The 60,948-nt window shown below is 41.6% G+C and overlaps 3 protein-coding genes across 4 annotated transcripts in view; all 3 read left to right on the top strand.

Moving 5' to 3' along the window:
- Positions 1-219: 219 nt before the first annotated feature.
- swap70b (switching B cell complex subunit SWAP70b) lies at positions 220-29,721 on the top strand. Its single transcript, XM_071904935.2, has 12 exons — positions 220-395; positions 3,061-3,201; positions 11,193-11,366; positions 12,807-13,034; positions 13,202-13,348; positions 14,183-14,291; positions 15,596-15,777; positions 20,768-20,875; positions 22,452-22,618; positions 24,517-24,715; positions 26,257-26,353; positions 27,897-29,721. Exons 1-12 carry the CDS (start codon positions 300-302, stop codon positions 28,013-28,015), a joined length of 1,767 nt encoding a protein of 588 aa, XP_071761036.1. The 5' UTR covers positions 220-299; the 3' UTR covers positions 28,016-29,721.
- A 14,270-nt stretch (positions 29,722-43,991) lies between these two features.
- Positions 43,992-47,789, top strand: admb (adrenomedullin b). Its single transcript, XM_071904957.2, has 4 exons — positions 43,992-44,124; positions 44,604-44,719; positions 45,213-45,347; positions 46,138-47,789. Exons 2-4 carry the CDS (start codon positions 44,616-44,618, stop codon positions 46,433-46,435), a joined length of 537 nt encoding a protein of 178 aa, XP_071761058.2. The 5' UTR covers positions 43,992-44,124; positions 44,604-44,615; the 3' UTR covers positions 46,436-47,789.
- Positions 47,790-53,222: 5,433 nt separating this feature from the next.
- ampd3b (adenosine monophosphate deaminase 3b) overlaps positions 53,223-60,948 on the top strand; it is a 23,562-nt gene continuing 15,836 nt past the window's right edge. The window contains exons 1-2 of one of the 2 annotated variants that reach the window (XM_071904931.2): positions 53,223-53,428; positions 57,062-57,135. In XM_071904931.2, the coding sequence (XP_071761032.2) occupies positions 57,078-57,135 (58 nt within the window). In that variant the 5' untranslated portion in view covers positions 53,223-53,428; positions 57,062-57,077. Of the gene's footprint in view, positions 53,429-54,264; positions 54,346-57,061; positions 57,136-60,948 lie in introns of those variants that run through there. The other variant, XM_078282903.1, reaches the window with a different exon arrangement.

The raw sequence follows: 60,948 nt of genomic DNA, 5'->3' as shown, positions 1-60,948 counted from the left end.
ACACACACACACACACACACACACACACACACACACACACACACACACACCTCCATCATATTCAGTTTCTCTCGCTGAGTGGTGCTGCAGCGCTTCAGTCATAATCATGCCAGACACGCACCGTGGACGCGCAAGTGTCTGACAGCGCGTCATGTGACTGTCCCATTGTATCCAACACAGACACTTTTCCCATAGACAGACAGAGCCGCACAAGTTACAGACAGCAAGAGAAGAGACGAAGAGAGAGAGAGAGAGAGAGAGAGAGAGAGAGGGAGGGAGAGGTGTTGTTTGTCATCATCATGGCTCTGCGGGACGAACTTCTGAAGTCCATATGGCACGCGTTTACCGCGCTGGACGTGGACAAAAGCGGAAAAGTCTCCAAATCACAACTGAAGGTACAGTAGCTTATTGTGTTTCCATTTCGGGCACTTCATATCCAACCTGCGCCGCTTGCTTTGGCTCTGTATCATCATTTTGGGAGCAGGAGCTGCCGTATGCGGCCAAGCAGGAAATTCTCTTAGTAGGGAAGGACATTTGGAGCTCAGCGTGGTTTTACCTGAACATATCTCACTTTGAACACGGTTCGTCTTAAGTTCATGGGAAATAACTTTTCTGCCCGTTTCTGTCTGTGAATCGCCGACAGTGGGTTTATCAACAGCAGCGCACCTGTCTGTAGACGCGCATTGATTGACCAAACCTAACTGAAAGTAATCCTATAGTAAACTTTAGAATGGTACGATACAAATAGCCTACCACAGCTAAACTATAAGTCCCTATGCGAATATTATAGTCATACCTTAAGAGATAAATAAAGGGACATTAGGTATTATAGGTCACTATAAATTCACTATTTAGTATTGCGCAATGTCTATCATAGTATTCTGTTACATCACTATCTTGGTTGGAAATTAACAGGTGGTTATAATCAAATGACAGCTGTGTATATGGTAAAGCACCATATTGGTAGGAAATGCATTTGACATCATGGAAATACTATCAATAGGAATATTACTATTGATGCTATAGGGCATTAAAACTACTAATAAGTCTGATAAGGTCACTATAAACTCACTACTGACTACCACAGATACTGAAAGTATTATATTGATGTCATAGGAGATCAATAAGACAAAATATGAGGATAAGATCACTGTAAACTCATTATAGTTCTCAATTTTAGTGCATTTTCATCAAGGAAATGGGTTTGTAATACCATATTTAGCTCAAATATAGTGTAACCTATTACTGCTGCTTTAAAATAGCTCAACTTTGAAGCTTCCCTTTCCATGTTTTCCAACCATTGTGTTAAAGGCTGGCGTGCCTCTATGGTACAGTAAAACTGACAGTTAGGTTGTGTTAAAATTACAGTCACTTCACTACCTTGATATATGATCAGGACTGGATAGGTGTCTTGTCAAACAATCTGCCTAGAGCTCTTCCATCATCCTTTATGGTCATTAAACTAACATTCATCCCTGCTGGGAGTAAGTATTCTCACCCTGTTAACATGTTAATAAACATTGTGTATTCCAAAATTATTCCTTGCATTGGGATGGGAAATTGGTTTTATACTATCACTGTCCAGGGTGAACTGGGTCAACATTGAAGGCAAAATCTGCCCTAAAACACTTTTAACATTGTTTAAAAAAACAGCTATTGAATTTCTGGGTCCATTTTGTTTTTTTCCGGTGTATTTTTCCTATTCCTGTGGATAACTGGCCAAATGTAGACAACATGACGACACGTTGAGATATTTACAGCGCAGCTATAATGGAGTTTGATAGCAGGAAAGTATTCAGCTGTTTTAAAAGATCAACAGTAAGCGTCAGGTTTTGGTGTCAGTCCCTCAGAATCAAAGAGCGAGGGCTTCTTTGTAGACCAGGGATGGGCCAAGGTGTGCCATGGAGGGCCAAGGGTCCGCAGGTTTTCATTCCAGCCAAACACTGCATTAGCTGTGATAATCAATGAAATCATCTTGTGTTGTCTTTGGTTGGAATGAAAACCTGCCGACTCCTGGCCCTCCATGGCACATGACTGCCCGTCCCTGTTCTAGACTCAGTATTTTGCACCAACGTTCAACAATCATACAGGGAGAAATCCATCCTAGAAGAAGCAGAGAGACCGATTTCTCCACTGACAGTAGACTCAATAGACCAGAATGCAATGCAGCCACAAGACATGTTGTCTTTAGAGTAGGGGGCACGACTCTCACTTTCTTGACTGGAAAAACTCGCCATCGCTATTCCTCTCTCCACCTACATGTATAACCCATGGATGGTATAACCCCCATCTGAATGCAACAAGTTCACATCCCTTCTCTAGGGGTTGTTGAAAGGCATTCTGGGAATTGTAGGAAATCATTTACTGAAGTAGAAGTAGACGAGGCAGGTTGAGGGAAAGTGGGTACAACAAAAAGATAAAATTACGACACTTCATCACAAAATAACTCCTGGGATGCATTGAACATCACAGATCGATATCTAACAGTGTAAGAGTATCCAAGGATGGAGTTTCTCTTTAAGTTCATCTTCATCCCCCATTCATCCAAGCCAGATTTCTATGTAATTCTTTATCCTTGTTTAACAGCACAAGGGATCAAACACAGATCCAGTACATCCATGAATGTCTGACTACATGATAAGCGTTCCTCCCAGTACCAGATGTTTAGACTTATCAGTATTTCACCTCACTGAGCAGAGACTTGTGCAGTCTGGGAACAGATGGCTTTATCAATAATCTGTTTACTAGTGTGACTATCTGCATGCGAGGAGTCACTATGTGACATTAAACATCCACCATTTGAAAAATATGGTACCTACTCTTACAAAATGATTTGAAATTTGAAAGAAAATATTATACTTAGGTAACTAAATACTATAGAGCTACTTTAGCAGATATTAAGTAGCTTGAATCTTTGGGTGACAAATTTATAAAACCTTACAGACGGTCACAGGATCCTCTGTATTTCATTTCCTATTGAATGATGAACTTTAGGCCATGATTTGTTCTCCAAAGTGTGTACATAGTGTATAAAACCCATATATTTTCCCATCATTCCAGGTGCTGTCCCACAACTTGTGTACAGTGATGAAGATCCCACATGACCCTGTGGCGCTGGAGGAGCATTTTAAAGATGACGATGAAGGCCCAGTCTCCAACCAGGGTTACATGCCGTACCTGAACAAGTTCATCCTGGACAAGGTCAGCCAACAGCACTGATTCCCTTCCCTATTTAGAGTTATTATGACAACAAAGCGTGGCATTGGTATCCCAAGTTCAAGTCAGCCAACATTTACATCATATTTGACGCATTTAGTTGATGTTTTTATCTAGAGCGTTTTACAATGAGTGGAACAGTAGAATAAGCTCAAATTATTTATTAAAAGAAACCAATAGTAAGGAGTGCAAAGGGTCAAAGCCCAGCACCAGACAAGTTTTGCTGTTGTCGGGTTAAAACCTTGTATCTCCAAAATGTCAACTTTTCAGGAACAGTTGCCCATCTCAGAAAAACAGCCTTGTTTTTAGCTTGACATCCTTGGATTTTTGAGTTTATCCAATGGGTTTTGAAAGGGTTTCATAAACCCAAGGGTTGAAAATGCAATTCTTCAATTGAAGGTAAAGTTTTCATCCAACAAAGACAATATATAACACCAGTGATTTCGCCATATTATACCATAGAGGAAACCATAATGGTGAATGGTATTTGTATCCCAGGTTCATTGTGGGTAAAGTCTGTCAACCACTCTAATTGGCCCTTCATCACTTTACATGGGTTATGACACATTAATAGGAGTAAAAAAGCATTACAAAAAAATACAAGGATCACAACAAGACTGACAGGAGATGCAGTTTTGTGTCTCCTGTTGAAAGCCTTACTGCAGTTCTTGTATTCCACAACTTCCCGGGACTTTTGAAAACTTGTAAGTCCCCAGTAAATGTTAATTCGTGGCATTGGTGAAATGTTTTAGAAGGCTAGTGGAGCATAAAAGTCTATTGATTGATATGTAGTATTGGTATATTGTGCTGGTGGCACACTCTCAACCTCTGTTGTCGATACATCCATCAATCCACCATGTTTAGCACCCACACAGGACCATTTATTGATCATTGAGGTAATTCATTCGATTCCTCATTTTCATTTCTATGGTGATGTCATATAGGGTCACAATATGAATGGAGCGGTGGCGATTGTTTTGCTGGGCATCATGACAAGTGAAAGTCTTTCCCTTTATGATGTCATGAAAGGCAAACTCCCATGGAATTCCCTTTGTCCCAAGTGAATGTTTGGAATTCTTGCATGATATCATAAAGGAGTTTCTTGAGGGTGTTGCCATGGCAAACGGGGTCAGAATTCTGTTGTGAGTGTGACATCACAAATAGTTTCTCTTGAGGGTCACAAAGGTCCTCTCCCCTCTCTTTAGATCTTATTTTATTGCTTTTTTTAGCTTGTCTTTTCTCATCTTTGATTCATAAATAAGCTCGACTCTTCAATGAAATATTACTATGATGAATTATAATCATTGTTTTTGCCGCTTGTAATGTTTCTGCTGGACTCTTGTGCGATATCAGAAGGGATTGCGGTACTTCTCTTGTGTTATCAAGGGTTAGGCCTATGCTTGTTGTCTCACAGTTTTTGTGATATTATTTCTACACAGTCAGAGTTTTCCTTTGAGATGTTATGAAACTGTATTGCATGGATTTCCACGCAAACTGCCTGTGGCATCTTGTGAATGACAAACACGCATGCTGTTGCCATCAAGGGTTTCTAAGAGGACAGTTGTTGATGTCATGGTCGTGACACCTTGACCATAAATGTTCATGATTTGGTGTGTTTTTTCATGATTATTGCAAGAGCCGGCCTCTTCTGAGCAACTTTGGGATTTTTTCATCAAGGTTACCCCATGAGTTCTTCCTTCCGGCTCTGTTAAGACAGTAGAGGGATTCACTGTAAGTTGTACAACGTGTCTAACAGCCAGCAACGTTGCGTCATTCCTCTCTGACGCAGCAACACAAGCTTTCATGTGGCATCGGCTGCACCCGTCACTTCATCAAGGACCCTTTCCTCAAGCACTGTGAATTCAAGAGAGGTTTCAGGAAGACAGAAATGACGTCATGGGCAAATGTTACCCCCTCCCCACCCCATCCGTCACCCCTTCCCCTCCACACACACACACACACACACACACAAAACCACCCCACCCACCCATTGAAGTGGAGGTGACTGGGCTATACAGAGCGAGGGCGTCGGTCAGTGCATTCAACCGCTCACAACCCGCTCCCAAGGAAACTCCACCCGGTCTCAGAGGGAGACTATTTGTGTGTATGTGTGTGTGTGTGTGTGTTTGTGTGTGTGTGTGTGTGTGTGTGTGTTGCGATCAGGTACACAAGAAGCAGGAAAACAGTAGTTCTATATTACGAATGAATGGGAGTTGTTGGTCCAGAACAACTGAAATCCTGAAAAAAACACCCCGAAAAATCACATTCCCAGCTGTGTGTGTGTGTGTGTGTGTGTGTGTGTGTGCATTGTACAGGCATTGCGGATGGGAAGTAGGGATAGAGTGTGGGTGTGTGTCACCCTCATCCCCCCTGACTCATTCCACTTGTCAGTTTCATTAACAATGCAGTGGAAAATAAAATGCCACCCACCGACAGTTCAGCTCGTCTGAAACATCCGTTCCTAAGGAGTGTGTCACTAACGCAGATCTGTCACTCCAGTGTGATATTATACTCATAAATGTACGATCACCCGACACCCGACACCCAAATCGTGAACGTTTATCATTTTGCGGCGACGGGCATCTGCTGAGTCAGAAGAGAGACAGAAACCTGCTGTTTTTAAAGTGTTGGACTCAGCACTTTGCGGGTAGATGGAGCGTAGCATTCCACCGAAACAACTGACCTCCTCTGACCAGAGAGAGAGAGAGAGAGAGAGAGAGAGAGAGAGAGAGAGAGAGAGAGAGAGAGAGAGAGAGAGAGAGAGAGAGAGAGAGAGAGAGAGAGAGAGAGAGAGAGAGAGAGAGAGAGAGAGAGAGAGAGAGAGAGAGAGAGAGAGAGAGAGAGAGAGAGAGAGAGAGAGAGAGAGAAAACTTGGCACTCAGACAGGGAGGACGAACCTGAGAGAGAGACAGACACAGGGAAAGAAAAAGAGAGAGAGAGACTAATCAAGGTTAATGCCAATTTCTGTGCTGTTGGTATTTTGTGACCCTCATCACTTTATTATTGTTGTCCAGTCATCTGACAACAGAAAGCTGTGTGAATGACAACAGCTGTATTGTGTTATACGCTATGTTGAAAAATACACAAAATAAGTGATCACTAGGGCTGGGTATCGTTTAAAAAATTACGATACCAGTATCAATACCAGTACCCTTAAAGTGATACCGATACCAATAGAGTACTTCATTCGATACCTTTTTTTTAACGTTTTGGTGGCATCTCGGCACGCTGAACTGCCAACTCCGTCACATACACCGCTCGACTTCACCACCACAGACTGTATGGGTTGTAGCTGCTGCGGTAGTGGGCCAATCACACGTCGCATTAAATCAAAGAACGCTTGCGGTGATTGGCTGCGAGCAAAACCATACAAATAGTAATTTTTTTCTAGATCTGTGTACAAAAAAGTATCGAATGCAGGTATCGTTTGACTGGAGAAGTTTCGATACTACTTGGTACTGGGTTATTTCGGTCGATACCTTAAAGGTATCGAGTACCGATACCCAGCCCTAGTGATCACAGACAGAGTTAGAGGCGACAGAAATTTGGATTTTTAACATTGCTGGCAATGGTGAGAACCGATCTAAACTCTGCGGAAGAACGTCAGCCATGTTTGTGAAAAGAGCCTATACCTGACCTGCCTTCATTAAACAGATCAGGACGCTGTGGGCGTATTGTTCCCCCCTTTCATGTATTTATAGTTTGTGGTTTAGTTATAGCATATTTGTGTTTTATAAGCTAATGGTTCTGATAATGCTCGTCACTTTGCCTCCTGCTCTGCAATTGTATCCTTTTTAATGCCCAATAGGCAGATCATGTTCCTTTGTAAGCGCCTTGAAATTCCAATAGGTGGGGAGTTTTTGTTCCCGGGTCAGAAAGTGAGTTTTGAAAGCCAGAAATCTCAGCACCTGGCCAAGTAATCACTGAGCCGTTGGTCTTGAAGGACAGCCCTATCAAGCCCGGGTGAGTTGTAATTCCTGAGGCGAGAGGATCTCTCTCTCCCAGGCCCGGGATGCAGGAGATAAGGCCCGGTGCTCGGATCCTGTCTGGCTCCTCTGGCCAGTGAATTCTAATGAACATGTGTCAGTGGAGAGGAGGGGAGGCAGCGCTGACAAGGCCCTCATTGTTGAGGTGCGGAGAGTGAGAGAGTGACATTGACGGAAGGAGTGAGAAGAGGAATAGAAAGAGAGAGAGAGAGAGAGAGAGAGAGAGAGAGAGGGTAAACGAGCCACTCGCATGGAGAGCGAAAAACGAGACGAGCATGACACGACAATGTGAGACAAAAGAGCTGTTCTTTCATAACAAATCCTACTTTCACAACCTCACGACTGTCCCCTCCCATGTGTCGTAGTGCTGCCAGCGTTTCTCACTGGAGACCGGCTTTGTGTTCGCTGCCGTTGACTCATTCAAAACCGCAGGTCTAAAAAAGAGTGAGCTGATATAGCCAAGGCCAGCCACCTGCTTCTTAACATAACAACTATGGCTCATTATTCCTCATTCCTGCCTGCCTGCCTGCCGTTCTCACACCAAGAGAGACGGGCATGTTGCTGAGTAATGAGAAAAGAAAAGGGAAGAAGTGGATGTTGTTTTATTAGGGTCAATATTTGGTATCAGTAAAATATACCCAGAAGCCTCCAAAAGGGGAACATCAGCAGATTTGAAATACTGTCTGATGACGAAACATCTGTGATGGGAGGCGCCCACATTGATAACCGCAGTGACGCTCCACTCTTAAACTTCCAAGCTAGATTTCAACATAGGCACCCTAAATTAGCACAAGGGGGAGTTACATCAGATCCTGTGTATGGCCAAAAGCCCTAGAAAAGTTCAGACTACTTCACTGCATTCATTCTCTTCTGTCTGCCTTACCCAGAAACACACACATGCACACACACACACACACATACACGCACACACACACACTGCATAAAGAATGAAGTGTGAAAAAATGGGAAACGGCGGTTGTGAAAGTATCCAGGATTATATTCTATGGGGTGTGGTACATTTTCTGCCGGAGAGCTTATTTTGATGTAAAGACGAAGGCAAACAGTGTATGAGTCCATAAACTCAGTCTTCCTATTTAAAGTCAATGGAGCAGCTCCAGGCTGTACATCGGTGTGACATCAAAGTTGGGTAACAGTTAAACTGAAGTGCATGGTGATGAAAACAAACAAACAACAAACAGATTATAAGACCATTAGAAGCAGAGAGAGATGTTTCTTACAGTATAATCAGCAGACAAACATCAGAAAATTACATTCAGTTGAACATCGTCATTGACTATACAGTCGCCCTATGAAGTATTCAACCCTTTACATATTGTGTGTATTATGATATAAGTTTGTGCATTTAAAAAATAAAATAACGCCTTAAAGGTTTTTTTTTTAAATGATTGGATGGCATTGAAAGTATTTCATTTCTTATAGCACCCAAATTCAACAGTATGCCTCAGCTCTCTCTCTCTCTCTCTCTCTTTCTCTCTCTCTCTTTCTATCTCTCTCTCCCCCTCTCTCTCTCTCCCTCTCACTCCCTCTCTCTCTCTCTCTCTCTCTCTCTCTCTCTCTCTAAAATGAGGCCTCTATAATGTCTAATTTTGACCAATGTCAGGTCTTACCCCAAAATTGTGGGGCCTTGAATTTCACCAAACAAGACCTTGAAAGTCATTGAAACTTTATTGAATTTAATGTCCAAGTGAGTGTGGGAGCCTTGTGACTATAGTAATTAGTACCCTGAGCTCACAGTGTGTTTATAATGCACTTATGATACCTTATTATGCCTTATGAGCACCAACCCAAGTGAAGTGTTACCGAGAGTTGTTCATGTTCCTAAATACTCAGGCAAAGTAGTAATAGGGCTGTCACGTGCCATAAGATGAACTGGTGATTTTATTTATTTATTTTTTTTAATTGAGTGGCATTCCTCTTCAAGTACTAATTCACATTATCACTGCTTACATGCATGACTAGCTATCTGTAACAGTTTTTAGTATTATCTTCACTGTGCCCATGCATGTGTGGAGGGAACATCTGGGGCTGTGGGACCAGGTTCTGCATCGCTGCCTGCTCACACCACATCAGTGCAACAATTATACCACATTATGGATCAGTGTTTATGGTAATAGTGGCTTCAAATAGCCAAAATCAAACATAGTCTATAAATGTGATGCTTCCAGAGTGCAGTTTCAGGGCGTTTAGGAACATTTAGGACATTGGGTTTTGAGAATTATCTTTGTAGTTGAAATGTTCGGTTCATTTTTTAACTAGAGTGAACGTTGGAGTTGGGTACAAGTTGTTTGGGGGTGGTGGGGGGGTGGGGGGTGGTGGTGCTTGACGGGACGAGAGCCAGCAGGACGAGATGTGCTCCTAATCCACACGATTGCATAGTCAGCCTGCCAGGAATCTCCATGGCTACGCTACTGTTCACCGGCTAGAAGAAAACATTTCCCCTCCACAGCACTGATTGTACCTTTTCAAGAGTTTTCCTCCCTTTCTGCTCTGGAATTTGAGCCCCAGAGCTAAAAAAAAACACAAAAAAAAACATCTAAACAGAGCCCACTTTTTTCCTTTCACACTCGTCTCGACAGTTTGGCATTGGCAGCGTCGGCAGGATTCATGCCATCTCCGTTAAAAGCATACTGAGGGAAAAAAAAGCATGCTTTAAAGTTATATAAAGAAAAAAGTGAAAAGCCTGTAGTGTGTACTGGTGGCTTAGCAGGCGAAGGTGCACACCGTGTTTTCAGGATATTGTGGGTTGGAGTCTGACTCAAGACCTTTGTCGCATGTCGTCCCCCCTCTCTCTCTCTCTCTGTCTCTCATCTTTCTTGTCTCTCAAAATAAAACACAACACCTGGTCTGTTTAAAGTGATGTTGACCTTTGGCAGTACCTTGGGTTGTGTAGCTTCCTGGCCATGGTATAACCCCAAAATCTCTTCTCTGTTATCTGTTGCTCCGGTAGAGGCGATTGGAGAATAGTGTTTTATTCTCTCTCCATTCGATGCCATTGCATGGAGGAACAGGTCTGAAAATCACACTTTTAGCACATAAGCAGCAAACAAAGCTTCTGACAATATATAAAAAAATCTAACCCAAACCTAACCCTAAAAAAGAGACTTGTTTTTTATATATTGTCAGAATCTACTTTGTCAAAGTCCTGTCTCCCACCTTTTTTCGCCTATTTACAATTATTGATAAACGTAATTCTCTTTGTTCCATCTGCATAAGTTTCCTCTGACTGGATTTCAGTGTTACACTTGTGTTACACACAATGGCAGTGAATGGAGAGAGAAAAAAAACCTAAATTCTCCAATCGTCTCTACCGGAGCAACAGATAACCGATTTGGGGGTTTTATCATGGCCAGGAAGCTACACAACCCAAAGTTCAACATCACTTTAACAAAGTAATAATGAAAGTAATGATTCTCATTTCGCTTGCCCCCCTCCACATAGAGGTCAGAGGTCAGCGTTAGCTACAGGTTCAGGTTTTACTGCAGGATGCTTCAGCAGGGCGGATGCTTGCCAACACAGAGGTTTCTACACTGTAAAAAACATCCAAGTCATTTAGTCTCATATTCAGTCTTCAAATTTTTCTTAAAACAAGAGAAAAATTATGCGAATGGAGTGAGATAACTAACTTGTTTACAATGCAGTTTCACTTGTTTCAGGAAAGAAAGATGACACTTGATTCTCCAAAATTCTTGAAAGAAGTTGCATTTGCACTGGAAACAAGTGAAATGATTTAACCCCACTGGCAGATTTTTTCACTTGTTTTAAGAAAGTAATGATTTTAGGAGTCAATAATAGGCTAAATGACTTGTTAAGGTGGAGAGTTTTTGCAGTGTACCTGGGTCCTCCAGTTGAAAGACGTCTCCCCCCTCGCTACGCCTCCATACTGCCTGAAAAAAACACCTTTCTTTTGCCATGAACATGAACCCATGACTCACTGGACGCCCTCACCACAGCTGTCCTCCTCTACCGCAGGTGAAGGACAACTTTGACCGTCAGGACTTCAACAGGATGTGCTGGACCCTGTGCGCCAGGAAGAACCTGGACCGGACCCACCTGCTCATCTCCAACGATGACGCCTTCAAGATCTGGTGCATCTTCAACTTCTTGTCCGAGGACAGATACCCGCTGACCATGGTCACCGAGGAGGTGAGTGTTTCTTTACAGCACCGCCCCCGAAATTTAACGCTACTTTCAGATAGGACGCGGTTTGCTCTGCGCTTTTGTACAGCTCAACTCTTGACTAGATGTTTGGGGAAGTCGGGATAGCGTGAAAAAAATAGGCGGAGCTGTCGAGAAGCAGGGGGAGGAGCCATTCCTAGGTCGCTATAATTCTCCACTGCATTTGTAAACACACCTGGCATGCCCACCTGGTTAAAAACATGCTTCCAGGAGAGAGCTTTTCCACTTAAGTCCCTATACAACTTCAGACTAGTTTTCTATAATTCTGGAAATTCTGATCCTGCTGGAATAAAGTTTTTCCTCCATTTTCTTCCCTTCATGGCCGGCTACTTCCCTTTTTGTTTCTATTGGACACGTGAGGGTTTCATCACCATGTGCGGAGGAAAAGTTTATCTAAGTTGAACTTTAGGCACAAGGGCTCCGAGTTGGATGCAGTGAGCGAAAATCCGTTCATGTACAGCACGACCCATTGGAAATAATGGGTTTAGAGTGCAGAGAGTAGAGTTATCGCATCCTATGTGAAAGTAGCATAACTCTGTGACTCTATAGGAGAGTGGGCAGTCCATCCCCTCCAGCATTTTCTGTTAATCAGACAGACAGCAGGAAAGCTGAGACTTTGATCTAGAGACGGGTGTCTTAACCACAAAGAGCGACACCAACACACTGCTCTGACCTATAAAGTTTGCTGTCTACTGCCCACAGTGGCTGATAAATCCCCCAAATTAACCACCACCCTCAATAGTGGTTGGGCGAAGAGTAGACAGGTTCCAAACAGAGACAAAATTTACCAGCGTTTGTCTGGTGGCTGGTGTTAATTTCCCGCCCTGATCATGAGTCGTTTAAAATACCTCTTGCTTTATCAGATAAAACAATGGGTAGGCAGCAGGAATCATTTCTCTGACAACACTAACAACATTTACTTGGATGTGAGGGTCAGTGGGATGTTTTGGTCAGGCCTCTGTATATGTGTTGGGCTCCGCTGGTACAATAACTGGCTACTTTAAAAGGAACACCCAGTCCGTTGCTCAAGAGCAGAAAAGGAAGTTTCCAGCTTCCTGTTCTACAAATGCTGCAGGATTTATTGTTGGGCATAACGAACATCCGAGCCGTATCGCTGGGAGGCTGTTTACAAAAGAAATCTAACTTTATACGCTGCACTCAGTTCCCTTAGAGAACATTTGTCCCTTTACAGTAAACTAGGATGAACATGGAATAAAAAGCAGGACAGTAGCAGTTATCTCTCAAAAGGAATGAACTGTAAAAACCTTGTGGAAAAAAACGGAAAAATCACGTTGGTGTCTTTATTTGGCCTGTGTATGTGTGTTTGGTTTGTGTGTGGTTTGGTGATGCACCGCCATATGCTCTTGTGTGATTGTGTGTGTGTGTGTGTGTATCTCCCCGGCACAGATCGAGTACTTCCTGCGTAAGCTGACGGAGGCGATGGGCGGCAGCTGGGTGGAGGAGCGCTTCGAGGACTACAAGCTGGAGCTGAACGCCAAGCAGCAGTCCCTGAACGCCTGGGAGCTCATCAGCCTGGTGGGCTCGGGACACTTCAGCAAGGGCATGGACCGCCAGACCCTGTCCATGGGCATCAACGACGTCTACCAGGAGCTCATCATGGACGTCCTCAAACAGGTCGGCATCAAGCTGGGGCCAAGTCAACGTTAGGCGGTGTGCAGCGGCTGTACTTTAATTGGAATAATTAAGTGTTTTTCACCTTTACATGACAGTTCAAAGTAGACAGGAGAGATTGGGAGAGAGAGGGATGACATTCTGACTCATTTGCTTGTGTCTGTCCGCAGGGCTACATGATGAAGAAGGGTCACAAGAGGAAGAACTGGACGGAGCGCTGGTTCCTGCTGAAGCCGAACTCCATCTCCTACTACGTCGGGGAGGACCTGGCCGAGAAGAAAGGCGACATCCTATTGGACGGAAACTGCTGCGTCGAGGCAAGGACCGCCCGCTTAGACTGTTTTCTACAACTCTCTGACATACAAAATATGCATAAAATACACTGATCAGGTGAATCCAGGAGAAGCTGGTTCTGAATGTAGGTTTTGCAATTGTGTCACAAATCTCCTAGCAGCCACATCTGGCACTATTGTAGAGGTCAGTTGGAGAATTGGCTGTGTGCAAATAATGTGTAAATATATAACAACCAAGCTAGAAAAAGAGAGATACCTGAAAAAGATTGTTGCAGATCCATTCAGTAATGGTAGCTAGTTAGCAAGCTAATTTAGCAAAACAACTGATATTAATGTGACTACTGGCCACTACAAGTGATAGCGTCTTCTAGATACATTAGCAAATCACTATTTACAACAATAAACTGATGATTAGCTAACCAGATAGGCTACTATGGTTACTTAGCTAACATCTAAACACAAAATGGATCAGATTCAAAATGACCAGTTATCAGGTAAAAAACAGCACAGGAATTAACTGTCTGTTGAACTCTGTTGAGAATCGTACATTTAGTAAAGCAGTCGTCTGTTCTCAGCCACTGTTGCCCGAGAGCTAAAGACCTCCAATATGGCCGCCAGAGGGTGTGTTACATCACTGAGCTTAGTACCAAGGTTAGGGGTTTGATTCCCATTGGGGACATCCATGAACATGTATTCACTCATACTGAGGCAATTTGGATAAAGGGGTCCAGCAAGTGGGTGAGATGTAGATACAGAAGAAGAGTCAGGTCAGAGAAGGATTTTTAAGCCTTGGGGTAACACATATCACACTTTAGCACTGCTGTAGTCCTTCGTGACTTATCCAGTTCTTCCTTGCAGTCTTTACCAGACAAGGAGGGAAAGAAGTGCCTGCTCTTCATCAAGTGCGCACAAAAAAGCTTTGAGATCAGTGCCTCGGACAAGAAGAGGAAACAGGAGTGGATCCAAGGTAAGAGAAGCGTTGAGGTCGCTCTTTCTCAATCTAAAAATCACAGGGATTATTCCTCCCATTGCTCATCTGCTAATCATCATTGAATTCTGCTGCTGTAAGCCTCAGTGAGGTGAGTCACTGCTCTCTCATTGTCTTATCTCACTAATTCACTCCCCACATCTGCTGCCTGTGAACTTTGTGACTATTTTTAACCTTACCAAAAGCTGTTCATCATCTGTTTATCAAAGCCACACGCAATTCTGTGTTTGAGTTTCTCTTGTAAAATTTGCTTACAAGATAATTTCATTTCAAAGTTGTCAAGTTCTCCTACCAATTTTTTTTATCCTTTAAAACGCAGCCTTCACAAAAAGTGCTGCAGTACGCTTAAATGCATCACAGTAATGGTTTCTGAGTAAATCAAGAAGGAAATTATTAGAAATATAAGTCCAAGATGAAATTTGTTTCTTTTTTCCTTTATTACAGGATATGGAAACTAAAATATGTACAGTCTTTGATTGCTAAGCATCAACATGTTTGTTGTCTCAGTTAATTTCCAATGGTTTGCCCTCTGAATCACTGTATCAGGTTCACAAAAATGGGAAAGTGCCAGGCCAAGAGCAATAAGTCACACAAAGCTCCTTCCTGTCATAAAAGAGCCTTTTAATTATTCATAAAGCATAGGAGTATGAGATCTTTTAGCCTGCTAGATTAGTATATTAAATACATCGGGTAGTTATGCTTATATCAGAATAGGATGGGAGGGAGAGGCTCACACATTATGATAGAGCATGTGGTTAAGAGTTTGATCCAAAGCCTTTCAACTCTTCACTGTTAGGGTTAGGGTTAGGGTTAGATATTAGATATTATGATATTAAATCCCTTTCTACAGTCACTCTACATGTCATGTCTGTAGTTTAAAACCCAGATTCCCTTTCAAGTGTCCGGCCATTTTTAAAGAATTTGCATGATTATTAAACGCTTGCATTTACGACCCAGCATTCCCTTTAAAACGCGGCCATATTTAAATGATCATTTACATACAGTACTGCTGTAAGTCTAAAAACACTTGAGACTTGAGAAAGAAGTTTTGACAGCTTTTAAATGTATTGACATTAAGCACCATCTTGTTTTCTCCCACCACACATCTTTTTCTTTTACATTTTATAAAAACTGACAAAAAATAATGTAGAAAAAGCTGCTCCCACATGCATCCCAGCTCACACCCCAAGCACAATATTCACCCAAAAGAAATCACAGCATGATGTTTTTGTCAATATTCTGTTGTCCTAACATCTTCATCCCTCCGCCATGTTTCCTCCCAGCCATCCAGACCTGTGTGAGCCTGCTGCGGCTGGGCCGGCCGGCGCCGCACCGCGAGGCGCGGCAGAAACGCCGGGAGCAACGTCTGAAGCAGCAGGCTGAGCAGGAGGAGCTGGAGCTGAGGATGAGGGAGCTGCAGACCGCCAACGAGACCAAGCAGCAGGAGCTGGAGGCCATGAGGAAGGTTAGGAGAACACCCGCCCAACTATAAAACGTTCCCAAAACCCTCGTGATTCCAGTCGACTCTCTTCCTTATGTGTGCCCGCCTTTGGGAGGAACCTTGCACTGCAAAAACTGACAAACAAAAACAAATTTTATTTTATCTTGTATCCAGACTTGTCAAGCTTATTTTAGGATTTCTTTTGTGAAATTTTACCGGTTTCAACAAATTTCACTTTTTTCAGGATAGTTTAACTTGTTTCAGGACACTTCGTAAATTGTCTTGGAGAAAGTTTCTTGTTTCAAGATTTTCTTCATTTTGACATGTATCAAGTGAAATTTATTGAAACCAGCAAGATTATCTGCCAGTGCAGTGAGATAATTTGACTGAAATATCATATAAATATCATGAAATAAGCTTGATAGGTCTGGAAACAAGTTAAAATCACTGGACAGCTTTTTCAGTGTGGAAGTATTTCTCTGACATGAGGACATGAAGTAGATAGGAGTGATCCAAGATGGCAAGGGGCAAAGATTTCTGACTTGTGAACATAAGGTGGGGAAGCAAGCAAGGCCTGCTTGGTCTGCATGATGTTATATTGAGTATCCTCGGCCTACTGGTTGACATAGGCTGTGGTTGTTTTTTTCTGTCAAGTCAGTCTCCAGGCCAAAACAAATGTGCATCAAGCTGAGTCGTTTAGTTCATTTGCACAGAGATAAAACATAAAAGCAAAGCGATTAAAAAAAAAAATGACAGTGACAAAATACAGTGATTTAAAAACACAGTAAGAAGAGATGGAAATTGCTCACTTGTGGAAGTGAAATAAAAAAACAAGGGCCTCATAAAACATCTCACCTCAAGACAAACAAAACCACAACTGGATATAAAAATAAATCAAACCGGCCCTAATGCAATAAATGGAATGATGGTGGAAGTGAGTGTGGTAATGAGTGGGAGGGCGTATATGTGTACGTGCATTAGTGTGTGAGTGTGAAAGACAGAGTGAATGTGTTACAGAAGTCATGCAGAAGGAGACAAGAAAGGAAAGAGAGAGAACATGTATGCTGAAAATTATAAGTAGTCAGGAACAACTTTATATATACTGCTTTGCATCAACAGCATTCTCTTTGGGGAGGAAGACTGGGCTTGTCAGAAAGCTCTGATTATATCATTAACTCCCTCTGACAGGCAGGTTTTTCCAGTAAGATGAATTTAAATGTTTCCCTGCTCACCGTGGGAATACCTGAAATACCAGGATTGCATTTTCATGTTTGGGTGAGTTAGCGCAGAGAAAAATGCTATCCAGGAAGCAATAGACTGGAATTGGTTAATGAATGAAACTCCTAAGGGAATTTCCCCCGGGGGAATTTCTACACCACTGAGACACAGAGAAGGATATTTTTCAAAAGCATACAACTCTACCAGTCAATTAAAAAAGGGAGAGGGACGGGCAAGACACATTCCTCCCAGGTTGTCTTGGAGAGAACAAACTCAAGAACCTGAGCACAGAGAAGGGTCTTTACCATTTGAAACTTTGGGTTTTCCATTTTCGCCAGCCAAGTCTCCATCTGATTATCCCTCGGTTAGCAAGTAAACTTCCAGGATCTTTATCCGCCCTCAGTGTTCTTTTATTTTGGAGTCGTACTATTACGTCAAACGCAGCATGGAGGACACAAGAACGCATACTGAGAAACGCACACATCTCAAACTGTAAAGATGTGTTCTCTGTGTTCATGTTCTTGAGAAGTTTGTTCTCTCTAAGACGGTGGTTCTCAACGTGGGGTCCGGGGACCGCCAGGGGTCCTTGAGGGGGTTCCAGGGGGTCCCCAGCAAATTGATGAATTGTTAAACTTCAGCATTATTTCATTTACAAGAAGTTAACACAACTAGAGAATGTAGAATAATGACCGTTTTGATCATAGTTTCACTATCTCTCTACCTACAATACAGATAGTTATGGGATTCTGGACAAAATCATATCTAACAATAAAAATATTCTCAGATTTGGGTCAGATAGACAAAATCTCATCAAATGGGGGTCTGTGGCCCTAATGTGGACTAAATTAGGGATCCTTGATATGAAAAAGGTTGAGAATCAGAGCTCTAAGACAACTTGGGAAGGAACGGGACACACTTGGCATTCTTGGACTAATGGAATAATTATAATATAATCAGCTACTAAATCCCTCCCAGAGCCTTGGGTGCTGTTCTGTTAGCTGACCCTGACCTCTGACCTCCCTGAATTTCCCTACAGGGCTCAACAGTATCACACCATTAGTACATGATAAAAAAAAACAACAACAGTGCAACATGGCAGCAGAAACAAGTCGGTCGCTAGTGCTTAATAGCAACTCAGTCACTCTTGAGTAGCTGAATACTCCTCAATCACAAGAAGTCATTTTTGTTTTCCATCATGCTTCAGATATAAGAGGTGATAGAGATTGGTGAGGAATGTCGCGACGGCTGTGTCATGTTGTGTTTAAAATTCTTTACTACGTAGCTTGTTAATGTTGGAAGTCACCCAGGCAAGGTGCTTCTTTACCCAACCAGAACAATCATGTTGTCATCACTGTACAGTTACAGCACTTCTATCAAGCTAAACCAGTACAGAAGAAACTTCCTTGTAGACGACATCACACTTAAAATAGCACTAGACAACCTGAAAGCGACATGCATCATTTTTAGATCAGCCCTTATAACTGCCACCAGTGTATTCATTATATATACGACCCGATGCTGGTTTCAGTCCCTCACACACAAGTAGGTCACCTAAAAACTGCGTGATGAGTTTCCTTCTACAGAAACCCATTGTTGTTGGCAGTTACACTCCATGTGCTCATGAATGTCAATAATAGATTAGCCCCACCTTGTGGCCTCCCTCTCATGAATAGTCTCACCCACTCCAGTCAGAAGAATGTGGATTGTACCATTCAGGGAAATGAAAGGGGTAGAGGGGGAGACATTTGCACTCACTTAACTTGTTTTTCCAGTCCTAATTGAAACTGTTGATTGGCTGTTAAAATTCAGCGTCTCCAAATACTGATGATGACGAAAGGCTGTTTCCTGCTATCAGCTGGACATTCTGCTTGATAGGAAGTGTCAGCTTCCCGAAAATTAAGGAACTAGTTGGTACTTACTATTACTATACTGGATGTTTTATATTTTTTAGGTCTAAGTTATTGCTGTTATTGATCTGTAAGAGGCGATGGCATTAGCTGTAAATGACATGGCTTCGTTGCAGAGTAAAAACAGAAGCATTGTTTATTTTCAGAGCGGTCACGACGACATATAGTCGCTGTCGAGTGAAAACCTTGCATCTCCAAAATGTAAACTTTCAAAAATAAAGAAAAACTGCCTTGTTTTTACCTTGATAATACATTTTTGACGTGATCCAAAGTGTTTCATAAGCCCAAGGGGTCAGATAATTATATCATGTAATCCTTTAACTGAAGTGAAAACATGAAAATCACCAAAATTGGAGTTAAAAGTTTTTTTTTTTAGTTTTTTTTTTTAAGTACAGTAGATGACAGTGCAGTAATACTATGAATGCTGCAACCGTCAGCACCCGTTGTGACAGAGGTTGAGACACAGCAGCAGTCGGCACATAATGACACGTCACATAATGCAGCGTAGTCGAGGTCGAGGACGGCTACTAGTTTCACTAAGGCAACAATTTGTCTTTGTCAGAGATGACACTGCTCTCCTGAACGCACAAGAACTGGAGAACAATCTGCCATTGAGGTGCAAGTCCCTGTCTCGCATACTTGATTGCATGAATGCACAATGCACATGCATGTACACACACACACACACACACACACACACACACACACAGAGAGGCCCAGGGTCATCTCCAGTGAAGTCTGGGTTCACACATACACAATAGGTGCTCTGTTCCAGCTGGCATCTCCACACTAACCTGCTATAAGGAGTGTGTGTCGCAGTCTGCAGACACTTCACAGCTGGGTGACAGGAGTCAACACGGGGTTAATGGGACCACTAATCCACCTGGCCCGCCTCATTTATTTAAAGATATTTTTTCTGGCATATCTGCTTTACTGGACAAGGAGGGGGATGACGTGCAACAAAGGCTGTGAGCAGGATTCAAACTCATGACTTTATGAGAACATGGGTCCTAATCTATAAGACAACCAGGTCACTTCAGGCTCAAATGCTTACTATTTTTTATAAAAGTAGGCAATAACACACCATTGTTATAAAAAAAACACAAATGTTTAATAGATAAATGTTCAATAACAACAACAACAACTAGAAGCCACAAAAACCTGAACAGCGCAAACCTGAACAGTCCTACGACTTGCTGTTACACTTAATAATAATGAAAATAATAATAATAATGAATAAATACATTATTCTTACATCAAGCAATATATCTAGTACTGGTATGAGTGGTTAATCACTGTATGGTTACATTACAATATACAGTGTAAATGTTATGCAGGTTATAATGTTGGTTTCAGGGCTCAGAAAAACAGTGGAGTGATATATTATTGTATTAATGTTAATGTGTTTTGGAATAGGGATTCCCAATTTCTCTGTTTATTTTTTGAGATTCTGTTTCTGTATCAGCAGTTCTTAGCAAGAAATGTTATTTTAGCAGCTGCATATGTTCTCTTTCAATTCCTCTTCACAGCTTGTTTGTGTCTTTCCAGCAAAGAACGCTACTATGTTTAAATCGCTGTTTAGAGATAACATCTCCGCTTCTGTGTTATTTAGGCCGTTGCTTTCTTCCAGCCTTTCAAACTGACATCATCTGAACGTAGTAAACCCCCCTAGATAGGGCTGTGTCCATGTGAAAACACTGTAACACCAGTTTTGGTGTTTTTCCTCCTTTGCTTCTTTTAGTTAAACATGAATTTAACATGAATTTAGATGTTCTGTATGTGCTGGATATGTCCCATGACCCCTAAAGTCCATGAGAACCTTTCAAAACCTATTATACAACTCAGGAAATTGACTTTGGTTGACCGCCATGTCTGTTTCTATTGGCCAGGCCCTGGAGGAGGCGGCGGCTAATGCGGCGGAGGAAGAGCGGCGGCGTCTTCAGACCCAAACCGAACTCCAGGACCGTTACAGGACGGACCTGGAGAGAGAGAAAATGGTACGTCGCTCATCCTTATCTGCCACCGAGTCATCACATCAGAGCCTGTGGTGGAGCAAATACACAATATAAAACGATTCAAGTGTTTAATATTCAATGCAAAATAAGTAAAATACCCATAATGTTCAATGTAGTGCCATCAAATGTCATACATATTATGTTTAATATAGATTCAATGAAATATCCTCCTGTTTCATTGATAAGTAGTGTTCCCTATTTTATATCTTAACTTCTACAGTTGCAGATAAAGGCATCAGTGTTCCGGTTATGCTTAACGCATGATCTAATAGCTTCCTCTTTTTTTTGTCAACTGATCGTGTGACTGGTGTGTAAAACCTTTCTCATAGTAACCAGTATTTACAGTCAAAAGCAAAAAGTGCCACATTTGCTCTGATGTGTAAAATCATAGTGTAAATAGATCGAAGCTGATCGAAGCTGTACTGCAGTACTGACACCGGTGATGGCTGATGAGTCATTTACTGTTTACTGGTATCTTCACTACACATTTAATCATTTCTCATATATACGGTTCTATCTTACTCACCTAGCGCTGACAGGGTTTGGAGACTTGTATGCACTGATGGTACTGTAAGGCACTTTGGTTAAACACATCCACCACATGTGCTACGCTACACCGCCTCTGGTGATAAGGCATCACGATTCTGTGGTTAATGCTAACATGCCTTCTTCAGATCATGAAGAGAGTGTACAAGCAGATGTTCATGATGTTTGTTGTCCATCAGTGAGATGTTGGTTAGTTTCCATCTCTGTTTCAGTCTTTGTTGTGTTCTAAGGAAGAGAACAGTTGGTTCTCATTGATATTATTAATAGAAATAGTGTGGTAGAACGAAGCCTCAGCACATAGAAATGAACTTAAACTCACATGCTAATACACACCAACTAACTACAAAGTACAAACAGAGTGTGTTGAATGGCTGTTAGCAACTAGCATTATCTCAAAGTGAGTAAATGCTAAGATGCCAAGTCTGGCAGTTTTGTGTAGGGGATTGGTAAAATTTAAATGGAATATGATACAAAAAAACCCTGTTGTTTTGAACTAGCAGGGACTACTTTCCCTGTCTCCACTGGAAGTTAAGGCAGTGGGCAACGGGAGACTGTGTGCAGCTAAAAATCACTGTGCAGTGGATGAACATGTGATTGCTCACCAGAAATAGTTCCAAAAATAACCCTGGCTGCGTCAGCTGAATTAAGTTAATGATGATTCATTCACAATTTGTAAATCTAAAGGCTGTATAATAAAAACCAACAACAACTTTTATTCCTAAAAGGTCAGTCTTCATACTTGGATAATGCTAGTCGCCTACAATCAGTCAGCATAGTGTATGCTAAAGAGTTAGCATGAAGCACCAGAGCAAATGATCTACCAGGGACACATGGATGATTTTGACGTCTATGTTCTCATCACTTAAAGGGTAAATTGACCAACGGGCCATTCTCCCAAACTTGGTGTACTCCTTTAAGACCACTTATTAAACAATGGACTCTTCAAAGAGACTATCACGTATTGATAATGAATATTGGATAATGTGTGGCTCTGTATTTCCTGGTTCAACAGGTACGGCAGCAGATGGAGGAGCAGGTGGCCCAGAAGTCCACTGAGCTGGAGCAGTATCTGCAGCGGGTCCGGGAGCTGGAGGACATGTACCGCCGGCTGGAGGACGCTCTGGAGGACGAGAGGCACGCCAGGCAGGACGAGGAGACGGTCCGCAAGCTGCAGGCACGGTCAGTGGGCAAACAGTGGGCCTACAGAGGCTGCATGGCTGGTGCCTCCATGGAGGTCCATTGGAGAAATTGGCTGTGCACAAATATTGGTTGAATATTTAACAACTGGGCTAGAAAAGATATATCTGAAAAAAAAATTGGGTATGTGGGTATTTCGATAATTTTACATGTAAAAACTGGTTTAAATTAGGTTATTATAACAGACCTTTAATTTAGCAAAGCAACTAATGTTATCATGCAACTACAAGCCACTAATAACACTAACTAGCTACTAGCTACTAGCTACGTAACGTTAGCTGTGAGAATCAGATGTGTTAACAACAAGACAGTGATGGTTAGCTGACCAGATTCTATGGTTAGCTAGCTAACAAGCTGATAGTAAACACAAAATGTTCAGATTTATCAGTGACAAAATGATCAAAAACAGCACAGAAATTAACCATGACTATTAAATTCTGTTGAGACGGACAAACACAGCCAGCTGTTCACAGCTGTTATTGCTCAAGAGAATTAGGACCTCCAATATGGCCGCCAGAGAGTGTGTTATGTCACCTGAAAGCCCTCTATACAAGCAGGCAGTGAGGGGGTACACACAGACAAGCATGAACATATACATACACACACACACACATGAGATTTCAGGGGAACACGTGGTTAGAAGTAGGGTTAGACTAATACATAATTTTGCAGATGTATCAGGCTGTTATAGGCCTTTTTTATCCAGTTTATTAAAAACTGGATATTGGCCAGTCAGTGTAGTCCACCTCCGATATGATGGATATGATGCAGCTTGTTTGACTACTTATTGTATAATTGATACTACACTGGATGTCTATGGGAATTCATTAACCTATTCAAAATTTGATCGGATTCCATGCAAGTTTGGCCTTGAAATACTGATATCGGTTGAACCCTACTTGGAAGTAAAGGAGCTCATTCATTTTGCAAGTAAAAGTCTGGTTTATTTGACAAACGATTCACTGCTTCGGGCTTCATCAAGCACAGGGTTTGCTCCTATTTCTATTAGAGGCACACACACACAGCCAGACATGGGACTCGTAGTTCCTTCTGTCCGCCACATTTCCTCCCTTGTCCTTCCTTCCTCTCTGCTGACATTTGCTTTCCACATCATATTCTGTCTGACCGGCAGTGAGTGTGTCAGCACCATTCTCCTCACCACTGTGCTGTCTACTGTGTTAAAAGGAGAGCGATCAGTCCCTTATCCTTAAGTATTTAACAGAGGCCATTTGGTGGATGCTTTCGTCCATGTGACTTGCAGTAAATTCAAGTAAAAGTAGCAGTAAAAATGTCCTTCTGATACTTTATTTACTCTGTGTACCAAATTTTCTGATTCTTGAAACCACAATCCAGAATTGCAATATGGCGCCACCTGCTGAAACACTGCCATGCCACAACCAGCTTTACTTGTTTGTTTATCATTAATTAGTTCATTCATTCATTCATCCATCCATTCATTCATTAATTCATTCATGTGTTTTTTGGACAGAGGCAACTGCATATGACACTATGTGATAGCTAAACATAAGTTTTAAATGTCTTTTTAGGCTGTAAAAGTTTATTCAGTGTTTACATTACATTGAATTAAAACAGACCTGTAACAGATCTGTATTGTACAACCTGTGTTGTGACTTTAAGAACATATAGGGTTCCTACTAAAATTGTAATTTTTTTCCCTTTTTTAAAATGTTGCTAAATCTGAGCTACAGAGGGAATCTAAAACATTGAATTGAGGCTGTAAGACAAGGAGTAGGAATGTATGTTGTTCCATGTATGACACCATACTTCTCCTATGACAATGTATATTTAAATAGTCATAGTCTTTTATATATGGCATTATATTCCATGTTGCCCATGATGACACCTATGTGGATTACCAGGCTACTGGAGGAGGAGGCGACCAAGAGGGTGGAGCTAGAGCAGATCCACCTGCGGCAGCAGCGGGCCATCTCAGAGACGGAGGCTGAGAAACAGGAGCTGGAGAAGGAGCGTCTGGCCAAGGAGAGCGCGCTGCAGGCCGCCATGAAGCAGCTGGAGCAGCTGGAGAGCGAGAGGCAGGGGGCGCTGGAGCAGTACCAGGTCAGATTATAGCAGTAGCAGCAGTAGGCAGTAGCCATAGTGGTAGTACTGGAACTAGTGGTTAGTAGTAGTTAATGTTCCCTCTAAGCCAGTAGTGTCCAGTCCTGTGCCATGGAAGAGTCTGCAGGTTTTCAGTCCAATCAAACTCTACATCAGATGATTTCACTAACTGGCACCTTCAACCAAAAATTGAGGGACTAATTATTGAGATCAGCTCTAATAAAAACCTGCACACTCTTCCATGGTACAAGCCTGGACACCACTGGGTTGGAGGGAACACTGGTGGTAGCAGCAGCATTATTAGTAATAGTAGCAGCAGTAGCAGTGGCATAACTAGTAGTAGGAGACTGGGAGTAGTTGCCACAGTAATCACAAAGTGTACAAAGTGCAATATACAGGAAACTGTCTTGACGACATTTGTGCAGAGTTATACTGACGGCTTACAGAGTGTCACAGTGCACATTAACACACATGGTACAAGAACCTCACACATAGAGCAAAGAAAATGTGCAAGATTCTGGACAGTAGACTACACACATCACACAAGAATAGGAGTAAGAACAAGAATAATGCCTTTTATTTGTAATAGGCTTTTCCCATAGTATTTTCCCTATTTCCCAAACCCAGAAAGCACTAAGCTCAGTCAGCACCACCCTCAGCAACTCATAAAATGGCTACCAAGACATAAATGTGGAGAAATATCACTGGCACAAAACTCTGAAAGTTTGAAGCTCAGTTTTGAATCTTTGCGGGAATTTGTACTAAGTGTTTGAGGTTCTGTGGTTGTGCCAACGTTTTGCACACTTGAAATAAAAAAAATGTTTTTCCTACACCCAGTTTGAATACTCGTGGGTTAGGAGTACAGCTATAATGGACTACAATGTGTTCCAGTAGTGCATAAGCATTAGAAGCTGTTATAACACTCTTATAACATGTGTTGTCTCCTTGTGAAACAAATTAGAAACTCACCCATCATTAAATTAAGCCTGGTTCTCAATGTAGGGCATTATGAGCTGTAACTGTATTAATAACCACTCTTCTAATGCATTGTGATCTATTTTTAATATCTTCTAATTGGGTTGTAATGATAATAAGTAGGTTATAATTGTACTTTTAAAGTGTGCCTGTTCTCAGCAACCTTGAGCAAAAAAGTGAATGCATTTCTGTGGACCATGGTGTTAACACTGCAGTACCTTCCTTGACCAAATGGTGTCGCTATGTGACTGCTGGATGGGAGGCAGCTAGTTGGACATGGTAGAGAAACATGTTAGGAACTTATGAATGGTTAATAATTGCATGCAAATGAGTGATACAAATATACCAATAAGCATACTACATTATATTTATCCAAATGACACAATACGTTTGAATGGCCTATTTCAATTGTGGTCCTTAAATGTCAAATAAGGTCTCCCAGTTTACAAAAGGTGTTCTTAGAAAAGCACAAACACCTTAAAGAACCCCCTCATTGTATATTTTCCAGTTAATAACTATGTGTGTGTTTTCTCTGTGTGTTTCCTTGTGTGCCTGGTGTGAGGCAGACGGTGATGAAGAAGCTGGAGGACGCAACCAACAACACCAGGACCTGGAAGCACAAGGTGGCTCATCATGAGGGCTTGATACGGCTCATCCAGCCAGGTAACGACTGCACACTGCTGCCTGTGTGTGTGTGTGTGTGTGTGTGTGTGTGTGTGTGTGTGTAATACAATACAATACAATACAATACAACACAATACAAATAAAAATACAATATTAGGTTTTATTACATGCTTGACTCATGTAGAGGGACATTACATTACATTTTGAAAGGTTATTACATTATCCAGCTGTTATTACATTATCAGTTGCTATGGTTTCACTGGACCAAAGCATACACTGCACTTTGCACTTTTTGCAGCTAGAATAAAATAGACCTGAAGAGCAGGCTGAAGGAAATAAAAATGATAACCAGGCTGTTATTTTGTGGCACACATTCAATCTGTGAGTTTCAGAGCGCCACATTACGTCTTGTTGAATTGCGCCCACGATTCCCCTAAAGCTACAAGCCGACTCCTGGTATGAATAAATTTAATGGTGGTTTCTCCCTACTAATTTCCCCATAGAGTTCATTAGGAAAATTAGTATAGGGAGAAACAACCGGGCTGGTTTGATTACTAGACTCTTGGTTATTTAGACTCCCTCAGCTAACCGTGCTGCACGCAGCTCAGAGCAGGTTGGAGCGAAGCACACATGTAAAAAGGCAGGAAAGAGACAACCTGGTAATGAGATATCAAGATTTTGCTGATGTTTGTAAGTTGAAGGCTTCATAAGAATATTTTTTTATTACACACTAAAATGACTACTTCATGGCTATAATCTCAATCTGTCCAAATTCCTTTGGTGAAAATGAGGTTAATGAGGAAAAAGGGCTGCGGTTTTTTAACAGTTCATCTGATATTGATGAAATCAAGCTCAGTTGAAACATGAGAGTCTGCACTTTAACCTCACAGTCATGTATCATCTTGTATGCAAAATAATGAATATGGACCTAAAATATTAATGACTTCTTCTCGAAACACTTGTGGGGCTCACTTTTTGTGTCCAACCCTTAACACCATTTGGATTTTTATATCTGGTTTAGTGATTAAGCCTCTGACACCTCTGGTCCAAGGGATTGGAGCGACTAGAGAATATTCAGAGATCAGAAACACAAAAAAAAAGCAGGAAAACCCATTAAAAAAATCTCCCATTAAAAAGTAAAGGGAGGCGTATATCCAAAAAAACTAAAAAAGCCCAAAACAACGTGAAAAATGTGAGAGATAAATAGACACATTATCACTGAGTGTTGTAGTCCAGTGATTCTCAACCTTTTTCATATCAAGGACCCCTAATTTAGGGCCACGGACCCCCATTTGATGAGATTTTTTCTCTCTGACCAAAATCTGAGAATATTTTTATTGTTAGATATGATTTTGTCCAGAAATCCATGAGACAATTCTTCTACATTCTCTAATTGTGTTAACTTCTTGTAAATGAAATGATGGTGAAGTTTAACAATTCATCAATTTGCTGAGGACCCCTTGGAACCCCCGTCAAGGACCCCTGGTGGTCCCCGGACCCCACGTTGAGAACCACTGTTGTAGTCTACCTGAATGCAATATTCCTCTGTCTTGAACAGTCTCTTTAATTTCCCCCCCTCCAGGCTCCAAGGGGAACCAGATGATCACCAACTGGGGCCCTGCAGCCTTTTCTGAGGCGGAGCTCAGTCTGAGGGAGAAGGAGTGGCAGGACAGGAAGAACCAGCCGGCCCAGGCCCAGTAGAGCCTCCTCTGTCCCCGAACCTGAGACACGGCTCCGGCTCAGATATCTGCTGATCGAACAAAAAGAAGAAGAAGAAGAAGTAGGAGCAGAGAGGAGGAGAGAGGGCTGCTGGGATACACGACAAGTGTAACATCTAAGTAGTGATTGAAAGGAGTTCTTTGGTAACCGGATTTTCAGTGGAATCCAAAAACCTAAAAGTACCAAGATCAAGTAGCATCTCAAGAAGGAATGTGGCCGAAACACGTCAGTCGAACGGTTTTAAATGGGAAATAAAACAGAGCTAGATTAATAATGGAGTTTTATTTTAAAGGGGCATTAAGTAATCTATGACCTTTATCCCTTTATTGGCCTCTATGAGCAACCAGTAGGATTTACAACAACATTGATAGAAATTGTTTCCTCCTACACAAGTCTCTGGCCCAGTAATCACTGAGTCATTAGTATTGATCAACAACACTATCAACCCTCTGCAGATATATTAGTCATTTTGTGCTATTGGGCAATAAAATCGTACTTATTGCCCCTTTAAAGAGTGCCTTGGTCCAACATTGACCCAACGCCCGCTGACTCAGCGATGTGTGCGATGAGGCGTGCCTTCATTGGACGCATCTCAAATGACAACTCTGTCCGCCACAGACGAGCCATCTGGGTATTTGCAGCGGTGCAGCCAACTCGCTAATGATGCTACCAGTCTCTTTTGATACAAAGTCATCAGTTCTGAGTATTTAATAGTCTGTTAACAGTGGAGACTGTTGAATATGTAAAAGCCGACATTAGCTAACCTCCTGACAGGGTAACAAAAATACAAAATAGATATTTAAATTTGGTTTATTCATGATTTAAAAAGAGTTTGTACCCTGCTAGCGTTTAGTTCCTGTTTTGTTCCACTTTTCCCTGACTGTCTGGTTGTATCTATGAAGTGCACTACTGTTCACCAGAGTCTGACCTACTGCAATTGACAAATAAGGGAGCAGGTGAAGACCGATGCAGACAGCTAAAGTGGAAATTCACTGTTTTATGTTCAGGCTGTCATAGTGTCATAGGGTCTAAGGTCTGTGAGCGAGCAACGAGCCACTGAACGCGTTACCATTCAACTACTCACATTCCTGTGGCAACACTTTTTTTTTTTCCTTTTAACTCTTTGGGACCAATTTCAATGGAGATTACAAGGGATTTGTGTAAATATTTTAACACCGGTTACCTTTTTTGTTTTCCTTACTAAAGCAGCAACACACAGGAGCCATCATTAGCACCTGTGGATGACTTGTCTAATGTAAAGGCTGTGATACTTCCCACATTAACAAAGCTCTGTTATATCTTCCTGATACTGATTGTGAAATCATTAGGCATTAAAATGGCAGTATAATTCACTAACTTGCTGTCCCATTTTACTCCCATCATCAAAGTGCTCTTGTCTCCATTGACCTGAGTCTGTTTGCCCGAGGGTTAATCTTAGGGTTAGGGTTCATCTCTAGCTAAACTGGCCCTAAACATTGCCTGCCTTTAAACACTGTGTCAGAGATAGGGCGTTTTGCCAAAGCCTCACTGGAAACAGGAAAGCTAACTGCAGAACATTTGTCCTGTGCTGTAACCATCAGTGCCTTCGATACGTCATCGTTTGTGAACATTGTGGTTTCTGTTTTGTGTTTTTATATGTATGTATATAGCTGAAGACTGAACTATGTAATAAAACATGTCTTGAGTAACTGGCTTATCTTGCTTCTTCTTTTTTTGAAAAAACATTAATTTTCTCATTTTTTGAGCAAACAAAAAAGCAAACAAAAAAGTTCTCTTTATCTATATTTTTATTTTGTCTTTTGCTTATAATTGTTTTAATCCAATCAATCTATTTTATGTAAAGCACTTTGAGTTGCATTCTATGTATGAATGGTGCTAGAAAAATAAACTTATTATTTTTTATGCACAGTGTAGCAGGTTGCCCATTGAGGCAACTTTTTGCCAACTTCCAACTGGGTAGCAGTGACTAAGGAGCACTGCACTTTAAGCACATAGGAACACCATGTTGCCAGGAAAAAATGCCAAACATGTCTGACCCACCACATCACTTTGTAACCAGTTGCTGGCAATGTTGCCCATCTGCATCGCCACAAGAATTGGCTGTCGGATCATGTATGTCCTCCAGATGGCGCTGTGGCACCACAGAACACATCAGCACTGAGCGTGGAAAGAGAAGAATCTCCTGTGGCAAAAGTCTAGCAACAGAGGCATGGGGAGCCACTCGTACTGTTTAACTGTATATGTGTTATTGTGGATCACCTAGGGACAGAGCAGTTTCCATGACTTCACTGTCTAGACCCTCCATTTTCCAAAATAAAGCTGATCGTTGTCTCTTGTCTAGCTATGCAAGATACAGACAATATTATCGGTATCATATGCCGTTCTATAATTTTGTAATCGCCTATGTGTAATTAAATTGTTAGTCGTGAAATGATTTGATCAATATCATTTCTGGCCATTGACTGGACACAAACTCAGGCCTATTTTGGGAGTATTTGGACGATGAGGGACTCAATTCAACTTGGAAGTGTGAAGAAGAAAATATGTAAAAGAAACCTTCCTGCCAATCACAGGTTTAAATTACCAGTGTTAATATTTAGACCAACCTGGGTCGGATATGCTTTACCCTGCATGGAGTACCAAATGGGTGGGGTTAAATTCATCGGGACAGTTCAGACAGTGTCAGGTGAGCTGTCAATCACACCAAAGCACACTAAACTGACTTTCAAACACTTTCCTGTGACTAAGCTGGTATCCATCTCATTGTCCTGCTGTATGTGTTAAACTCCACCCATCTGGTACTCAAAGAAGGTTAAAACGAACCCTAAGAATTAACTGGAGATCCTATTTGACCCATGCAGGACAAGATTCAGTACGCATGAATGAGTGACACTACCAAAACAGAAAAACATTCCCCCAACGTTATGCAGAACAGACCACCTTATAAAGTCTCCACATCTAGATCGCCCCGCCCCCGCCCCCCTCGCTGCCCCCCCGATAGATCCCCAACTACGTTAATTCACTCCATCCTCCCTCCGTATCGTGCAACAGTCGTTAATTTGAGTGCAACGGGACAGACCAAACAAACACACACACACACACACAAAATACGTTCCCAAAAATCTGCTGTCCAGATGCGCTCGGCACATACCACAGCTGCACTAACATTGCTTTATGCAACGAGACGGCCTGTCATTAACGCCAAGTGCCGCGCCGGATGCACTCTGTCAACCCCCCTCCTCCCTCCCCCGCCTCCCAGTCCCCCCCCCCCCCCGCCCCCGCCCCATAACCCCCAGCAGCGTCTGTATCCCATCATCCCTCTCTCCTTTAAACATCCTCACACTCATCAGCCTGGGGTTATGAGGCTTGTGGCACGCGTGCCGCATTCCTGGGAGGTGATGCGAAACAGAAATGCATTAAATTCCCTATCTGGAATCCATCGCAGGGGGTGTATGCGTGTGTGTGTGTGCGTGTGTATGAGTGTGTGTGTGTGTGTGTGTGTTTGGGATGGGGGGGGGGTTGGTTGGGAAAGAAGGAGAAGGCCGGGTTAAGGGGTCTCACTGCCCCCTCGAGTATCAGAGCATCTGAGATACAAAGTGTCTGAAGGCGTCCGAGGAATCCAAAATATATAGGGTTCGAAAGTTGGAGGAATTCTGGGTATTTACGGCGAAAGGGGCTTCTCGGGAGCCCCGGGGCCTGTGGAGGTTTGCGGAGCGGAGGGGGCTCTTGGGACAGTAAAATAAAACGTCTGCAGAACATTTACCTTCCTTCGCAGTATCGCATATGACAATTCATGGACCCCAGGGGTGCGATACGAGCGTATTAAGAGTTCAGCGAAGCATCTGGCGAGAGAGTCGACAAAAATAGCATATCACTGCATCTTCACATTATAGATCTCTACGGAAGATTAAAAGGTCCCCGGAGAATTCCTGTAAGGGTCAACGACGCCAACAGATGTCCTCCTCCGCCTCATAAAAAGGAAAAACAGCGAAAGTGGGTCCAGAGAATGTGGAATTAACAGCAGCATTCCATTTCACACCAAACTACACTAACTATTACTGTAAGTGTGGCTCTCGCCTGCCGCTGGAATTTCACCTTTAACTTATTTCACCTGCGTGCCGACCCCTCTTGTCCACCGGCACATGTTCCCCCGCATCGCCTGCCTGACATTTCACAACATCACATTAGAGCTGGATTCGTGTAAATGCGGGACTTACACCAATCACTGAAGGTTCTAGTTTAGAGATTTCGTGAGGTTCAAGGGTGCAAGGAGACGGAATTTGGGACAAAGGATCTGGCTCCAATCAGCGCATCTGACTGAGGTTGACTCTGCACCCACAGGAAGGCCGAGCCCGAGGCCACAGCGGGGAAATCAAACCCATCTTTCTCAATTGTTCATTCCAGATATAAATATCTTTTGACAATGCAAAGAGCCGAGCTAAAGGTGAGCGTGATGCCATTCTGACCTCCCATTTGTATTTTTGTCAGAGGTTGCCATGGACACGTGTAAAAAGTACATGCACACACACACACACACACACAAACATCTAAATGACACACAAATGCACACACACACACACCTAAATGCACCCAAAGGCACATAAATGCACACACAGACCTAAATGCATGTATGCATACACACTTACACACTTCCATGCACACAAACACACAAATGCACACACAAGCACCCCTAAATGCATGCACACACACACGTACACACACACACACACACACACACAGTCTCCTTATAAGCTGGGTGAAGACTGGTTGTTGTGTGTGTGTTCCTTCCTACTCTATCTGTGTGGAATGCTGTACGTGACAAGACAGAAAGGCTTCAAAAGTCAGAGTGTCTCTCATCCTCTTCCTCCCCCACGAACACAAAAGAATGTGTGGCAAGGCGCAAATATAAAACACAAGTGTTTCTGTGAACAAAAAAAGAAAAAAGAAAAAACCCTGCAACCCCCATGGACTGCGCTGCATTCTTGCCAGCGCATGAAGTTATTCCTTTTCACTCGAAACCGTCTGACTCGACACGACCGAGCCAAGTTCGGATCTGGCCTCCCACCAGCGCATTGTTTACCGGCATCCTTCTTAATTGCACGGAGCGTATGAAATCATGCTAAAAATACCCGAGCGCAGAGGGCTTCAAGGAAGAGACGGAGCAGTCGGCGATTCTCCTTTAGCGGGTGAAAGGCCGAGTGCTCGATGGGGCGAGGCCTAAAGGTGGAATTACCTGCACATTGCATCATCAACCGTTTCCTAAACTCACACCCACTCTCTTCCTCCGGGGACGAGCGTGTCACCCAGGTGAAACTGCAGCTGCTATTTATGACCGGAGAGCAACACAAACTGCTTTGTTCTCCTGTCAAAAAAAAGAGATATGACTCGGAGAAGGGAATTGCACCTAATCCTAACTGTCAGGATCCTCCTCCAGTGCGGACACTGGCCTGGAGCCTAGCCACCCTTCGCCCCCTTCACCCCCGCTTCTGGCAACGTCAAATTACCAGGATTTATAGGATTTGAACATCCTTTTGATTCAACGTGTCCTGGCAAAGAATAACGAGTCATAGTTTTGTGGAAGATGTGAGCGTGTAGCTGTTGTAACAACGCAGCAACCTATCTAAAACAAGTGTGTCATTATTCGAAAGAACAACGATGATGTCTAAATAAATAAATCTATTCTCGTCATCCAATGAGTCTTTCCATTTTAATTGTAGGTGATAAAACTTGTGTGCTTTTGACTGGCTATAAAGTCCTAATGAGGACAATGTGACAGTAATCCCCTGGCTCTGGCACTGAGGGATAAACCATTCTCTTCTAATGAAGTGTTATACAATCATTTAGCTCAACAGAGTGCCAGGGTCACATTACAGAGGGTCTAAATCACTCCGCTCTCGGTGGGGAGACTGGGATGACTGATGGCCACTCACCAAAGGGGGAAATTTGCTTGCCAGGTTTTTATGTGCCCCAACCGCTATCAGCGGAGCATGGGGCGAAGACTGCGGCCATGCGGCATGCGATGCCTGCGTGACAGCAGGCAACTCACGGCTGCTGAATGTGATGGAGCAGGATACGTGATTTGCAATTACAGCGTTAACTGTACCAGGATAACTATAGTAAACACGCTATTTTCGAAACACTTTTACGGCCCACATGAGGGACATCCATCAGCCGGGATTGGAGAAGAAGATGTGGAATAAAGCCCCAAACATCTTGGAAATGTGATCTACATTTGCTCTGGTTGTTGCCTTAGTACAAAAATACAAAGTGTAAACAATTGTAGACGGTGATCAATAGATCATCGCAATTATCCTGCAGGGGAGCGTGATGAGTTCCACTTAATGTTCAGTACAAATTACAGAGAGGTGGAACTGATCGTCCAAGGCACCAATGTCCTCTTTTTTCTTCCTTGTGGCTTTCTTCAGGCTTGTGACTGGAAGGTTGCTGGTTCGAAAATGTGGATGGGGAATGTGTGGAACTGTGTGAATGTGAAGCAGGGCATGCTCTGTCGACTTTCACTAGATAAATAAAGGTGGATGAGAGATATTACATCACAGTATTTTAAGTCCATAGACAATTTTAGCATATTTAACCTTGTGCCAATTTTTACATAAGAGTGTTTTGCATTTCATTGTTTGTTAGTGTGACTCACACTGTCATGTTTTGAGTTTTTATTTACGCCTACTGGTACCATGAGGTAACCATTAAGATGCACTGTTTTCCAGGAAGTAGAAGTAATACAAAAATACAAGAGAATAAAAATCATTAAATGGGCGTATATTATGACAAAAAAGTTGAAAAAGTAATTTCATTGTGACTTTAAAAGGTCAGTAAACATGTTATTTGGGCATTTTTGCCTTTATTTGACAGTTTAAACTAGAAATAGACAAGAAAGATTGAATTAAAGTATACTTTAACAATACTTCAGCCACAACAGGTTACTGTACTTTAAGTAAGCCTATACTTCTAGTATCATTAAAAGTATAACCCTAAGTATACTAATCCCAGTACTTTTTTTCAAAAGTATAGTAAGTATTCAACAAGTGTAAAAGTACAAGTATAACTTTTATTTTACTTTTGTACTTACAAAAGATAATGTTATTTACTTTTAGCACTGGTCAAGGCCATGTGAAGGACAACAAAAATCGATATGTCCAAGACCCAGATAGACCAGAGAGGCCATGAAAGAGGGGAAGAGGACAATGTCTGGGCCAGGATGGAAGACGAGAACATGCAGACTCGCCTGAGGGAGCAGGAAGGTGCTGGTCCTCTGCCAGAGACAGAGGACCAGAGAGGCCACGTCAACCAGGTCTCTGGACAGTCTGTGTAGCGTGGATATGGAGATGTCCGTTGAGCTGTAGGACTATAGAGGAGGCGGCCATATTGGAGGTCCACAGCTCTTGGGCAATGTTGTGGCTATGAGCAACTGATTGTGATTCAAAGCATACAAGTTGGCCGTCTTAACAAACCTGAATATACAGTTGATTTCTATACATTTTTATTTTATTTTTAGCTTGTTGCTAACCTATCTGGTCAGTTAACCATCCCTGTCTTACAAACACATTTTTGTTTGTACACAGATTTGTACATCTAGTTAGCGTTAGCAATGGCTAGTAGTTGCATGTTGACACTAGCTGCTTTGCAAAATTAACCTGCTGGCTAGTTAGCTAACTAACAAAGCCAAATTCCAACTTTTGTTTTGGATAACTGAGCTGACTCTTCTCAAGCTACAACTTTGAAGTAGAGACTAGGGCTAAAGACAAGACAGTTTAAGCTACTGTGCCACATTAACCTAAATTTGGAGACAAATCTATCTTATCAGACAATTTGCTTTTACTTTACTGACAACATACTGACTTGACCTACACCCACACAAATCTTTGGCAGGTATCTTTCTGTTACTTGATTGGTTATGTATTTAGCCATTATTTGCGCACAGCCAATTCTCCACATGATGCCGCTAGCTGTGATTGCTGGGAGATTTATGATGCAACTACAAAGCCTCTATTTGGAAGTTGTGAACTCTGCTGAGGTGTTCATCTCTCAGCCAACTTTCACTCCCACTCCTCCTCCAGCTGCTGAGCCCAGGAGCTTCCTGCTGCCAAGGCTGCAGAGCAGGTTAGTTTCTCTATAAGGGAGGACGGCTAGCTGAGATTCATTTCCGTATATTACAATGGGCTACCACATCAAAAAAATGGAGGAAACCACTTAGGACATAGGTATTCAATTTCCTGAAATAGTAACAATAAATTCTATTTATAAAGCACTTTTAAAAATAGAGTAACAAAGAGCTCTGCATGGAGGAGTTATCAGGGGATAGGAATATTAAAAAATAGCTGTCCTGGGAGACTAGTCCATCAGGTTTAAAGCAATGATATGACAATTTCAATAAAGAAGAAATGATGAAGTATAAATAAGTTTGAGTTTTTCTGAAATGTAAGTTACCGGTAAAAAAAGAGTCACTGAAGCAGAATTCTTCAGCAGATATGGAAATAGGTGAGCATACATGAAACGGTGAATAGGTAGAAAGACGAGTGATGAGTGTCTTGCCCCTGATCTGAACAGACAAACGGGCGTCCAGCGGGCCGAAGGTCCAGATAGCAGAGGATCAGGATCATCTCCAGGTCCAACTGCATCTTCTGGAGGCCTTTGCTATAGCAATAGAGAAAGATTCAGAACAACATACTGTGCTGGGAACCAGGTTTGGAAGGGACATTATTTACTTGTGTGTGTGTGTGTGTGTGTGTGTATGAGTGGGTGCATGTGTGTTAGAAGCAGCCATTCATCTGATCTTCAGTCTCACTATCCAGGTGAGAATCCAGCATTTGGTGACCTGTGCGTTCACCAGAAGGCCGTGGACCATCATCAATAAATGAAATGAAACAAATAACACACAAACGTTTTAGTCAAGCTTCATCAGCGTCTGTTTCTCTCACATCCTCGTGTCTTTGTCCTTCCTCAGCCACCGTAGCGCTGCAGTGTGGGTGAGTGCAGCTCAACACCTCCACCTCCGCCTAACGGCCTTGGAGCCGCCTGACTTCAAGTCAGTCAGCAAAATGTGCCTTGACTCTGCACTGAACTGTAAGGTTGCGCTTTTAGGGTCGCAAGGTTCAGAATTACCATTTTCTTATGATTTGAAAAACAGAAACACACAAGTTCTGCAGAGTCACGGCTGGAATGACCAAGACCTTGATCTCGATGCCAAACTGGAATCTTTCTCTGACCTTTCAGAGCAAGTGAGTCACAACACTACTGGCAGACGACTGGACTTTATCTGCATTTCCATCAGTGGACACGAGATTTAGTTTATACTCCGACTAAAAGTTTTTGCCCTGCCTCATCCAGCTTCCTAAGTCTCACTGATGGACCGGTCTCCCAGGGGCGTCTGTTGACGTCTCTGAGACTTCGGGTTCCGTGTTTACGCTCTGGAATTCCCATGGCAAACTTCTCAGGACTCGCGGGTCCCGCTCGGCGTAAATCTGGAACTTCAGTCTGTCAGTGGGCAGGAATAGCAATATTTGGATGAGATCTTGAGAAAACTAAAGGATTAAACGTCAACTCTGAACCCCAGCAGGGGAAGGTTCCCTCCATCATGTCATTCAGCAACTCTGCTTACGGCATCGATGACATAGCCAGTGCCAGTAAGTCCATTCTGAAAATTTACGACAGAAATATTGCGAAAAGTTTATGTTGTTATGTTGCTCTCCCAGCCACCTTTACCATCTTTGCCAATTCATTCCCTTTGAAGCAGCTGCAGACTTTATACCTGATGACATCACAAGTTTGAGGCACCTAAGTTCTCTGGTTCTGGTCTTGGGAAAATGTTCACATATATTCAATTAAATTCAGTTCAATACCACTTTATTGATCCCACATGGGGCATTTTATAGGATGCAATTAAAAGGTACAAACAAATATTAAAAACAAGACAGAATAAACATGTTTCACAACAAAACAACACAAGACAAAGTACAAGATTAACAGTTGGCCATTCGCATATTTGTGCTATTAAAGTGCAGAGTGTGGGCAGAGGACAGCAGTCATGTGCATAAAGCTGAAATTATAATAGTTTACAATTGTCCAGTGTTACGATTCTTATTTGAAATGTTTATTGCATCTGGTACAAAGGTATTTTTCCTTATATATCAGTCTTAGATCCTAGGAATAACATTAAAAATTCATACACTGAATGATGTTTCCCTTTAAATGACAGATTATAGAACATAGAGAAATCATAACTTATGCCCCCATGCTTACACATTTTGTCTGCAACATCTCCCCTCATGTCCAGAGTGAAACAACACTGCATTGATGCTCAATCAGCAATGAGTAAATCAGAAAACAGCCACAGTTCAGATGGTTTCCTGTCATTTCTCTACAACCAGAACACTGATCTGTGAACAGGAATATGTTGAACCTTGTGTTTCCCTCGGGCCAATTGATATGTTCCACCTGGAAATTGCAAATATCTGATCCTGTGTTTTTCCACACAAAACAACCCACTTGGTGATTTTCCATTGTTTGGAGCGGAGCGAAGAGGAATGTTTGGGCCTCACCATTTCGACAAGTGCATATCACTCAGTGCATTTCCAGGGAGTATTTACTTTCAGACCCATGAAGAGCACCATGCTATTGCATACCAGGAAAGCAAAGTTAATACATTTCCTGTATTTCCTGCCTATAATAAAAACACACAATGAAATGTGCAACTATAAATAAATACTGAACATCTATTAATATCACATAATGGCTGCATGCCAATGTTGAGCTCACATTATGCTCTATTGACTGCTGAAGATCAATCACAGCTTCATATATGCTCTAACCAAGCAGTATATTCTCTTATTTCCATATAAGCAATGTAAGGCTATTTCTGGGGTGTTGCAGTTTGCATTGCAGCAATGACTTCAGCCAAAACATGTTGTTTCCTTGGCCAACTGATACGAATACAAGAACCGTTCATCACCAACGCCGCAGGTGGTCACATGGATCTCGATCGTGAGTACACTCAGTTTGGGAGTGGATGAAATTCTGCGGCACGAGATGCACCATCAGCACGCAAGACAGATAGAGGACAATTGATTTAACAACTGGAGAGGATCATGTTAAAACACACAGCACTGAATCACCTCTTGGCCCATGGCAACGTGCCTTGTGGTTGCCGTGGCAGCGCTGTGTGTGTCTGTCCTAGGGTACGCATCCAAATGCATGACTCATATGCTTCTATAGACCCAGCAAACCTTTACCTGCCACTGGGCTTTGTGAAGAGATATCAAAACAAACCTGACATTGGCACAATAACTTGTAGCCTACAGACATGAGGATGATGATGATGATGATGATGATGATGATAGTGGTGTTGGTAATATGAGCAGATCAGTTTTATTCAAGTCAACACAAGTTGGAGGCGAAAGAAGACATTGAACAAACTGTGAAGGATTACCAGAAGTTTTAATTGAACTGTCCATTCAGTTCATCAGAAGACCAGGATGTTAATTGTACTGGCAGCTGATTTCACAAGAGGGTAATTCAACAATTTAAGCCTCAAATATGCCTAGTGGTCACATTCAAACAGAAAATGAACATCATGAAAGCATTGGCGAGTCTTTTTTTTTTTAAAGTGTTTTCTAACTAAAAGAACCTGAGCTTGGCTTTAAACCTATCTGCAACCAGACGGCAAATGAGACCAGAGGGGTCAAAAGGACACGGCCTTATAGGAGGGAATAAGCATTGTAGGAAATATTAGACCAGTCATTTTCTGCACTGAGTAAACAAAGAGCAGAAATGTTACACCTTGCAGAGAACAGGATGTTCATGGCCGTGAACATCATGGCTGACTGCTGGCCTTGCTCAGTTTAGACTTGTTCCTTCAAAGCAATAACAGAGCTTCTTGGACGAGTTTCTCCAGTTTAATTCTGACCCAAGACGTATGACTATTTATGATACAAAAGATAAATGGATATAAAAAGTAATCATACATTTCCCAGTATTGCTACACAATGCTGCCAAAGTACAGGTCAGAGCACGCCTTGTAAATTCATGCTCACCTTTACAAGCGATAATACAGCTACTGTAGGTGTGAACATGCTGCCCAAATAACACTGAGGTTACCAAAGTGCTCAGATTGCTGAACTATTCTGAGGAATGACAGTCTTGGTGCAGTTTTTCTGGGATTTCCCTTTGCAAAACCCTCACCACTTGATCATGATAGTTGTGGTTAATTTGAGTGGGGTTTGTTTGTGTTTCTTAAAAGAAAACAATTGAGCCCCTCTCCAATAGCAACAGTCTGCTCCCAGGAGATATCACTGAAGTGTTTTAGAACAGCTGGAGTGGATATCATCTTTCAGGCTAAACAAATAGTGGCTTTTTAGGTTCAAGTTGAGCGGTTTGTCTGGTTATCAATGATCCTGAACTGAAAAATTAAAAAAACAAACAGAAAATGAGCTTTATTCAATGCGTAAAATACAAAAGAATAGACTAGAATATATATTCATTGCCATAGAATATGGAATTTATTGATTTAGCCAACTAACACAATGACCTAGATACACGTGACATACACTGGTGCAGCTCCTGGTGCTTTAGGTGCCTTGCCCATGGGCACTACAGAGGCTTGGTGCTTTAGTCTCACTGTCTGAGGTTCAGAGGAACGGTCCAATGGGCGGCGGTGTCACTTTCATATCAGCAGTCATCAGTCACAGCAGCGTTTAAGACACCAGTTTCACCATCGTTGTCCTTATGATTGTCGGCAACAGGACTCAACACAGAGACACAAGTCAGTTTCTCTAAGGCTACGGTTACACTTGTCGTTAAAAGCAACTTTTATCATCTGATCTCATCTGATATGATGTCATCTGATCTCATCCCAACTCATCTGATCTGATCTCATCTCATCATGCCTGGACGCATCCTGGCATGATCAGATGATAAATGTTGTTTTTAAGCGACAGGTCTGGACACACAAAAACTCACATTTTGCTCACATTGCTGTGGGATCTTCAAGTACACATGTTGTCTCCCACGAATGATGCAGGCATCCCTTGGGCCAATCAGTAACAAGATGCATCGTCCCTCCAAGTTTCATCAAAGTGGGACAAGTAATATAGAAGTTTTGATATAAAGTTATAAGTGATATAAAGTTTTAATTTCTGACTTTTAATTATAGCGCCCTCATCAAAAGCCAATCAGGTTCATTTTTTAAATGCCAGAACAGAGCGAAAAGGCATCATCCCGCCAAGTTTCACTAAAATTGCACCAGTGGTGTCTGAGATATCACATTTGAATTTTAAATTTTGACCTTTAGTTAAAGCACCCTCAGTAAACCAATCAGTGCAATTTGTAAGGATAGCTGGATTTGAGTAACATTTTTTAAAATCGGAGCAGTGATGTCTGAAATATCACATTTCAGTTAAACATTTTGACCATAATCAGTGTCATTTTTTAAACACGGGATCTGACTTCTATGTACTCTCGACGCAATCCACCCACAATGTAATACAATGTGAAGAGATGGAGAGAGAGAGCAGGAACAAGCAATGCAGACAGATTTACATAAGTGCAGCCATAGGAAGTGCATAACAGCCATTTTCAGGTCAAGTGTACACATGTAGTGATGTGATCTCAGAAAATCTCATCTGTAGAATCAATGTCACTCATTGAACTGACAAGTGTAACTGCAACGCCCCAGTTAGGCTCCGTTATGAGGTAACATTCTCTATGAAATGACCATTTCTATGACACATTTTGATCAGTAATATTGAATATTTAAGAACACGGTCATAAACACACATAATATCTCAGGATGTATTATCTCCCAACACATCATAAAGCATTGTTATAACGAGGTATTATATTATATAAGGTGAAGATACAACAGCTCATATTACTACAGACGTTTTCACTTTACTTCACTGAGCATGCACGCTCTTTTCCCACAAAGCCCTGCTCCACATTCCTGCAGTGATTTACACACATTCAAACCTTGGAGCTGACCAGTACAACCAGTCCTCTACCAGAGGTGTGACCAAGTCAACTTTTCTCGAGTCCCAAGTCAGTCTCAAGTCTTGAGGCACAAGTCTCAAGTCAAGTCTCAAGTCTAAATGTAGAACACCAAATCAAGTCAGAACAAATCAAGAGTCCAGTATCAATTTTATATCTTAAAGAAAAATAAATATCTAGGACTTTTCAATGCAATATGGTTTTAATAGGATAAAAACTTGGTAAGAGCATCATGAGTTTGATTTCTATAATCAGTTTCAACTTCAATAAATTCAATCATTCCATACAAATTCAGAAAACAGAATTTAAATTCAGTCGTCCGGTGGAACAAATCTCATCACTTTCAATTTAAGTCATTTACACAAACACAAGATCTTTTGTCAAGACTTCAGAAACCTTTTCAAGTCATCAAAGTACAAGTCAGAGTCAAGTCCCAAGTCACCAGAACCCAAGTCTCAAGTCTTCTCTTCATGCATCAAGTCAAGTCTCAAGCAATTCAAACTGTGACTCTAGTCCAAGTCATGTGACTTGAGTTGGTTAATTGTTGAGGGAGGGAAGTGCGTTAATTTTTCATTTCCCCCCAACTAGATTTTGGTTTGGTCTATAATTATCAACGAGGTTAAATGACTATGTGAAATGACTTTGAAATTAGAGATACATAAGATATGCAGTCATATGTTTATTGGGCTTGACTAAAAAATATATTTCCCATATTTTGACCAGACCTTATGTGCAATTGTCAAACACTGAGGCCTGAAAATGATCATCTTCAGCTATCAATTATCCATACAGTACATTTTCCAACTTTCCACACCTGTGTAGTGAATTTCTTTCAATTTCTGGTCACAATTCAGAGAAAATTCATCTTTTTTATGTTAACTAACGTGGAAAACTTCAATCTAAACACATATTAATCTTTGCCATGCAGAACCCACTTCATAGTTGCTAATGGTTAGTGGTAACTACTGGTGGGTGTAAGTAGCATTCAGAGTGATTAAACAAGGCATCATGTTCGGAGTAGCACCAGTTTAGAGCACGTTCCTTCCATAATGTTGTACAGTGCATGCAGTTGCCATAACAACAGAGTACAAAATTAAATACACTTTGCATTTTAGAGCAATTAAAATCACACATGACTAACTCTGATCGAGGCAGAGCCACCCAGAAACACGTCTCCTTAAGCATTAACATCCTTAAGACATTAACATCATTTACACCCACCTGAACTACTTATGAAGTCATGCTCTAAAGCAGTGGTTCTCAACATGGGGTCCGGGGACCACCAGCGGTCCTTGAGGGGGTTCCAGGGGGTCCCCAGCAAATTGATGAATTGTTAAACTTCATCATTATTTCATTTACAAGAAGTTAACACAATTAGAGAATGTAGAAGAATGACTGTTTTGATCATAGTTTCACTGTTATCTCTCTACCTACAATACAAATTCTCATCAAATGGGGGTTTGTGGCCTTAATGTGTACTAAATTAGGGGTCCTTGATATGAAAAAGGTTGAGAATAACTAGTCTAAAGCATGCATGGCCAATGAACTTTGTCAGTTCTCTCTTATAACCCCAAATAGGACTAGTTTCTACACTGATATTGAAACAAATAGGAATATACTGCTCAGAGGGCTCCCATTCACTACAGCAGAACAGAGCCTTTTAGGAAAAATCAATTAGGTCAATTCACAAAACCCTTAACTGCACAAAACCCATTTTCTGGAGTCTTGCTCACTGACAGGAAAGTGATGCAATACATCAGAATCAGAGTATTATGCATTAGTCAGAAAATGTTTTGGATTGCTGACCTGATTATAAGCTCTATCTGCATGTTTTTGGTTTAAATGCCTGACTGTGGGGGGGACGGGAGACGAGATGAACTGTCCCATAGTCCCTCCCACTGGGTCTGGCATTCAGGTACAGCTCCCTCCCTCTCTCTATAAAGCCTCTCATGTCAGCAGTGTAAACTTCAGGACTCAACTCATGGTAAACTCTTTACAGCCTTGGAAAAGCACCTAACTCTCCTAACAGGCGCAGAACACGCTTGGATGCGCACCATAAATTCTCTACATCACGTTGCAAGATAGTGCCTAAGGTAAGCCACCTTTTCCATGAAGATTGAAGAATTTTTGTAAGAGTTGATGAAAAATTGTCCAGATATTAGTAAAGAATGTAAATTGATATGAAATTTGGGGTGAGGGTTGGAAGAATTGGGGGTTGAGTAAAGAATCAAATTTGTTGTAAAGCATTTTTTTTTTTTTTTTTTAAATGTAGGGTTGGATTGTTATGTTGCTGCTTTAGTTGTTTTTATGTTGAGGGGGAGCATACTACATGCATTGATCTCCCTTAAAATCAATCCTGCCTTACAGTAATATGAATTGAAATTGACTATATTGACCCAAGTGACTGTTGTTTTCTTTTGACACCTTGCTGTGCTGCTAAACCGGCTGTCAGTTTATTCAGAATAAACAACGAGAGCCTTCTCAAACTAATGAGTCTTGGCAGCCGATCAGGACTCACCTCCTCTAACTTTGCCTCATGGTTATACAACTTCTGTTTCTTTGCCATTGGCAGCTCCCAGCCAAAATGAGATTAGCCCTGCAGACCGTCATCTGCTGCTGTGTTTTCACCACGGTGCTGCCGATGGTGAAAGGTGCCACAGGGGACTTCAACTCCAGCCTGAAAAAGAGGTGAGCTGGCTGGTAAAGGAGCAAGAATCTCCATCTCATCAAGTCAATTTAATCCTGGATTCATCCTTAATGCAAGTCTTATTCTCTTCTTTAACATTCAAGCCAGGATTCTACATAGGAGCTTGATCACCCTAAATAACACAAGGAGTAGTTACATCAGGTCACAAATTGATGAATAAAAACAAGTGAAGGGAATCTGCCAGTGAAGTGATGACGATTTTACTTGTTTCAAAGGCAGTTTAATTTATTTCAAGTGACATTTTCTGGAAACAAGTGGAGAGATCTGCCTTATTTCAAGATAATGCCACTTGATTCAGATTCTTGAAACAAGTTAAGCTCTACTGGCAGCAAGTGAAATGATCTCATGTCTTGGATGACATGATGGACATTCTTCTCTGACTCTCTGACTTGATCACATTAAGTCTGTGCTGTTTGTTTCTGTGAAATTAGTCTTGTCAGTTTCTGTCGTCACCAGCTCTGCTGTGTGTGGCAGGTTTCGAGTTTGGCTGCAGAGCCGCATGAAGAGAGACCTGCGCAGCGGCTTAGCGACGGCCGCTGAACAGGACCCCGAGACCCATGTTGGACCACAGCAGAAAGGGGGTGCAGAAACTCTGGCACCTCCATCAAAGTAAGAAGAAAGGCTGTTTTTATGACATGCTCGAAGGAGCCACAGATGATGCAATGTTTGAGTTTCATATTAAGAGTATTTCAAGATCCAAAATCCCAAATTAGATGTCCAAGTTTTGAGAAAAGTGACACCTACTCTTATAAAATGATTAATAGCACAAATTTTGGTAGTATCATTTGATGACAAAATGTTAACACTTTTACAGATTAGATCCTCAATCCATATTTTACTGATAAATCTTGATGATATTTTGGAGATGAAGTCGTCATTTACACCCTGTCAGTATATTCATTATGTGTTCTCAGATCAGATTTCCCAAACCCTAAATGCGTCCAGGGGCAGACTTACTGATTTTGGTGGCCCTAGGCAAAAAGAAAGCATGGGGCCCCCTGAATCCCAACCCTTTCCCTTTTGAATCCATCCTTTTTTATTCATTACCTTCAAGTTGGGGCGTTTTTCTGACCCAATTGTATAAATTCTCTCTCAGCTACTGATGCAGTGGCAGGGAAATGAAGTGAAATGAAGTTAAAATCAAGTGGCAAAATTGCACTAGAAGTGGAATAGCCGACTGAACAGTGGGGGGCGACCATGACCAACAAAAAGAGGGGTGTTTTTCAATAAGTACATTTCTTTTATATTGATTAAAAATAAGTTTACATTATCTATTCTTGTCTTTTTTAGGGCCCTCCGGTTGCCGGGGCCCAATGCAGTCACCTACCTTTGCCTAATAGTAAGACCGCACCTGAATCCGTCCCTCTAAATCCCCCTCTTTCTTCTCTTTCTTTTCCAGCTTTGGGTTAAACATCAGATCCAAGAGGTCGACTGTGACTTCGGCCAAAAAGGCTGGCTGCGTCCTGGTCACCTGTACGTTCCACGACCTGGTCCATCGACTGTACCAGTTCAGCGACAGCGGCAAAGAGGCCAGCGCCCCCGAGGACAAGATCCGCTCCACCGGCTACGGACGCCGCCGCCGCCGCCGCTCTCTCCTGGACGCCGCCCAGCTCGCCCTCCGGACAGGGGAACGTCAGCGGAGCGTCGGAGCTGCTCAGGGAGGCCAGGGACTCAAAACCCCACCCGCAGTGGCCTAAGACGGGCGTGGAGAGGCAGTGGAGAATAGGTTTTTTTTTTGCTCGCAGCGGACGGAGATAAGTCCCTTCAGAGGTTCTCTTCCACAGCATTACTTTAAGGCATGCAGTGAGAATGGCTGCTGCATCAGAGGAAACTTTGTTCAGGTCACTCTGGATGAAGGCGAGATCCCAATAATACGTACTGGGAAGTGTGTGTGTGCATCTGTGTGTGCTTGTGTGTGTGCTTGGGTGCAGGTTTCAGTCTCAACAAGTGTGTGATTTGTGGATGAATTCGCTTCAGAGCTGCGGGACTTGACAAGAATCTCTGTCTCTCCTTCAGCTTCCGAGGTGAGCTCCGTCCGCTTGGCAGCGCTGGAAGCAGGCGAACCCCGAAGAACTTCTCCCAAATGCCCACGAACTACGGAGGAGTGGAGGCCGAGCTGCAGGAGTTTCCATTTCACTGACTGATTTTTGAATATTTGAAGTTACTGGACCCCAGACTGTCGTATACAGGATCCTCTCACACATGAACTGAATGGTGTGAATCGCTTGTGAAGTGCAATTTATACAATTTGTATTACATATACTTAAAAAAAATTGAATTATCAGTTTGTATATAAGGAAATGTATGAAGTTGCCGTATATTTAAGCATATAATACATGCAACTATATTTTTTATACAGCCAAAATACAGATTAAACACAATATGTCTTGTTTTGATTTTAAACTTCAATGAAGTACTTAATACATCTTAATTGTGAGTTACTTTGTCCTGTATTCTCTATGTAAATTAAGCATCAAGATAAGATATGAAAATACTAACTGAAGCTATTATCAAAACTAAACCTTATCACTGAGTTATGTGTCATATGAATTGCCTTAAGATTATTTTGATGATTATATCTATTGGAAATGAATAGTGTTAGAGATGGAACAGATTCCTCTCCTGACACTGTGCAGGTAACTCCTCAGAGTTTTATTTTTTATTATTTTTCAAAAGACATTTGTTTGGCTGATGAACGTCATCGATGGTCACTGAAAAATCAACCGGAGCAAAAGGGGGTCAGTTATTTTTTGGCAGTTGGTGCGGGAGTTTTGTTCGGATGCCATGGAAGTGACGGACTGCCTCGTCTCGCTGTGAAGTGCAAAGACTGAAGAGCGAATAAGAGTGCTGTGCTGCCATCTAGCTCCTCAGCAGCCGACATTACATGGAACACATGCAGGTCGAGTAGCTTCAGAATGAATGCAGTGATATTGTGCAGTTAAGAAGTTCAACAAAGCACTTATCTTATTGTAGTAAAGCCAATTTGTTGTGTGATCATTTGACATTTATCTGCTTCTTTATTTGAATGTAATAAATCACAATTAAGTCATACGTCACAGAAATAACTTGAAATGGTATTAAGTGAATTATAATGTCTGTTTGTGGTGAATAAGACAGTAACTTTTCCAATAGTCTTCAGCAGCTTGTAATGTACTTGTTTGGGAAAATGATTGTTGCAACAATGAAAATAACTTGAAGCAACTTTGATGCTATTTGGTGACCTAATTTTCATGATTGTGCATGTGTGTCTGTGTGTGTGTGTGTGTGTGTGTGTGTGTGTGTAGGAAGGATCATAAAAGTGACACAGAACTCAAGGAAAATGTGTAGCCTATAGTAATATTTGTTGTGTATAAGGCAAATGGCATTAAATCCTGATTACAACAGTTTTGGCCGGCCTAAAATCAGCAAGGGGACAAGAGCTAATTATTTAATCAGTGATGAGTAATGCAAAAAAGATTCTAACCATGCTTTACATTCCATTCTAATAATAATGAATGGTTGAAATTAAATTTGACTTGGGTCAACATGCTCTAACATTGTGTAATCGCAGCATTTCAACAAAATGAATTATCCCTTGGCAAAGAAAATCCAAGTTTTGACGAATGGAATGAGAAGCAGCAGCACGCTCCCCTTCAACTCAGGAACACTCTGATAGATGGAGATATTATTATCTCTGGAATTTCACCTCCGCTGACACACTGCAGAGCGGCCGTGATGTCCTGAAACTTTGGCCGTATAGCTCTGGTTGTTTTCATCCATTGGTCCAAACCTAGCCTTGCAGAGGAAGTACATATGTGCCAAATTAATTTAAAATAAAACTCTCCTTCACTCCTCAAATCAATACATATTTCTGTAAGTGGGAATCAAGAATAACAATGTTGGATGTGTTTTCCTTCCTGCGATGACACAGTGTAATGAAATGTAGTTCTGTCTCTTTGTACGGGAGATAACGTCAAGCCAAACTCCATGCCAAAATATGGAAGTTTAATATTACCTTTCTTATCAGCAAACATTCATAACTATCACAGCATGACTTAAGTTCTTTTCAGAGCCATTTGGGTCCACTGGGAAATTCGCCATGCACATATAATCCACTAAGCACCATTTAAGCCAATCAAATTTAATCTTTTTTAACGTGTTTGCTTGTAATTCCTTTATCGTCCTCCACCAAAATACACACAAGTGCTGCTTGGTGGTGCTATTACGAATACTTGTAGATTTTATGAGCCATGTAGGTGTCAAGAACCATTTAAAACTAGTTATTCATGAAATCTTACTGCTAAAAATTGAACAATAGCATTTTTTGAATCCCTCATTGCAAGCATGAGCTCTGGGCTCTATAAGTATGCATGGATAGCTACTCAAGGCGATAAAATATAAGCTTTTTTTTTTCAGCATAGCTTTTGTGTTTTGTTGGCCTGTCAGTCACAAGCATACATGTTTGACACCACACTGAATAGGCTATACTACTATACTACTAACAAAGCACAAAGAATAAGTAATGTAGCATTACCGCAGACCCCAGAGGTATACTTCTTGTCATATCTCACAGGTGCTTTATTCTATCATTCCAATTTTTCATGACTTTGTCAATCAATTTGTTCCTAATGACTTCATATCATTGTTTTCTGTTTCTGTTTTAATTAGTGCTTTTTAAAAATACCAATGTATTGGAGTCCTGGGGGACCCCGGTCAAAAGCACCCAATTCCGCCTATGCAGTTTTAATAGATGGAACTACTTATTGAGTTCATGTTTGCCATGGGTCCTAATTTAAAGTATCACACACTATCAGGGGGGGGGGTAGGGGTCTCTAGGGCACTCTGTCAGTCATTTTGAAGGAGACAGACACAGGTGCAGCAGACAGATTTCCTCATGTGCTCTGTCGACGACCCTAAATACTGCTCTTCCTAAGGTAAGATGATGTTCAAAGTCAGAAATACAATACATATTTAATTAACTGTAACTTTCCTAAAATAATAATAATCTGTTTGGGTTTTTTTTCAGATGACATTAATTACATAACTAATAATGTTTTGAGAAGAAATAAGTTAACATTTTGCTATGATGGTCGTTTCTTATAGTAGTTTATTCTTGGGGTCCCCAGGGACCCCAGTCGGTAGTCCTTGTATGTTAAATATGTTGGTAGGATGAGGGTTAAAGTCGCACTGGGAAATACACGCTAATAGCTTAAATGGCAGTGGGGGGTAATTGTTGAAAATGCCCAGAAATCCTGTATGGTGACATCAGTAAACTGTGCACAGCCCGCTCATGTTGACCAACCCAGCTGGTCTGTGACGCTTTATACCAAACAATACCAACGGGACGACAGAGGCAGAGACAGTTTGCATTTCACTCAATTAAGTTTTGATTTAGTAACTTCCTGTATGCAGAGAAGATTTCCCAGCAGATTTTCCAGACCTGACATCAGAATTTCATTTGAGCAAATGGGGCGAATCTACAGCGTCTCAATTAGTGGAGGTGGGACGCTCTTCTCTGCTGCAGCCTCACATGAGACAGGTGCATTTTTACATTGCCTAGTGCAGCTTTAAGGACATAATCAAACAGTAATTTTCAGTTTATGAGTTAAGTTCCTCTGATGATTATGAAATATGAGTGGAACTATTCTTTACTGATCAAGGCCCTGCTTTGAATGCTAGACAAATGCTCATGGGCAGCAATTGATTACACAGTATTTGAGGTGTCAAAATATGATTTAGCAAATTACCAAATTCGGGATCCCTGTCCTTTTTTTTAATTGCTAGCATGCTAAAGATGAACTAACATAACTTTTGCTGCCTTCAAGTGCTCTTTGTAAGCTCTGACTTCTGAAGTCTGAAGTCCTAATTATGACTTGTCACGTATTCAAGTGCTTTATGAAAACAAAATGGACTGTGTTTATTTTAAACATCAAACAACACAGAGACACTTTGTGCTGCAGTGGCAGAAGAAGAGGAGAAAATGTCAGCAACTCAGGTATCATCGAAAAACTCCAGCTCTCCCATTCGTATTTACCACTCCGGTAAATACTCTTGGGTCTTAGTGTGCACTCAAGTCATAATTATTACATTTCCGACAGTACACGAAAGGAACATTAGATTTCATGTTACCTTGGAAACGAGCCCCCAGCACAACACCTCAAGCAAGAGATCAATCAAAATGTTCTGTGTTAACTTCTCGTTACTGGAATTTACAGGAGGAACGGAGAAAAAGGATTTTGTGGTCTAATTTTTACGATTTTTTGACAGGTGTCCTCTCTTTCAACAACCTTATGGTTACAAATTCAAAGTCATTTATCATTTCAGTGGGCCATTTTATAGGAATTCCCCCCCCCCAAAAAAGTTTATATGAAGACACTCAAAATTGTGATTAGGTTTTAGTCGTTAGGTTCAAAGCTATTCAAGTTTCAGAAATTAAGCCATTCTGTCAGATCAGCACCGGTGAACACAACTTGACCCATCAACAGACAGGTGGGGATATGGAGCACCAATCAGAATATCCTCATAACAAGAAAGCCATAGACAAACTAGGTTCCACTTCAGAAACAAGACAGCTTTCTCTCATAAACGCTCTGTATAGTTGCTCTGACAACTTAAAAGCAACACACATTTGTTCATTTTGACAACGAACGTAACTGCTTCAGACCACGAACACGCAAAGATGCCACAGCTGCTGCCGTCAGTCTGCTTGAGGAAATTTGGACAGTGGTGATAACATCGATATTTGAGTATAACATCAACAGTGAACACATGAAATGCCAGATACTACACTGTGTCTTCGTGTTGAGAGAAGAACCTCTTTCAACTTCTTTTGATACTGCTGAAGTGAATCCATCATTTCAACCTCAAGTGACATCAGATGAACTGGTATTATCACTTCCTCAAATCTCTACCAGGTTTTATGCTTTCCAGTGAGGCAAACATCTCCATGTGCTGATGTTGCTAAGCGACTGTAGTGTTTTGTTGGTATTTGCCTTCATAAGCCATCTGATGGCCCGTAACTAAGTTACAAATCCTGCTGCAGCCATTTTTCAGAGCATTTGCATCAAGGAAGATTGCTTTTTCCATTTCACATTATGAAATTGCATGTGGAAGTGTTTTGCTAGCTAGCAGAGGATTTATTTCAAGTTCTCTGTTGTTTACATGTTGTATGTTGGACGTTTTCTTTGAAATTGGGCTTAATCCTTCATGCTGAGTGTTTAGCATTGACATCAAATGTTAAGTTGCGGTAGTGAGCTATTATTGGTGACTTAATTACATTATTTGCCAAGACGCTCACAGCTACAAGAATGTAACAAGTGCTAAGCTAGTTTCAACTTGCTTGGGAACACTTGACAGTGAACACCGTCATCACACCAAAGACTCACCTGCTGACTGAGGAGGCAGGATAATACACACATCTGTTTTAACTGTCATCTTCCATGGTAGTGGCAGTCACTTTCCCCTGAACTTCCCCTGCCAACCACACAGCCATCAGAAACACCACTGCTTCTCTCTCAAAGGCAGAACACAAGCAAGGAGTATATAAGAGTTGGGACGTAAAAATGCATAAATGCGTGCCAGTAGCTATTAATGTCATTAAAGTCATTAAATATCTTTGATCATATATGTAAGTATAGGATTTTTTAAATTCCTATCATGGAGCCTTGAGGGGCCCTTTTTTTTTTTTTGGTGAAATTTCCCTTTAGTGCCCAGATGGTGGTGTAGTGAGTCTAATTCATGGACCACAGGTGAAGGATCTCTCCTATATCTGCCATTCTATCCCTTTCATTCTATCATTCTATCTACTTTGTTAGCAAAAGGAAAAAGTACCCTAAAGATACCTTTGTAACTCTGAGGTTCATTAGCATTCAGTTCAGTATCATTGTATTTATATTGAAGATAACTCTCTAATAATAATATCTCTTTCTCATACAACATACAATTTAATATCAGTGTGTGTGCAATAAAGCAATGCAAGGTCATGACTGAGAGAGATTACATTTAATATAAGAGAAATATTTACATAAAATGCATTAGGTTTGTTTCACTCAAATTTGTCTTCAAAACTTTATGTAACTTAACTTCCGATGCCAAATTCAGTGTGCTGTAGACCTGAATCAACTAATCATGGTAAAGATGCCAGATGGGTGGGATTTTCCTCATCAGGACAAACTATGTTAATCATGCTTTCCTGTTATTGTTAAAGCTTTCTGCCCTTCCGTTCCATGGGTTAGGGTACGCTCACCCCACCTCACAATACACTTTATTCCTGTGCAGTCACATTCTCCAATGAACATTCAACCCTGGCTCTCTCTCTCTCTCTCTCTCTGTTTGCATATACGTATGTGGGCTATGACTAAACAAGGAAGTGTGTGGTTTATAAATAGTTCCTCTTCTCTTGAACTGTATTGAAAACTGTGTGTAATGCAAGTTTCCTCCCGCATTTCCTCTAAAACACTTTAGCTAAAACGCAAAGCTGCAGCAGAGCCACTCGTGATGCCAACTTAAAGCACTTGGGTCCTACATTTACTGTACTCTGTGTGACCTTTACACTTTTTCCCCCTCAAGCTGGCAGTGAAAGAGTTAACCAGCTGTGAGCCTGAACACTAGCAAGAAGCTGCTCCACTGAGGCTTATCTCCTGTCCGCTGACGCCTAACAAGGGTCCGCTCAGTCCAAAGAGGTGTTTCCACTGTGCAAGGCCACACAGACGGTAAGTGATGCTTCAAGCCTGACTTCCTAATACTCCTTTCTCCTCTGTTGACAGTGAATTTAATAACTTGTTTAATCACTCTTGTACTGACACATCCCTTGCATCTCTCTCTCTGGCACTTACACTCACTTGCATGTTGGAACCTGTTGATAGAAATACCTTAGCTGCATCATGTAATGGCTTTACCTCTGACGCTATCATAGCTTTTTTATTTTATACGGAAGATATATACACATCTCTGTCTTCCTTGTACTGTTTATACGAATAATTGCTGCAAAGTAATTCATGCACTTCCACAAATGGTAGCTGTTATTCAGTGCTGTGCTGTTTGTGCTTGCCAGAAGGGCGCAAAGCTAGATGTTGGGAGACTGTAGTATTTTCAGGACTCTGTGTTGATCTGCCCATGTCTGACCTGCAGCTGACATCACAGTCTGATCCCAACTAAAAAGTTGGGGTGCCAGCACCATACTGAGGGCCAACTGTAAAAAAAACACAAAAAACACATGATGTGCAAAAAACATGCTGTGCAATAGGTTCTGACAATAAGAAAGGGGACAAAGGCATTTCATTTGATTCATTTGACAAAGGAATTATCTAAAAAACCACAGCAAGAAGGTCTTGGGTTGGATTCCCGGGCCTTTCTGGGTGTAATTTGCATGTTCTCTCTGTGTTCGTTTGCGTGGGCTTGCTCTCCTTCGTCTCACGTTCCAAAGAAATGCAGGTCAGGTGGACTGGAGACTCTGTTGCTCATAGGTAAAAAATGTGAGTGTTTGTCTGTCTGGCAATGGTGTTACCCTGCTTTCTACACAATGCATGCTGGGCTAGGCTCCAGTCATGCATGACCCAGAATACAGGTAAAGAGAATGAATGAATGAAGACAGATGGAGACAGTCTTTGCAGTGACCATTTTGTGCCAGGTGAGTCCTTTGTCGTAGATGGCTTACTATTGACCGGGCTAGCTACCTAACATGTTTCTGCTGTTGTGTAACAATGTGCAAAACATACCAAAACTTCAAGTAGCCAGGCTGGTTGAAGTTCTGTATATGAGTTAGCTGGATGCCTGTTATTCCCTATGTGGGCTAATCTGACAGGGATGCTATGTTAGTAATAGATAGATTATCTAGTATTAGTATAGTAATGCATGTGTTGTACAGTATAAAATATTATAATGTAGTCACACACACACTAGTAATGAGCCTGAATGCTTTGTTCAGTCTGAAACAATATCCGAGACAGCAGCTGAGATACTAGCCTAGACACTAGTGACTGAGCTGCTGAAGGAACTGAATGAACCAATCACTCATTTGTATTGTTTCTTTTGACCAAAAAAGTGGCACTGCTTACACACCTTATTTTCATTCAGTCATTCATTCAGTTACGTTCAGTTAAGTCTTCAGTCTGATACAGCAACTGAACCGCTAACGCATAGCAACGGTGCTGCTGAATGAATCGTACAGTATTGCTGTTTATGTGTCATATAATGATGGCAATAAAAGAATGAACAAGGAAGTTTAACAATTTGTGAGTTTGCTGTGACTGTGGTTCTAACCCTAACCCTAAGATTAGCCCTAGCCCAGACACTGAATATCTATAGATTACTTTTCACATGAGTATCAATAGAACCTCAGTAGACTTAGTGACACATTATAGTCACTTGATAAGAAGTTGAGTGTCTAGATTGTACTATCCAAATAGTGTGGCCAAAATGCAAACTCTGAGTAAAACATGAATTAAATAGCACAGAATTCAAAATAAAATAGCTTGCGTAACACTAAGCAATTCAAAACAATCTCAAATTATTCAAACTCGATACAACTCGTTATCAAAATATTTTATTATGGACATGGACCCACTTAAGCACACTATATTGCCAAATATCAAACCTATTTACATTAGTCATTACATTTCAATTGCATTATCTTAGATTGCATTAACATTATGTGCTGTTGTTCTCTCTGACTTGTAACATCTTTCCACTACAAAGCCTTTGTTGTGTCAATAGGTGATGTTGCTAAAACATTCGAGTGTTGTCTGTATCCATGACTGTTATACAGAAAAACTTGCACATATTATTTGCCAAGATGCTCAGAATTGACAAGCATGTAACTACCGCTAACTTAGTTTTCACAGTGCATTCCATTATCAGGCCAGGGCTTGCTGTCCAGGCATTTCCTCAGAAATGGAACAGGGTCTGTCCTGCCTTTTAAAGACAAGGCCAGTTGTAAACACAAACGACTGGCTGGCTAGAAGGAGACAGATGACTAGGGAACAGCAGAGCAGCCAGACTCAAAAGACTAAAAATGTGTTGGCTCCCTGTTAATGTCTTATTTTTGTATGAAGGATCCAACTTAACCACTGCATATACAGTTCAAGTTGTTGATTACTGTAATACAGGAAGACAAAAGAAAGAAAACACAGGCTCAGTGTGAGAAAGACTCTCTGGGTATGGAGGCAATTCTGCTTCAAAATTCAGAAAATATATTTATATATACATATATGTATATGTATATGCAGTGACTACATTGTCACATGCATGTGCAAGTTTTCTCTTTTCATTAAGTTACTCACATTTTAGCTCAAGACAGATTCAGCGCGCTCGCCAGCCACTGAGTTCTATGGAGACAAATTTCCGCGGGCCAGAGTCATATAGTTGCAAGCGGGGAACGTTGAGGATCTTGAGTAGCTCTGCAACAACCTTTTTGACCCTTTCGGTGTGCTGTCATTTGCAAACAATGACGTAAATGGACTACTCACCCTCCTGTCAGTCGAAACACCGGTGAAGTTTGTATATCCGTAACATATGGCGAGTTTTCTAGCATCGCTCCATGGCAGGCTTCTTCAAAACAACAGAAGCTGCTGGAGACCGTTTCTTTACAGTTCCAAAAATGGCAAAAAAAATTACCATAAAATTACTCCACTGTTCTGAAGCCAAACAATTGCACTGTGGGTCCAAAAGTCCACAATTTTCCTCATTATTTCCTAGATTTTCACACTTGTTCTGCACTGTGGCGACTGCTGCTACAGTAGCAAGCAGATGCTGCCTTTAAATGCTGTCAGAAATACGGGTAGAGCACGTTTGAACAACCCAACAAAGTGGTAAATACAGTGGTAAATATTTTGGATTTCTTTCACTCGTTCTTGCATTGTATTCTCTCAAGTCAGGCATTATGCCAAATGTGCATGAAAAGTAATTCTGAGACAAAAGTAACTCTACACAGCAATCTTCCTTGAGTCAAGTTAACTCCACTAAAGCTGTATGTAGTCTTTTACCCCTGATGATTTATACAGTAGGAATCAATAAGGGAATCGATAAAGAATCAGATAAGAATTGAATCAAAATGGCACCGCCCTACTTTTCAACATGCCGAGCGCCACACAAGAGCAAACCACACTTTACCAACCAACTAACCGGAACTTGGGTTTCTACTTCCCATTTCTTATTATGTCAAAAGTGTTGTCACCTCGATGCTGTGCGCTGCATCAGGCACTGTCTGGTTACAACTGTGTAAACTGCAGTTTGACTAACACAAACCCCATTCTGATTGAAAGTTCATTACTTACTGTAAAACTATTTAGATAGTAGATACTATGTAGCTTCTGCCAATATTAACTCAAGCTTTGTGTTTCTCCTAGGTCAGTAAACATCAATATGAAGAGAAGAGACACTCCCCTCTTTAAGCAGCAGTCGACCCCTTGCCTTGGGAAAGGTGAGTTAGTATCAACATAGAGTAGTACACACACGCACACACACGTGCGCGCCCACACACACACACACACACACACACACACACACACATAAAATATTTATTTATGTCCACATAAATACAAGCACACAAAGGACATAAACATTATTAATGCAGTCAGATATTGAGTCAGTCAGTTACATAAGTGCCTAATTGGCAACCACATTGTTGCATACACACACACACACACACACACACACACACACACATATTTACTTAAGTCACTTTTGGGGTATTTACATACATACATACTTACCCTAACCATAATCATAACCACTACTTGCCTAAACCTAACCCTTACCCTAACCTTAACCACTGACCCAAAAATCAACTTTTTACCAATTGGGGACACGGCTTTTGTCCCCAATTGCCCAAGCCGTCCCCAATCAACTGGTCTTAAGTCTGGTGTGTGTCCCTGAAAGTGACTTAAGTCATACCCACACACACACACACACACACACAAAATAAAGCACAACAATCGTACAAAAATAATACCACTGGTGTCCAGAAGCAATGATGACAATGGCCTCGCTTAAGGAAACACGTGCACAACTAACTTCACCTTGCACTTCCACTTATAAAAGATCTATTTTAAGCCACAGCTGACCTGGCATCTGTTGACACCTTGGGTAAATCAAAATGATACACACATCAAACCTCTGTCACTGGTGCTGGACAAGGATTAAACTGCAAAACTCAAAGTAGCTCCGCACAGCTTTATTGTTCCAACTGTTGTTTATAGTAACAAATACTGAGCCGGACCTGCTTTGAGTTGTATCTGTTGACAGGTTGCTATAAAGTGCTACACTAGTCATGTGCAGAGTTGTCACTGACATGGAAACGGAAAAATGACATAGCCTACTGTCACCCTTGCATCCCCCCCCCCCCATGTTATCTTTATTTCTGTTTTGTTATGCAGTGTTGTCTTTCGTATTACCTTGTCCATTGCGTGTTTTGTATAATGATGAAAATGTACAATACAACTCTTAATATAAAAGACATAGCCTACTGTACTGTACTGGCATACAGCAGAAATAATGTGTGCTACATGTACTTGTAGCGCTGCACTTTTTTCTTTATCTTAAATCAAAGTCCAGTTAGTCATACATCCTGATTAGTGACACACAAAAGAAAAATTAATGTAAAATATGAAAAAAATATGTAAATAAAAATAAATGAAACTAAAATGTATGATGTATTCAATATATAACAAATTAGAAAATATGAATATGAAAAAATAATGTAGATTAACAGCATAAATGGAAAAGATAGATCCTGTCCCTCCACTCCTCCTATCAAATATAACTGCCTTTCTCTCCCTAACTGATCTCCCATTGGTTTACACTTTTGAATGATCTTTCCCCACGTTATGTCCCGCCCCAAAATCCTGTTTCAACAGGAAATACATCACATTAAGGAAGCAAGACGCTCTCAAAATGCTGTTTCATTGTGACTTGAAGTATCAGTCCGCCTTGTTTACATTCTGTTGATAAATTGGCTGCATTCATAGCACCTTTGGTCTTGCCACATTCAAGACCAAACTGTACCAATGATGAATTCGAATAGCTGTCAGGATTCATGTTGGAGTTTCTACAGCGATACTCTCTTGACACTTTTTGGCCACAGAAGTAAGCTCAGCAGAGTACTGGAACATTTGTAACTGCAGCCAATGGTGTCAAGCCAACCGGCTGAACTTCCTAGCGAGCTCGCTGCCAAGCCACAACAGGGAAAATAACTCTTCCTCAGTCAACAACTGCACCCAGCCGTTTTATTTACACGATATCGTGTAACGTGTAACTGGTAATAATTTATTGACGCTTCCTCATCATCTCCTCATCATATCTTAATCGTTGGTAGATCTTTGTACCAGTGCTCTTATGTTGCATACATGTGTACACGTAAGGCTGTATCTGCCATATTCTCCCTTTCAGCAACCAAATCACTCCTAAAAGGTTTTTTTTTTATCCACTGGTAGGCTTCATGAGGGATTGTTTACATTTGAGAAATAATGGATTATGGATAGAACTGCAAATCCATGCCGACCCAAGCCTGAAATAGAGCTACTTCAGCTACCTCTATCCAGTAAATGGCCTTTTAAACCTCAGTGAATGGGTAAAATGATACTCAACTTTGACATCAGGGGAAAATAAAAGCCGGGCTTTAAGATTGTCTAGAGAGCCATGGTACTTCATTCCCTCTTATTGCCCCATCTCAGAGATAGAGTCGCCCACATGCTAGGAGCCATTTGTGACATACCAGCTTGGATTAGCAGGCCTGTTGCCATGACGCTCTCAACACCCTAAAATAGAGGGGAAGAGGGACACTCAAGACAGCAACAACCAGCAGCTGCATCATACATACAGGCACAGGACCAAATAAACAGCAGAGCAAAGCCTGACAGAGGCAGTTGGAGTGAAACACCAGAGGAGAGAGACATCGCAGATGCAAAGAAACAGCAGATAGACTTGAGAACAGCCTTGACAGTGTCAAGAGGTGCCAGCGACACTTCAAGTGCTCGCTGAGACTCTACATCGAAGTGACAGACATTAACAAGAAAATAGTGGAGCCACAGCAAAGAGCTAGGGAGTCTGTAAGAGAGACAGAGGCAGACGCAAAAGTCTGCACAAGAAAGCTGAAAGACTCAAGAGGCAGAGACAGACATGGCCAAAATCGCTGCAGAAGGTAAGAGACAGATAGAGCTACCTCTAGTACACAGCTGTGTAGAGACAATGGGATGTTGTGTGATGACAATTTTTAATAATTGTAAGGGTCAGTGAATGCCTATGGCCCGAGGCACTAAAGCAATCAGATGTGATGGACAGTCCACTTCCTGAGTCCAAAACAGACTGAAATAAAGCAGATTATGGGCAAGAGCCAAAACTGAAATAGAGGGGTTATTTCTAAAGATACTACTAACAGTGAGATGTGGTGAGTTGTCATTTTGGTGACCTGTTAGCCTTTTGTGGAGTTACATTAACCTTCCCACGCAAGCACAAGTCGAGTTGATCCATACAAATCAGAATAATAAGTCAAATTTTATTGCACACATTCAAAAAAAAAAACTCCTAATATACACCGACTGTCTAGTGTAGGTCAAGTTTCCATAGACGGGATGTGGGTCGATGGTCTCGTCTGTGAGACTGCTCAGCTGTTCCAGTAGGGACAGCGTACACGTGCTGGGAAGGCTCGTCGGGAATGCAGGCATCCTAAATGTGCTTGGTCCCAGCGCGGGGGCAAATGTTCACGGTGTCATCTGTGAAGGCGCCTGGATTGTTCAAAGTTCCCAGATGGATAGAGTTGCATGTCAACATTTGGTGGGAGGGGGAGGCAACAGCACAGCAGTTTGCCATTTGATACAATGGTGCTAAATGTACCAGTGCTGTACTTGTTGATTCACATAACTACACAATGATTAAATTGGAAACTGGCCAAGTGACCCACAGCGGCTGGAGCGCTAATATTATTAGCAGCAGTGATGACATGGTGATCAAAATAGCCAAACAGCTCCAGTACTGATGGGATGTTGGATAGCAACAGAAGTTGTCACACCTAAAGGCTTAAGCCAGGCAGGTAAATATAGTGTTGAAGCTGTCAAAATAACTCCGGTGTCCTTCATCAGGACTGATCAAAACATGAATCCATGTGTGCTGAAAATAGGACCATAGTCAGTGCCATGGGTATGGACCAGAATTGGGTCATTTTGAATAAACACAACAGTTTTCCCACCGAAAGGTCTTGGGAACCCAAGTAATGGTATGCAGATAACGATGGCTATAA

Source organism: Centroberyx gerrardi, chromosome 4 (genome assembly GCF_048128805.1).
Source record: "Centroberyx gerrardi isolate f3 chromosome 4, fCenGer3.hap1.cur.20231027, whole genome shotgun sequence".
Taxonomy (NCBI): domain Eukaryota; kingdom Metazoa; phylum Chordata; class Actinopteri; order Beryciformes; family Berycidae; genus Centroberyx; species Centroberyx gerrardi.
Note: the sequence above shows the minus strand (reverse complement) of the source record. Positions and strands in the feature narration are given on the sequence as shown.

Bases quoted from the DNA above. Each gene is read 5' to 3' on its own strand.
- swap70b (XM_071904935.2), top strand. From the start codon at position 300: ATGGCTCTGCGGGACGAACTTCTGAAGTCCATATGGCACGCGTTTACC. The intron at 13,349-14,182 runs GCAAGGACCGCC...TCTTCCTTGCAG, and splicing joins ACGGAAACTGCTGCGTCGAG to TCTTTACCAGACAAGGAGGG. The intron at 24,716-26,256 runs GTCAGATTATAG...GGTGTGAGGCAG, and splicing joins GGGCGCTGGAGCAGTACCAG to ACGGTGATGAAGAAGCTGGA.
- admb (XM_071904957.2), top strand. From the start codon at position 44,616: ATGAGATTAGCCCTGCAGACCGTCATCTGCTGCTGTGTTTTCACCACG. The intron at 44,720-45,212 runs GTGAGCTGGCTG...TGTGTGTGGCAG, and splicing joins AACTCCAGCCTGAAAAAGAG to GTTTCGAGTTTGGCTGCAGA. The intron at 45,348-46,137 runs GTAAGAAGAAAG...TTTCTTTTCCAG, and splicing joins ACTCTGGCACCTCCATCAAA to CTTTGGGTTAAACATCAGAT.